Source organism: Neoarius graeffei, chromosome 13, assembly GCF_027579695.1.
Source record: "Neoarius graeffei isolate fNeoGra1 chromosome 13, fNeoGra1.pri, whole genome shotgun sequence".
NCBI classification, from domain to species: Eukaryota; Metazoa; Chordata; class Actinopteri; order Siluriformes; family Ariidae; genus Neoarius; species Neoarius graeffei.
Genome location: NC_083581.1, coordinates 46,558,778 through 46,630,866, shown reverse-complemented (window position 1 = coordinate 46,630,866; position 72,089 = coordinate 46,558,778). Strand labels below are relative to the sequence as shown.

The following is a 72,089-nucleotide window of genomic DNA, read 5'->3' as shown; positions in this document are numbered from 1 at the left end:
AAATATTATGTATAATTCACGAGGTGCTAAGTCCATTATTGTGAAAAGCCCAAGCCAGACTCCGCGACGTTAGTTAGTTAGCAACATGGCACGAGTCAAGCTGTATCACATCTGTGGTGGGAGAGTTGCTTTCCTGTTTCACAGTGTTGACCATTTATTTTGCTATGTTCAAGCTATTTATAACAATTTTGCTTATACATTGGGACCGTCATATCCACGGACTCATTCAGGCATACAGGCATTACCCCTCAAACTACACACCTAGAATGCAATGCACCATGATGTAGTGGCCTGTTCTCTGTAGACAGCATTAACCTGGCTTCTGTTAGTTTGTCTCATGTTTGTCTTTATTTTCTATGCTGATGCTAATTGTGTTCCTCACTTTTACTGTCCTATTTTCATACCTGTTGTTTTTATGTCACTTTGATGACCCTGGGTAAATACATTGTTTCCACGTTTGCATCTGTCTCCACAACTTATCCATGACAAATATATTAAGTTGAAATATCAGAATCCCGAGAGAGAGAGAGCACATTCACGTTACTTTTATTACAGTATATTGTTTTATTTTATTATTAGTTTATGTTGTTGTCATATTGTGTATAGTTTATAAATGAAACTCTATCATAGGTATGTATAGACACAAAAAAAACTAGCTTTATGTATAACAAACTCTGTTACTACTGGTTGCCTGGCCCCCCCTCCTCTCCTCTCCTGCCCAGCCCAATCAAGACTGCTGTCTGTCCTGACTCCCTGTTGGTGGAATGACCTTCCCATTGAGGTCAGAACTGCTGACCTCCTGACCACCTTCAAGTGCAGACTGAAGACTCACTTCCTCAGGCTGCACCTCTCCCCTGCTTCCCTGCCCACTGTGTAACTACGTATAAGTGGAAATTGCTTTCAGGGGGGAAAAAAACTGTCTCTGAATCTGGAGGTGCATGCTTTGGCAGACCCATAACACCTGCCAGAGGGTAACAGTTCAAAGAGGTGGTGGCTGGGGTGGGTGGAGTCCTTGATGATGTTGGTAGATCTGCTGAGGTAGCATGAGGTGGCAGTGTCCTCCACAGAGGGGAGTGGGCAGCCTATTATTTTCTCTGCTGACTTCACCACTCTCTGGAGCGCTTTCTTATCTGCAGCAGAGCAGCCTGCATACCACACCGTTATGCAGTAGGTTAGTAGGCTCTCTGGTCGCCCAGTATAAGGCAACCAGCAGCTTCCTTTCAGTGTTATGCCTCCTAAGCAGTCTCAGGAAGTGCAGTCTTTGCTGTGCTCTCTTGATGTTTGCCGTGGTGTTGGCTGACCAGGAGAAAGGTCCTCTGATATGAGGACTCCCAGGAACTTGAAAGTTTGCACCCTTTCCACACTTGCCCCACTGATGCAGAGAGGGCCCAGCTCTGAGTCTCGTTTCCTCCTGAAGTCCAGTATTAACTCCTTGGTCTTTGTAGTGTTCAGTATCAGGTTATTCACTGAACATCACTCTGACAGTTTCTGTATCTCATCTCTGTATGCTGACTCATCTTCCCCTGTGATGAGTCCGATAGCAATTGTGTCATCAGCAAATTTAATTATGGTGTTAGAGGAGTGTACTGGTGTGCAGTCATTGATGTAGCGGAAGTAAAGAACTGGACTCAGCACACAGCCTTGGGGTGTGCCAGTGCTTAATGTGATGGAGGAGGAGACTCTCTATTTTGACTCTCTGCAGGCAGTTTGTGAGGAAGTCTTTAATCCATGTGTAAGTGGGGATGGAGAGACCCAAGTCTTGTAGTTTGTTGATTAATATGTCTGGGATGATAGTATTGAATGCAGAACTATAGTCAAGGAAGAGCATCCTCACATAACTGTCTCAATGTTCCAGATGGTTGAGTGCTGTATGGGTTACGATGGTGATGACATCTTCTGTTGATCTGTTAGTCCTGTAAGCAAACTGACATGGGTCAAATGTGGGAGGGAGGCTAGTTTTGATGTGATGGAGGACTAGTTTCTTGAAGCATTTCATAACCACCTGAGTGAGTGTGATGGGTCTGTAATCATTCAAGTCCACAGTGACTGGCTTTTTGGGAACAGGAATTATGGTGGGTGACTTTAGGCAGGATGGTATGGTGGCTAGTGACAGGGAGGTATTAAAGATCTTTGTTCAGATCCCAGCGAGCTGGTCAGCACATGCCTGGAGTACTCTGCTTGGTACTTATCAGGTCCAGCTGCCTTTCTTGGATTTATTGACCTGAGCACACGCCTCACATCCTGTTCCTGCAGTGTGAACATGTGGGTGTTGGGGGCAGGTGGTGACAAAGAAGGCAGGGAATCTGTTACAAGCCTGCTGGCCTCAAACCGGGTGAAGAAATGGTTAACTCCTCAGTGTTGGCACTTACAGTGTTGTTGGTGCTGCCTCTATAGGTGGCTTTGTGCTGTAACCCTTGCCACACCCTCCATGAGTCATTGTGTGTCTGATGGTCCTCAATCCTCCTCTTGTAGGCCCTCTTAGCCTCCATTATGCCTCTCTTCAGGTTGGCTCTCGCAGTGCTGTACTGGGCTTTGTCGCCTGACCTGTAGGCAGTGTTGCAGTTTTTGAGGAGTATTTAGACCTCACTCGTCATCCATGGCATCAGAAGAACAACAAAGCCGATTATTAAAACCATCACAACTTGGCCTGAGACCCTTTCGCAGCTGCAGGACTGCTTTGATTGCACAGAATGGGATTTATTTATTTATTTATTTATTTATTTGATTTATTTATTCTCATCTTGAGGGCTCAAAAACATAACCATTTACTCTGGAATATCCTTGATAATCTTCTGCCCCTTCATCCGACATATAAGAATCCCAATCAATATCAGAATTTTCTCCAAAACGTGATTCCATATCGAGACTGGTCTAACCACTGCTGCATACGTGAACGAAATTGATACCTGGATCTTTGCTACACGTGTGATGTCATGCACCCTTTCCGGATCTTCCAGATCAGTCTCAGCAGATTCCGTGAAAATCGACTGATCTCATTGATGTTCCATCAATTTATGGCCTTTTGGATCAGCTATGGTTTGAAAACACATGATCAATCAACACAATGATTGTTGCTTTGTACAAGGAAAGAAGTATGGTTGGGGGACATTAAATTTGCTTTAATATCAGTATGGATAAGCTCCTCTCACAGTCCACTTAGATGACTGATAAGGTCAGGACAATGACATGGTATGCATCAGTCAAGGGATTATATTGTGACAGGATGAGATGCACACAAATGGCACAATTTTTGCATAAAGAACAATTGCTGTTCACCAGCTCCAGCTCTTCCTCTTCTTCTTCTTCTTGAGTCATCCAGTGCCATCAGGCAGTGGTGAAGCATTAACAAAATTTGTATTCCATATCCCTTGTTCTTTCATCGCAGCCAATAGATTTAATCTGTTAAGGCCAGTCTCCATTTTGATGAGAGACTTCAATGGTCTCCCTTTTCTATGTTTTGCCTCTAGAACAGTGTTTCTCAACCACTGGGCTGCGGCCCATTAGTGGGCCGTGAAGCACTATCTAGTGGGCCGCAAATTTTTTTTCAAGTTGAAGTTAATTTTTTATTCGGAGTAGGGTACAATTGCTGGGTTGCATCCGACGTCACATCCACCTCATTAAGCTCTATAACTCGCAATGCTTTGCAATGGGTTATCGATGAAAATGAGGCATTTTGGTGGCGATATACATCTCATCTCATTATCTCTAGCCGCTTTATCCTTCTACAGGGTCGCAGGCAAGCTGGAGCCTATCCCAGCTGACTACGGGCGAAAGGCGGGGTACACCCTGGACAAGTCGCCAGGTCATCACAGGGCTGACACATAGACACAGACAACCATTCACACTCACATTCACACCTACGGTCAATTTAGAGTCACCAGTTAACCTAACTTGCATGTCTTTGGACTGTGGGGGAAACCGGAGCACCCGGAGGAAACCCACGCGGACACGGGGAGAACATGCAAACTCCACACAGAAAGGCCCTCGCCGGCCACAGGGCTCGAACCCGGACCTTCTTGCTGTGAGGCGACAGCGCTAACCACTACACCACCGTGCCGCCGGCGATATACATGTGAGCTAAAAGTTGTGGTCATACGGTAGGTGAACACTTGACTGTCGTGCCTTTGCGTGCTTGAGCCTGGCACAGCTTGAGCGGCCACGCTCGCTCACGGAGTGCATTGTGCACGCACTTGGGACCTAGTCGTTATAGGAAACACCTGATACTGAGCGCAATCGGCATGTGCAAATATGGAAGCTGTTTTCACAGAGGCTTTGCGAAGTATTATCATTATCACTGTCACGTTTGTTTCTAGCCATGTTTATAACACTGTTTAAATATTCTGCTTTGTGTTTTGCTTTTATAAATATCACGCCTGTTAATAAACACTCTTCCTGCACTTAGAGCAATCTACCGCCATCTATCTTGTACTGTCCTGATCCCCAAATCTTTAACCTAGCCACATATAAAAAGTTGTGCGCCTCCATGCTCTTCCAGGTTTTCATCTGTTTGTCTGTGTAGAGTGATGTCTGCAGCACCAGGTAGTTTGAGATGTCAGGGAAATCAATGGATGGATAATTTTCCAATTTATAGGAAAAATCCTTCTTTGTTCGTGTGTAAGGATCTAGCTCACTGAATGGTTTCTATATCCACTTCTTTTGAGCATACTTCTTGGTTTTAATAACTGGCTTATTTTCTATACACAAACACGGCAATGAGTTCTTTTGTTAATCAACCAGACTCCACTTTTGGATCATTAATTCCTTTTGACTGAGAATGCCCTGCATGCATGGTTTGGCTTCTGGAACATCCATACAGTTTTAAATACAATACCTACAATTAAAAAAATTTTTTTTATTGCATTTATTTAATTCCTGGACTCCCATCTGTAACAGGGAGTGATGTTGCATCCCATTAATTCACTTTACAATAGATTATTAGATTCTCATAGAATGGATGAGCCAAAATAATTGGGGATCATTTTTAATGGGCCCTGACTCATTACAAGTATGAATAGGTGGGCCTCAAAGCAGAAAAGATTGAGAAGCACTGCTCTGGAGACCACAAGGGCAACACAATACAATAGCTGTTCCTCATTCACTCCATATTCAAGATCCTCTCTGTGTTCAGGTACATCATCAGATGTTCTTATCCTGTATTTTTGCAATGGGGACATCTTCAGTTTTTCCTTCTGTGTGGCAAGGCTCAACAGCTCAGCTTGCAAGGTACCAAGAGTAGTTCTGGCACCAAATTTCAGCAAACATTTGCTCAGCTTTTGCAGTGCTGATTCATGTAGACCCTTTTCCCTTACTCCAGTGAAGTTTCTTGGGTCAAGGCAGGCAAAATCATAGCAAAGTTTTCCACTGGAAGCAAACCGCTGGTGAATACTGTCTGTAACAGTGTCCATTGTGCATTGTGCACTTTAACCTCAGTCTTTCTCAGCTTCCTTCTTCTTGTATGTCAGCCATGGTTGACTGTTTACTACAGATTTGTTAGCTAGCTCAGGAAAGCTACCCAGGGTGGACATTGAGCAGTTCCCACCCAACCATTCACACTTATGGGCAATGTAGAGTAGCCAATTAATCTAACCTCATGTCTTTGGGCAGTGAGGGAAACCAGAGCACCCAGAGGAAACCCACACAGACACAGTGAGAACATGCAAACTCCACACAAAAAGGCCTCCATCAAGGTTCAAACCCAGAAGTGCTAACCACTCTGCATGAGCATAGCCTTTCTCAGTTGCTGCTAACAGTTCATCTTCTGCAAACTCACCTGGCATTATCTTCTTTTTTCTCGCTTATTTTTCAGGTAGAGCAACCTGCACCTCCATCTCACAGTCCTTCTGCAACTTCTCACTGACCCACTCCACAAATCGGTTTGCAAACTTTTTTTTTAAATCATTTACATTAGCTAGGTGTTAATAACACAAAGCGAAATAGCCAGCTAATACAAACATGGGGCTGCCCAAAAACTAGTAGCTAGTGCTAAACCAAATTAAATATCACCTCAGCTAGCACCTAGCTACAAGGCCCCTGCTTAGCATTTCACCTGTTGAGTTTTTACTGAGGGCGGCACGGTGGTGTAGTAGTTAGTGCTGTCACCTCACAGCAAGAAGGTCCGGGTTCGAGCCCCGTGGCCGGCGAGGGCTTTTCTGTGCGGAGTTTGCATGTTCTCCGCATGTCCACGTGGGTTTCCTCCGGGTGCTCCGGTTTCCCCCACAGTCCAAAGACATGCAGGTTAGGTTAACTGGTGATTCTAAATTGACCGTAGGTGTGAATGGTTGTCTGTGTCTATGTGTCAGCCCTGTGATGACCTGGCGACTTGTCCAGGGTGTACCCCGCCTTTCGCCCGTAGTCAGCTGGGATAGGCTCCAGCTTGCCTGCAATCCTGTAGAACAGGATAAAGTGGCTAGAGATAATGAGATGAGATGATGAGATGAGTCTTTACTGGATGTTCCTCGGAATATATCTGTTATTTTGGTACATTTCTCTGCATCCTCCTCCAGTGTTTCTTTTTTCTTTTTAATCCTTGCCTTCTCTTTACCACCCTTCTCCTTTCTCTTTTTGCTACTGCCCATACTTTTTTTTTTAACAAATCAATGTAAACACGCTCCTTGGATAGTACCAGCAGGTCCCTAATAACTTTCTATGAACCTGAAGGAGAGTTCACAGCTGTTATAGCTGACCAATTACAGTTCAAGGCTGAACAGGGTTGTGTTACTTCAGGAGGGGCCATTCATTTACTCCCCTAAACTACTGCAAATATAGACTTGGCTGTAACTCATGTGCTGCAAGAGACAAGGGGCTGCAAGGGCATAGCTTAGGGGTGGCTGGATGATGCAGAAAGGTTGACTACTTTTATATAACGCAATATTGTGAGCCTACACAATAATCAGACCAGCCCCGGCCCCAAGAAGCTAATGGCCCATTGGGAACTCTCCAGACCCTCCTGATAACCAATCTGCCACTGTGTCTCAGGCTACGTTTACATTAGACCGTATCTGTCTCGTTTTCTTCACGGATGCACTGTCCGTTTACTTTAAACCGCCTGGAAACGCCGGGAAACGGGAATCCGCCAGCGTCCACGTATTCAATCCAGATCGTGTCAGCTCCGGTGCTGTGTAAACATTCAGAATACGCGGATACGCTGTGCTGAGCTCTAGCTGGCGTCTCATTGGACAATGTCACTGTGACATCCACCTTCCTGATTCGCTGGCGTTGGTCATGTGACGCAACTGCTGAAAAACGGCGCGGACTTCCGCCTTGTATCACCTTTCATTAAAGAGTATAAAAGTATGAAAATACTGCAAATACTGATGCAAATACTGCCCATTGTGTAGTTATGATTGTCTTTAGGCTTGCCATCCTTCCACTTACAAGTGGTAAGTGATATGCGCTGGGATCACACACACAGCGGCTCAGTCCCGAATCACAGCTTGTTCACTTCACTTGCGTGCTCTGTGAGCTGCGCAAGGCCGGAATGCGCACCCTCCAGAGGGCACTTGCTGTTCAGGGCGGAGTGATTTGGAGCGCAGGTTGCCTGCGGAGCCGAGCGTATCCGTGTATTGGTATTGCTGTGTGCACGCAAATCGTGTATTGGTGTTGCTGTGTGCACACTAATCGTTTTAAAAACGTTAATCTGATGATCCGCTGATACGGTCTAATATAAACATGGGCTCAGTGTAGACACATTTCACTGTTTCCACATTTCAGTGTCTCTATGTTTCAGTGTCTCCATGTCTCAGGGTGTTTTCACACCTGGTCCCCTTTAAAGGAACCAGACTCGGTCCTCTTTAAGGGTGTTTTCACACTTGGGGTGTTTTCACACCTGGTCCCCTTTAAAGGAACCAGACTCAGTCCTCTTTAAGTGGACCAAAAAGTGGACCAACAGAAAAAGAACTCAGTTCTTTTTGTGTTCACACTGTGAATTTATTACAAAGAGGACTGGGTTCTCTTTCTGGTCCAGTTAAGCTTTGATGGGGCCTCAGTCCGCTTTCTGTTCACACCAGGTCCTCTAGAGCCCTCAGACCCCCAGTGGACGGAATTCTGGGTAATTTTCTCTTGAATCAAAATGTCTGCTGCCATGCTTGCCCTGCTGTATTCTTTGATCAAAATAGCGCGGATTAAGGAAAATAAATGTATTTATATATATATATATATATATATATATATATATATATATATATATATATATATATATATATATATATATATATATATATATATGAGTGATTCCACGCTTATGGGTACTGAAATGGGGACATGAACTTATTTTTAAAAATTCACCTAAAACCATTTCTTTTTTTTACTATCAGGTCACAAAACATGTAATCTTTAATGAATGATATGTTAAAAGATAACTTTAATTTTCTGAGATGTAATAAAAACATATTTATATGCCAAAGTCAGAACGTAACAGAAGTGTTGTGGACATATATATTCTCAATTTTAACAATGTAGAATTACTTTTTGAAACATAGAAAGGTGATGTTTTAGCAAATATAATTAATAAACATGTGTAGTAGAATAAACATACACATTCTTTCAATAAGATTAACATGGTATATAGCTAGATTGTAATTAATTTGTAACAGACGCGAGATGGACAATCGTAACAGAAGTAATGTAACAGACATCATTTTGGAACTCATAGGCTTGACTTTGGCATATAAATATGTTTTTATTACATCTCAGAAAATTAAAGTTATCTTTTAACATATCATTCATTAAAGATTACATGTTTTGTGACCTGATGGTAAAAAAAGAAATGGTTTTAGGTGAATAAGTTCATGTCCCCATTTCAGTACCCATAAGCGTGGAATCACTCATATATATATATATATATATATATATATATATATATATATATATAATATTATATATTTATAATATAGTTATATTATTGTGGCCGACACATCAGTCAGTAATTACGTTCAGAGAACTGTAAAGCGGCTGTGGTAAGTTCCAAAAGGAAGTTGAGTTTCCCTGCTACAGTCACGTGACCAACTACGGCAAACGAAGAAGGTTAAACTCCAGTGAAAAAGGCGAAGTGAACCTGGTGCGCTTTTTGTTCACAATGCGCAGATTAGGCGAACCGTACCGTTGATTTTTAGCGAACCGTACTGAGACCACCTCCTGAGGTGGTCTCAGTTCGGTTCACTTTAAAGGGGTCTGGGTACGGTTGGAGTGTTCACATATGCGCAAAAAATGCTGAGTCATCGATCTGAGTTCGGTTAGATGGCTGAAAGGGACCAAGTGTGAAAACACCCTTGGTCCCTTTCAGCCATCTAACCGAACTCAGATCGATGACTCAGCATTTTTTGCGCATATGTGAACACTCCAACCGTACCCAGACCCCTTTAAAGCGAACCGAACTGAGACCACCTCAGGAGGTGGTCTCAGTACGGTTCGCTAAAAATCAACGGTACGGTTCGCCTAATCTGCGCATTGTGAACAAAAAGCGCACCGGGTTCACTTCGCCTTTTTCACTGTAGTTTAACCTTCTTCGTTTGCCGTAGTTGGTCACGTGACTGTAGCAGGGAAACTCAACTTCCTTTTGGAACTTACCACAGCCACTGGAATAAATTTATTTTCCTTAATCCGCACTATTTTGATCAAAGAATACAGCAGGGCAAGCATGGCAGCAGACATTTTGATTCAAGAGAAAATTACCCAGAATTCTGTGCACTGGGGGTCTGAGGGCTCTAGAGGACCTGGTGTGAACAGAAAGAGGACTGAGGCCCCATCAAAGCTTAACTGGACTAGAAAGAGAACCCAGTCCTCTTTGTAATAAATTCACAGTGTGAACACGAAAAGAACTGAGTCCTTTTTCTGTTGGTCCACTTTTTGGTCCACTTAAAGAGGACTGAGTCTGGTTCCTTTAAAGGGGACCAGGTGTGAAAACACCCAGTGTCTCCACGTTTCAGTGACTATAACTCCATATCAGTGCAAAGTTCAAAACTCATGTACGCTTTCATCTTTACAGAAACAGGCAAAGGAATCTGGTATTTCCCTTCTGAAAACTGTGATGAACACAAAAATGCCACAAGACAAGACACGTCAAAACTGGAATATCTATGAGGAACAGATTTGTTCTCTGTAAATGTGGAACAGAGACAGAAGAGAGATGGGGACAGGCCAGATACATGAACAGAACAGGGACTAGGACAGGCAGAGGATAGAAGATGTCTTTATTTGTCAAATATACATTACAGTATTCATCCATTATCTATACTGCTTATTCGTCAGGGTGGCGGAGGAGTTGAAGCCAAATATCCCAGCTGACTTCAGGTGGGGTACAACATGAGCAGGTCACCAACAAAGATGGTGCTAACACAGAGATGAAGAACCATTCACACTCACACCTGGGGTAAACAGTTGACCTAACCTGCATGCCTTTAGACTGTGGGAGGAAACCCACACAGGCACAGGGAGAACATATAAACTCCACACAGAAAGGCTCCAGTTGGCTGGCAGTTTCAAACCTGGAACCTTCTTGGTGTGATGCAATGGCACTAACCACTGCACCATTGCACTGCCCACATTACAGGATATTCTTTTCTATATTTTTTGCATATAGTTAGGAAGCTGGCGGCACGGTGGTGTAGTGGTTAGTGCTGTCGCCTCACAGCAAGAAGGTCCTGGGTTCGAGCCCCGGGGCCGGCGAGGGCCTTTCTGTGTGGAGTTTGCATGTTCTCCCCGTGTCCGCGTGGGTTTCCTCCGGGTGCTCCGGTTTCCCCCACAGTCCAAAGACATGCAGGTTAGGTTAACTGGTGACTCTAAATTGACCGTAGGTGTGAATGGTTGTCTGTGTCTATGTGTCAGCCCTGTGATGACCTGGCGACTTGTCCAGGGTGTACCCCGCCTTTCGCCCGTAGTCAGCTGGGATAGGCTCCAGCTTGCCTGCGACCCTGTAGAAGGATAAAGCGGCTAGAGATAATGAGATGAGATGAGTTAGGAAGCTGGCGGCACGGTGGTGTAGTGGTTAGAGCTGTCGCCTTACAGCAAGAAGGTCCGGGTTCGAGCCCCGTGGCCAGCGAGGGCCTTTCTGTGCGGAGTTTGCATGTTCTCCCCGTGTCTGCGTGGGTTTCCTCCGGGTGCTCCGGTTTCCCCCACAGTCCAAAGACATGCAGGTTAGGTTAACTGGTGACTCTAAATTGACCGTAGGTGTGAATGTGAGTGTGAATGGTTGTCTGTGTCTATGTGTCAGCCCTGTGATGACCTGCAGGTCATGGCGACTTGTCCAGGGTGTACCCCGCCTTTCGCCCGTAGTCAGCTGGGATAGGATCCAGCTTGCCCGCGACCCTGTAGAACAGGATAAAGCAGCTAGAGATAATGAGATGAGATGAGTTAGGAAGCCTGGGTCAGAGTGCAGGATCAACCATGATACAGTGCCCCTGGAGCATAGAGAGTTAACTAACTGCCCAACAGTGGCAGCACTAGGAGTGCTGGGGCTTGAACCCCTGACCTTCTGATCAGTAAGGGCTGAAGGAAACTTCCACAGATGTAGCTTCACTCAACAGGGACACGGACATGCCCTTGGGTGTCTCCAAACTTCTGCTGTTGCAGATGCATCTCAGTGCACAAGCTGAACATATGCACAATACCACTATTGGATCAGCGTATTACCACATGCTTAGTTTCGCACATGTGCAGTCACTGCACACAAGTCTGTGCAGGCACTAAATTTGGGTGCTGCACAGACAGTCAATATAGACTGTGTGCTTGACAAAGTTTGCATAATGCACTACATGGAATATGGAACCGGTAGGGCCCGCCCAACTTACTTTTGAACATCAAATGTTTAAAAAAAATTTGAATCCATTAGTAGCCATGTATATTCCACTCCACGTATAGCCATTGTTTCCTTGTGTGGCCCTCAAACAGACAATCAGAAATCAATAAATTCTGTTACGTAAAAATGTGGCGGCACGGTGGTGTAGTGGTTAGCACTGTCGCCTCACAGCAAGAAGGTCCAGGTTCAAGCCCTGTGGCCGGCGAGGGCCTTTCTGTGTGGAGTTTGCATGTTCTCCCCGTGTCCGCGTGGGTTTCCTCCAGGTGCTCCGGTTTCCCCCACAGTCCAAAGACATGCAGGTTAGGTTAGCTGGTGACTCTAAATTGACCGTAGGTGTGAATGTGAGTGTGAATGGTTGTCTGTGTCTATGTGTCAGCCCTGTGATGACCTGGCGACTTGTCCAGGGTGTACCCCGCCTTTCGCCTGTAGTCAGCTGGGATAGGCTCCAGCTTGCCTGTGACCCTGTAGAACAGGATAAAGCGGCTAGAGATAATGAGATGAGACGTAAAAATGTATCAACTAATTTTTTTCACATGATGTGAATCTGGAGCATAGCCATGGTATAGACACTGGGGGAATTTTTTTAAGTGCATTTCCCACAACTCTGTGATATTTGTATATGAAAATTTGCACATTTCTCTCTCTCTCTCTCTCTCTCTCTCTCTCTCTCACACACACACACACACACACACACCATTTTATCTTTAACAAATGATAATAAGAGACAGATCTGTGGACAGGTTCATAAAATGAGGACATATTTAACATAATTTCTCCTGTATGTTGGTGGAGACCGAGTTTTTTCCCTTCAATAACAAGACACGGATGGTGTCCAGTCGTGTGTGTATGTACAGACATGAGTTCTCTCTTCATTACTCAGTATACTCAGTAGCAAGTGTTCACTTGTAATACTGGAATTTCAACTCTCTGACACACACATGCATGCAAACACTCATTTACTGTCTTTCTCTCAGTCGGCTTCTTTCTGTCTCTCTTTGTATCTCTTTTTCAGTGACCCTCACTGACAATGAATGACTATATAAATAAAATAAATTCTCTCTGTATATCTGTCTGTCTCTGATAGCTGAAATATTCGGATAGCTTGTTTGAACATGTTTACACTGACACAGAAGCTGAGTTAGAGAACACTGTGTGTGCGTCAGATGCCAGTACATTTTCTAGCACATTCTATTCCTGAAAGTGCTAAACTAGCTCAAACCCCCACACACTTCCTGTTCCTGTTCTCACATGGCAGCAGCTGATTGGGCCATTGCACAGCAAACTGTGATTGGTCAGATTAAACTGGCCTACTGTTCTCCACTTTCTGTCCAGCATCCAATCAGGTTCACCAGTCTGAACTAACAGTCACATCAAAGGGTCAGTGGGTGTGTCTCTGATTGCCAAAGTGTTTCACATCGTGTGTGTGAACACCCAAAATCAGCTTCATTTCCTGTCTGCTTCTACACCTTACACTGGCAAACAGGATGTTGTGGTTGAGACTTGGAGGATGCTTTCTCTATCTGTCTCTCTTTCCGTACAGTTCTTGTAAATGAAAAGTGCTATAATTCACATTATTGCACATTGTAAATAGTCTGGTTTTGTTCCTTGGTTTAAGTTATTTTTAAACAGTTATATCTCAGTGGGTTAAGTTATTTTTAAACAGTTATATCTCTGTGGGTTTGGGGAGATAGGGGTGTGGTCCAGCATGGGGTGGTATCTCATTTGACCCTCAGTGCATTGGTTGCTGGTGGGGTTTTTGTTGTTGTTGTTTGTTTGTGTGTTTTTTGGCTTTTCTGTCACAGCTCATCTACTACAACTTTATCAGAGCTTACTCTGAGAAAAATGCAGTGTGTGTTGAATCTATTTATCAATTAATTCATCCTCATTGTCACATCCTGTGTTTAGAGGAGAGTCCGCTCCATTTCACATGTACACTGTCAGTAATTTATTTATTTATTTATTTATTTACACATTTTGAAGTAGCCATCAAAAAGAACACAAAACATCTAAATCTACATTTATTTTCTGGTGTACTTTTTTGTCCTGATTTACTCAGAAGTAAAGAGTATATAGTATACTGTAGTGAAACCTATCCCTAAGCTTTAGTTCACTGAGATACAGTCCACTTTAAAATGATTGGAGTCTTTTCATAAGCTTTGGCTGTCACGTGAACACAGCAAAACAGAAGTCAGAAATTATTAACTAAGTTTGATATAAGATATATTTCATATGTTTCTTTCTGGGGCGGCACGGTGGTGTAGTGGTTAGCGCTGTCGCCTCACAGTAAGAAGGTCCGGGTTCGAGCCCCGTGGCCGGTGAGGGCCTTTCTGTGTGGAGTTTGCATGTTCTCCCCGTGTCCACGTGGGTTTCCTCCGGGTGCTCCGGTTTCCCCCACAGTCCAAAGACATGCAGGTTAGGTTAACTGGTGACTCTAAATTGAGTGTGAATGGTTGTCTGTGTCTATGTGTCAGCCCTGTGATGACCTGGCGACTTGTCCAGGGTGTACCCCGCCTTTCGCCCGTAGTCAGCTGGGATAGGCTCCAGCTTGCCTGCGACCCTGTAGAACAGGATAAAGCGGCTAGAGATAATGAGATGAGATGTTTCTTTCTTGTTTGTCTCTGTGTCAGCCCTGCGATAACCTGGTGATTTGTTCAGGGTGTACCCCGCTTCTCACCCATAGTCAGCTTGTAACCCTGTAGAACAGGATAAGCAGCTACAGATAATGGATGGATGTTTCTTTCTTCATTGCATTAAACGTTTATTTTTAATGACTCACTCTCTAATTAAAGATTCTCAGTGGAAAACCAACTTATTTACATAAACATTAGACAGGGACTTAAATTGCAGATCTATTTGTCTGTCTGTCTCTCTGTTTGTGTCCCACTATGAGCACTGTTACTTTACATCACTTACAGAAGTGTGGCTGTAATTCTGCTGTAATCCTTGAACATATAGCCTCATTGTATTGTAGATGTTAAGATAAGTTTAATAATGGAAATAACAGGAGACTAGTAGCCTAATTAAATAAAGCTGAGGTCATACCATATTGGAGTATAACTACACTCTCCATCCACTTTAATAGGAATTAATTAATTCATGAAGTCTCTCTCCCTCTCTCTCTGGCTCAGACACACACACACACACACACACACAATCTCTGAGTCAGTGTGTCATACAAAACAGAATCTGTTTTCATGTCAACGAGTATACACACCAGGGCTCGAAATTCATATATTTTTTCACCAGCCAGCCAGACTAGTTACTGTCCAAAGTAACTAGCCAAACAGAAAATAAACTCGCCAAAATTTGTTCATGTATGAATTTTACTTCTGTCAAAAATAACACAAAAGAGAGTAGTTACCATTGTTCATGACTAATGTGCATTTATTTCAAGACCCGAGTATTTTGATACTGGTTTTTTTTGCACACTTTACAAACTGGCATTTGCTGTTTCACGTGCTCCTCACGATATCCAAAAAAATGCCAGATGACTGACCCCTTACTAGTTCTCTTAGGAACCAATTCATCCGCTTCCATTTTTAATTTCTCATCTCATCTCGTTATCTCTAGCCGCTTTATCCTGTTCTACAGGGTCGCAGGCAAGCTGGAGCCTATCCCAGCTGACTACGGGCGAAAGGCGGGGTACACCCTGGACAAGTCGCCAGGTCATCACAGGGCTGACACATAAACACAAACAACCATTCACACCCACATTCACACCTACGGTCAATTTAGAGTCACCAGTTAACCTAACTTGCATGTCTCTGGACTGTGGGGGAAAACGGAGCACCTGGAGGAAACCCACGCGGACACAGGGGGAACATGCAAACTCCGCACAGAAAAGCCCTCACCGGCCACGGGGCTCGAACCCGGACCTTCTTGCTGTGAGGCAACAGCACTAACCACTACACCACCATGCCGCCCCATAGTGCAGTTGAAGTATCGAATCTCACTGGTCAGACAGTGTGTATTATTTGTACATAACAATGTAGCTCAGACAGTACTTCCAGCTGTAACAGAAACAACAGGTTTATATACATTTATACTTGTATAACAGCTCATATACAGGAATTTGTATGGCAAAAGTCCTTCCCGTGCCACATCAGGCAGCACCGATCTCCATTTCAGTTGCCCTCTGCCTCTCGCCTATTACATAGCTAGGGTTACGGGGAGGGTCAGTCCTCTGGTAACCACAAGAGTTTGACTCCCTACTCACATCTGTATTGCAGTGTGCCTCACCAGATGGCATTTTTTATGATGGCCTTTGGTATGAACCAACCGCAAGTAGAACTCACGATTTCCCAGTCAAGAGGTGGACACACTAACCACTAGGCCAACTCATGGTATTTGTATGGTAAACACTCCACATAATCTAAGATTATAAGATTAATAATACACAGATTGTAAAAATAGGGTGGCACGGTGGCGTAGTGGTTAGCGCTGTCGCCTCACAGCAAGAAGGTCCAGGTTCGAGCCCCGTGGCCAACGAGGGCCTTTCTGTGCGGAGTTTGCATGTTCTCCCCGTGTCCGCATGGGTTTCCTCCGGGTGCTCCGGTTTCCCCCACAGTCCAAAGACATGCAGGTTAGGTTAACTGGTGATTCTAAATTGGCCGTAGGTGTGAGTGTGAATGGTTGTCTGTGTCTATGTGTCAGCCCTGTGATGACCTGGCGACTTGTCCAGGGTGTACCCTGCCTTTCGCCCGTAGTCAGCTGGGATAGGCTCCAGCTTGCCTGCGACCCTGTAGAAGGATAAAGCGGCTAGAGATGAGATTGTAAAAATGTCTTGTTTAACAAAGTAAAATGCATAATCGTTCATGTGGGGACATTTTTTTAGGGTACTTTTATTGTAGGAGTCTTCAGTGTCAGTAACAATCACATTTTGTAACAGCTTGGTAAAGTTTCCCAGCTCAGGAAAGTTGTCAGGCTACAATGGCAGTGGAGAGGAGGTAGAGTTGTGGTGTAAATGGAATAACACACTTCAGACCATGCTGTTATATGAAAATAATACTTCATCACCCAATCCTGGCATAGATTATTTTCATATAACAACACAGTCTGGACTGTGTTATTCCTTATAATGTCATAATCCCAGGATATGTTTGGTTTGAAACAAGAGAGGTGGTTACAGTGGAGGCAGATAGGACATGCAGTTTAAGTGGAGGGAGGTAGAATGGAGGTGGAAAGATGGTTACGGTGGAGATGGAGAGGAGGTACAGTGGAGGTGGAGAGAAGGTTGCAGTGGTGATGGAGAGGAGGTACGGTGAAGGTTTTGAGGAGGTTGCAGTGGAGATGGAGAGGAGGTACAGTGAAGGTTTTAAGGAGGTTACAGTGGTGGGGAAGAGGTACAATGGAGGTGGAGAGAAGTTTACAGTGGATATGGAGAGGTGGCATAGTTTAGTTGTTAATGGTCTCATCTCCTGATCAGAAAGTCTCATCTCATCTCATCTCATTTCATTATCTGTAGCCGCTTATCCTGTTCTACAGGGTCGCAGGCAAGCTGGAGCCTATCCCAGCTGATTACGGGCGAAAGGCGGGGTACACCCTGGACAAGTCGCCAGGTCATCACAGGGCTGACACATAGACACAGACAACCATTCACACTCACATTCACACCTACGGTCAATTTAGAGTCACCAGTTAACCTAACCTGCATGTCTTTGGACTGTGGGGGAAACCGGAGCACCCGGAGAAAACCCACGTGGACACGGGGAGAACATGCAAACTCCACACAGAAAGGCCCTCGCCGGCCACGGGGCTCGAACCCAGACCTTCTTGCTGTGAGGCGACAGCGCTAACCACTACACCACCGTGCCGCTCTGATCAGAAAGTTAAAAAATAAAATCAGTTTGTTTCTCATGAACCTAGTACATGAACCTCAGGAACCTAGTCTGACTAGTGAGCACTTGTTTCCTTCCATTAGCAAATTTGTAGAAGAAACAGACACAGAACTGTCACTCTCACTGTCAGTTTCTTTTTAGATCTGTTACCCATAGTCTTTATTTTCGATGTGTGAAGTGACAGTTTCAATACATATTTAAGTCTCTCAACCAATCAGACTGTCTCACTGAAGAGCTCCACTACTGCAGCCATATGGAGCGCTGGTCACGGAAGCACAGTGTTTTATTTAATTTTAAACATCGTCACAAAGAAACCAATTTGTGTGTGTGTGTGTGTGTGTGTGTGTGCGTGTGCGCGCGCGCGCATTCAAATGCATCTTGTGAACATGTGCTTTCCACACAGGAAGTCAAATACACAATACACTCCATTCAGGTAGTTCATGTCATTAATGACTGTCTATGAGCTTTTTCATAAAAATTCATAAATAAGTCATTAATAACTCAAAACAAAAACAGAAAACTTCAGTTTAACTCAAAAATGGTCAGTGTTTGGTCTGATCTGGTCTCATGTCCAAGAACATGACTCTGAGCCACAGTGCAGAATTAGGGTTAAAGTTTAGTTCAGTTCCTGCAGTTTAAGAAGCAGAATTGGAAGTAGATGGAGAACTCCTCTCTCTCTCTCTCTCTCTGAAAGAGAGAGATTGTCTTTTCACATACAAAATACAAATAAAATAGGGATAGTGTGTAGGGGAAAGTATACAGGGTATGTAAGGGTCATACAGTTTGAGATCAAACCTGAGCACTCACACGCCAAACACATTGTGTGTAATCTCCACATTACACATCTCATCTCATCTCATTATCTCTAGCCGCTTTATCCTTCTACAGGGTCGCAGGCAAGCTGGAGCCTATCCCAGCTGACTACGGGCGAAAGGCGGGGTACACCGTGGACAAGTCGCCAGGTCATCACAGGGCTGACACATAGACACAGACAACCATTCACACTCACATTCACACCTACGGTCAATTTAGAGTCACCAGTTAACCTAACCTGCATGTCTTTGGACTGTGGGGGAAACCGGAGCACCCGGAGGAAACCCACGCGGACACGGGGAGAACATGCAAACTCCGCACAGAAAGGCCCTCGCCGGCCATGGGGCTTGAACCCAGGACCTTCTTGCTATGAGGCGACAGCGCTAACCACTACACCACCGTGCCGCCCCACATTACACATCCATTATTAAAACTCAAAATTCATTTTGATATATACATTCACTGTCCACTTTAATAGGAACATCTGTACGCCTGCTCAGTTATGCAGTTATCTAATCAGCCAATCATGTGGCAACAACACAATGCATAAAATCATGCAGATACAGGTCAAGAGCATCAGTTAATATTCACATCAAACATTAGGATTAAGAAAAAGTGTGAGCTTTGTGACTTTGGTCATGGTATGGTTGTTGGTGACAGATGGGCTGGTTTGAGTATTTCAGAAACTACTGATCTCCTGCCATTTTCACACACAACAGTCTCTAGAGTTCACACAGAATGGTGGTAAAAAAAAATAAAAAAAAAACACCAAGTGAGTGACTTCTGTAGGTGGACATGCCTTGTTGATTGGAGAGGTGAGAGGAAAATGGCCAGACTGGTTTGAGTTGCCAGGAAGAATATAGTAAGTCAGCTAATAACTCTTTACCACTGTGGTGCATACTGTAAAAGCATCTCAACGTACACAAATCAAACCTTGAGGTGGATGGGCTACAACAGCACAAGACTACATCATGTTCAACACCAGGAATATCATGGTTGAAGAGTGGATTTTTTTTTTTGTTCTAATCCCCCCTGCCTTCAGCTGTCTACTGTGCGGCGTATACAGCAGGGTGCATCAGTTGCCCTCACTTTCATAAAATCTGATGCATTTTTGTTTGGGTGTTCCTTTTCACCAATAAAGACATCCTGTACATTTTTTTGACCATATTCAAAAGTCTAATGGTGGCACCATGAGGTTCATTTTTTGCCAAAAAACGCTTATTTTATGTTTTCGCGTAAGGTTTGAATCACAATGTTGGACTCCATTTATTGATTTCTTGTGACCCAGAGATCATGTTAAGAACCTTTGCAAGGGATTGAGAAGCATTAATGTGATTCATAATACATTTGTATTGTTTAAAAGTAGTTGAACAATGATTCAATGAACAGCTAAAACTCAAACTGTGCTTGATAATATATTTAGAATATGTACTAAAAATGTGTATCTAAGATATTTGGTATACTCTATAAGGTGCAATAATGTTTCTTGAAAAGTGATCAAAATTTTGTCATAAAATAGCAGCTTTTTCCATAACTTTGAGCTCCTGGTGCCACCATTAAACTTTTGAATTTTGTCAAAATATTTCACCCAGTGTGTTTTCTTACCAAAAGGAACATAAAAACAAAATTGCATCATGATCGGAGGAACTTTTCATTTTTAGGGGGCAACTGATGCACCCTAGTATACAGTAACAGTGAAAAGTCTTCTTCTTCTTCTTGTATGTCAGCTGTAGTTGACTGCTTACTGCAGGTTTGGTAGCTAGCTCAGGAGAGCTACCCAGGGTGGATATTGAGGACATGGAGCAGTTCCTACCCAGCCATTCACACACAGGCAATTAATGGGGCTTTTCCACTACCAACGTGGCTGAGTTGGGCTGAGCCGTGCGGTGCTGAGTTGGGCTGAGTGGAGCTGTTGGGGTTGCATTTCGACTACAACCGCGCTGAACCGTGCTGGCTGAAAGTGGGTGGACACATTGGGTGGAGAAAGCGAAAGTGGGTGGACGTCACGTGATGTCGTTAGGCGGCGCAAACAGTGACATCAGTGACCTTTTAAGTGGTAGTCTCACGACCCGGATAGTAAACAATAAACATGGAGGACATGGAGTCGTTAGTGTTGCTGGTCTTGGTTGATCTAGTTTTCTTGCTGATCTTCTTCTTCGTTGTCTTCTAATTCTTCTTCTTCCTGGTTTACGGTGTTTACAGATGGTGGTTATTTAAAGATCCCAGCGTGCTTGCGGGGTGTGTGTGGGCATGTGAGGACACTCCTCCTCACCAATCAGTGCACAGGGGATTGTCTCCTCACGCCCCTAGCCCCACTGGGCTTGGTTGGGCTCACTTCGGCCCCACTCCAAAACCGTGTGAGTTTTGGGTGCTGAGTAAGGCTGAAGTGAGCTCAGTCATGCTGCTCTAAGGTAGTCGAAATGCGAGCCGTGTTGGGCTGAAGTGAGCTGAAAAAGGGTAGTGGAAAAGGCCCATTAGAGTAGCCAGGTAATCTAACCTCATGTTTTTGGACAGTGGGGGAAAACAGAGCACCCAGAATAAGCCCACGCAGACACAGAGATAACATGCAAACTCCACACAGAAGGCCCCCATCAGCCATGAGGTTCAAACCTGGAACCGTCTTGCTGTCTGTATCACCATGCTGCCCCAGTGAAATGTTTAGACACACCTTCTACATCAGTGGTTGTTCTTTATTTCTCATCTCATTATCTCTAGCCGCTTTATCCTGTTCTACAGGGTCGCAGGCAAGCTGGAGCCTATCCCAGCTGACTACGGGCGAAAGGCGGGGTACACCCTGGACAAGTCGCCAGGTCATCACAGGGCTGACACATAGACACAGACAACCATTCACACTCACATTCACACCTACGGTCAATTTAGAGTCACCAGTTATTAACCTAACCTGCATGTCTTTGAACTGTGGGGGAAAACGGAGCACCCGGAGGAAACCTATGCGGACACGGGGGGAACATGCAAACTCCACACAGAAAGGCCCTCGCCGGCCACGGGGCTCGAACCCGGACCTTCTTGCTGTGAGGTGACAGTGCTAACCACTACACCACCGTGCCACCCTCTATATGTAAATACTTCTCATCTCATCTCATCATCTCTAGCCACTTTATCCTGTTCTACAGGGTCGCAGACAAGCTGGAGCCTATCCCAGCTGACTACGGGCGAAAGGCGGGGTACACCCTGGACAAGTCGCCAGGTCATCACAGGGCTGACACATAGACACAGACAACCATTCACACTCACATTCACACCTACGGTCAATTTAGAGTCACCAGTTATTAACCTAACCTGCATGTCTTTGGACTGTGGGGGAAAACGGAGCACCCGGAGGAAACCCACGCAGACACGGGGAGAACATGCAAACTCCATACAGAAAGGCCCTCGTCGGCCACGGGGCTCGAACCTGGACCTTCTTGCTGTGAGGCAACAGCGCTAACCACTACACCACCGTGCCGCCCTGTTCTTTATTTCTGTTAATTAAAAACAATCCATGTCTTAAAGTAATAATGGACTGTTGCTTCTCTTTACTTAGTTGAGCGGTTCTTGACACAATATGGATTAGTACAGTTGCTGAATACTTGTTGAATGTCCAAGCTTTTGACTGGTACTGTGTATACATATACAGTGTTTAGATTCTGATCATCACTCTCATGCACGTTTTACTTAGAAAGAGACTCTGTGTGCACGCCTGCTTTTCCCTGCGGAATTTATCTCATCTCATCATCTCTAGCCGCTTTATCCTTCTACAGGGTCGCAGGCAAGCTGGAGCCTATCCCAGCTGACTACGGGCGAAAGGCGGGGTACACCCTGGACAAGTCGCCAGGTCATCATAGGGCTGACACATAGACACAGACAACCATTCACACTCACATTCACACCTACGGTCAATTTAGAGTCACCAGTTATTAACCTAACCTGCATGTCTTTGGACTGTGGGGGAAACCGGAGCACCCGGAGGAAACCCACGCGGACACGGGGAGAACATGCAAACTCCACACAGAAAGGCCCTCGTCGGCCACGGGGCTCGAACCTGGACCTTCTTGCTGTGAGGCGACAGCGCTAACCACTACACCACCGTGCCGCCGTCTTCTTTATTTCTGTTAATTAAAAACAATCCATGTCTTAAAGTAATAATGGACTGTTGCTTCTCTTTACTTAGTTGAGCGGTTCTTGACACAATATGGATTAGTACAGTTGCTGAATACTTGTTGAATGTCCAAGCTTTTGACTGGTACTGTGTATACATATACAGTGTTTAGATTCTGATCATCACTCTCATGCACGTTTTACTTAGAAAGAGACTCTGTGTGCGCGCCTGCTTTTCCCTGCGGAATTTATCTCATCTCATCTCATTATCTCTAGCCGCTTTATCCTTCTACAGGGTCGCAGGCAAGCTGGAGCCTATCCCAGCTGACTACGGGCGAAAGGCGGGGTACACCCTGGACAAGTCGCCAGGTCATCACAGGGCTGACACATAGACACAGACAACCATTCACACTCACATTCACACCTACGGTCAATTTAGAGTCACCAGTTATTAACCTAACCTGCATGTCTTTGGACTGTGGGGGAAACCGGAGCACCCGGAGGAAACCCACGCGGACACGGGGAGAACATGCAAACTCCACACAGAAAGGCCCTCGTTGGCCACGGGGCTCGAACCTGGACTTTCTTGCTGTGAGGCGACAGCGCTAACCACTACACCACCGTGCCGCCCTGTTCTTTATTTCTCATCTCATCTCATCATCTGTAGCCGCTTTATCCTGTTCTACAGGGTCGCAGGCGAGCTGGAGCCTATCCCAGCTGACTATGGGCGAAAGGCGGGGTACACCCTGGACAAGTCGCCAGGTCATCACAGGGCTGACACATAGACACAGACAACCATTCACACTCACACCTACGGTCAATTTAGAGTCACCAGTTATTAACCTAACCTGCATGTCTTTGGACTGTGGGGGAAACCGGAGCACCCGGAGGAAACCCACGCGGACACGGGGAGAACATGCAAACTCCACACAGAAAGGCCCTCGTCGGCCATGGGGCTCGAACCTGGACCTTCTTGCTGTGAGGCGACAGCGCTAACCACTACACCACCGTGCCGCCCTCTTCTTTATTTCTGTTAATTAAAAACAATCCATGTCTTAAAGTAATAATGGACTGTTGCTTCTCTTTACTTAGTTGAGCGGTTCTTGACATAATATGGATTAGTACAGTTGCTGAATACTTGTTGAATGTCCAAGCTTTTGACTGGTACTGTGTATACATATACAGTGTTTAGATTCTGATCATCACTCTCATGCACGTTTTACTTAGAAAGAGACTCTGTGTGCGCGCCTGCTTTTCCCTGCGGAATTTATGCTCGGGTTATTTGACGCTACAGAGACAGACAGCTTTCATCTTTACAAACTCTGTGTGTGTGTGTCTGTCTGTCTGTGCGCAGGCGCACGCGGAAGTGACCCCCCCGAAGTAGGGTAGGGTAGGGCGTGCGCGCGGAACTGCGCGTGCAGTATAAAACTCAGGAACTTCCTAGTACTTTACTTTTGCATCGCGGCGGCTTTGCTGAAAGTCAGGAGGAGGATTCGAGCGCGCGCTCAATTCATCATTTTCACTTCCGCGTTCACGGTTCTTTATCTGTTAAAGTTCCGAAAACACAACCAGACTGAAAGATGAGTTGGCAAGACTACATCACTAATCTGCTCAGTAACGATGGGGTGGAGGACGCCTCCATCATCGGGCTCGATGGGAGTGTGTGGGCATCGTGTGAGACCGGCTGGCTGAGGAATCTCTCGGTACGTACGTGCGCACACACCGCAAGTAACTAACATGCGCGTGAAGCTGAATGCTAACAATTTATCCAGTTGCAGTATAAGCGCGGCGTGTTAAGGAGCGCACCTGCTCGGTTTAACTTTTAACTGTTCCTGCTGTATAGCGCGTGATGGAGAGGCGCGGGGGGGCTGAGCTGAGCTGCTTCCGCTCTGCGCGTGATGAGCTGAGTGAGCACAGAGACGTTACGTGTGCGCGCGCGCTTCGCTGTAATCGTGTGTAACTATTTTCTATCGACCCGACTCTAAGTTCCACACTGTGCGCGCGCCAGTGCCACTGGTTCGAGTGTCCAGGATAATGGGACTGGTTTGTTTGTTTGTTTGTTTGTTCCCCCCCCATTAAATTGAGTGGTTCTGTGTGCGCGCTGTGAGTTCTGTAGCCAGAAAGCTTCCTTTTTTGGTCACGGACGAATTAAAAAGCAGGAAGTAGTGTAAGCGGGGTTGAAGAGGGTGTGACTCACTTCCGGTTGAGCATGCACAAAACTCCAATCAGTAGCGCGTGTGTTTACTGACCTGAATTGTTTATGTAGTTTGACTGTAGTGTGTGTGAGAGAGAACTTGTACTGCCATGATGACCACACTGTAGTTTATTGACTGAGTGCAGGAGTGAGGGTTTTTTTTTTTTAACGCACTGCATTCTCATGCTTGTGCATCAGGTAAGTCATAATTTCTTGTGTGTTGCCTTAAGCAGTGTTTTCTCCCTTATTCTCTTGTGGACGCTGTGGGTGTGTACTTGTTGGGTTTTAAATGACGCAGTGCTCCCTGAACATGATGAGACTTGAAACTACATTCGGAATGCCTGTTCTGAGCTTGGCAGGGATTCTGCAAAAATTCCATCTACATGTTGCAACGTGTACTGTAACAAATTCAAATTCTCATAATAAAACTTTATTTTTTCTCTCTCTCTAGTTATCTGAGGTGAAGGCACTCTGTGGTTCCCATGGTGACATGTTTTGTAATGGCGCGACCTTAGCGGGCAAAAAGTGCGCAATTGTGAGGGATGACCCCGATGCCCACACCCTCGACCTGAAAATGAAGGTCACAGACAAAGACCCTGATCCCTTATTCATCACTGTTGGCCAATCACATAAGGGTAACACAACACAGATCCACACTTTATTACTGTAGGGTGCAGAAACCCTTCACTGCAAAGTGCAAAAAAAAAAAGAACTGCTACCTTTCTTAACCACCCTTTCCTAACTGTTTTTTGAATAGTGGGGACTTTACTAATGTACCAATTTTAACATGGACTAAGAGTAGATTAATGGGGAACTAGGTAAAAGATGGGTAAAATCAGTATTTGCAAGTCTTATTACTGGACAAAATATAATGAAATTAAAATAGAATCTAAGATATAGCTCCAAGTGTGCATGTTAAATGTAGAATGTATTATTGTGCATTGCCACTCAGAGGATAAACCTCATGTAGGTGGTCCTTGTTCTAGCAGAGTTGAAGGAGCCTCCAACTGAAGACACGCTGCTCTCTGGCCAGTAGGGTCTGCAGTGGATGTGACGTGTTGTCTGTTCTTGAGCAATTTGTGCAACATCCTTTCTCAGCAACCAACTCGGGGGCTCCAGAGCAGTCCCCAGCACAGATGAACGGGGACTAGAGTAGTCTAAGGGGGACTCTGCTAATTTACTCTTGTAGACTAATCAGTTAGATTTTATTTCTACAGCCCTTTCATTAGTAGATACTGACACAGAGCGGCTTTACAGAAACATGAAGAAATCTTGGGAGGAACAAGAATTTTAAAAGGGAACCCATTCTCCTCTGGGTGATGCTTAGTGTGGTTATTACTCTTCCACAACTAAAGTATTGCTTCCACAATATACTAAAGGTCATATGGGACTAAAGTAGATTAATGGAGGTTTTGCTGTTATGGACCTTTGAGAAGATGGAATGAGTTAAAATAAGAAACCTTGATCTTGAAGGAAATTCTTGCCAGTTGCTCAAGGCAATCCAAAAGATGGAGGATGAAGCCTTTATTTGTCTCACATTACAGCACAGTTAAATACCCCAACTTGCTAGGAAGTTGGGGTCGGAGCACAGGGTCAGCCATAATACAGCCATGGAGCTTGACCAAAAACCCAGAGCCTTAATCACTGAGCAATCACTCCCTAAATTTGGCTTAAAAATGTAGATGGACATACCTGTAATAAAAGCAATAATCCTTTAAAGCAGTACAAACTGCAATATTATCAACATGCATGTATTAAGTTAAACTAAAACTTGTAACTAGAATTATGTAAACTTGACCATTGTTCACTATGATACTGGAGTTGATTTTGCTGCTACCATGGTAATTGCTGTAGTTTTCTTGAGTTGATAAATGAACTTTGACCCTCAGTTCTCTTTGAAGTGTTCAGAGGTTAATAATCTCTTTCTCTCTCACAGCTCTAGTTATAGCTCGAGGAAAGAAAGGTGGTACTGGAGGACACGTCAATCCTCATGTCTTCAAGATTGTTGAGCACCTCCGGCAGTTGGGTTTCTGAACCCCCTCTTTCTCCTGCGCGCGCACACACACACACACATACATACACACACCACACACATACATACATACACACTCACACTCTTAGATTGAGCAACAAGTGAAGATGAGTCTGCATGCGGGCAGTTGTGTTGCTTGGTTGATCAGATAGACTGCATACACACATCGAAGCAATTCCAGCATATTCACTTCACTCAATCGGGAGAGCATGCTGCAGTGATTAATTGATTCAGCCCCTGTCAGTTTGATTGGATGGTACTCCTTATGGAATGGGTGGAGCATCTCAGGCATTTGTTTTAGTTTTTTTTTTTTGGATTATTTTGATGCTGAAATGAACAAATGTTACTGTTAGAGAACATAATAAAATGTATTGTGAAATGACTGAGTGTGTGAGTTTATGGTGTGCGGTTGTCCTTAATATCTTACCATGGTTGAGGTGTGATGACTGATGCAAGTGTCCACCTTTTATCTACCCAGGATAGTTGAAGCAAAAAAGCATGAAAACTCCTCAGAAGTGAGGGACACAACTAGCATGGAAAATATAATAAGCCAGGGTTTAAATAAGGTAAATGTCCAAAGTGAAAACGGGTGTGTGGTTAATGCTATCAGCAGAGTATGTGGGAATTGTAGTTTGAGGAGTGGTGTTTGTAGGCTGCAAGGTGTACACTTTGAAGTGTAACCCAGAAGTCTCACCAGGTGCTGCTTCTCAGCACTAGCATAATTTTTGGCCTAGAATAAATAATAGATAAACCACTGTTACTGAGGCTACAGCCACACAACGGCACCGAGAGATTATTTTTTTTTTAAGCAGGTGAAAAAAAAAAATTCACGTGCACATGGGTAACGGATCAGTAAAATATCAGGTACATATCGCAACGCTTGCTGAAAACGATGCAATATACATGCCACACCTCTACGTGCACTGTAAGATGGTCCCATCGGAGACACCAGAACAATAGAAGTAGGACGCATGCACATAAACCCCTTCTACCTGGCGTGCTGCTTGTTCTAGTCATGTGGTTGTGATGTCATCGTAAACAAATCCGTTCTACTCATCCAGACGACTTCGCAATGGCACCGTTGCCAGATTTTTCCACTCTGTAAACCAGTCTCAAAAAATATCGTTTTGGGGCACCCAAAACGCCAGCGCCGTGTGGACGCCAGGCCGAAACAATAAATTTTATCAGATTCACCTGAATCCGTTGCTGTGTGGACAGGGCCTGAGTCAGTGGATACAGCAGTCCCTATACATAAGCAAAAATCTTCAGAAACAGGGCAAGAACAGACATGATGTACATTGACTTGTGCCATGTTGCTAACTACCTAATCAGTGCATTTGACTTTGATTCAACTGACTCAATGATCAGTTGAAAAGGAGCTGTAAAATGCAGCAGTGAAACCAGTTTCTCCTTCCTATTGTAGTATGTGACTAATGGGAGATCTCATGGAATTGTTCCTTAATGTATACAGTTGAAATTCCCCTTTTCATTAACTTGAACATGATAACTGACAAATTCTAGTGTTCTTTTACTAAATAATTGGGCTACAGTCGCATAAATTCAATGTGGTGGTTTCTGCACATGTTTATCAGCCTACACTATAGCAGAAAATAATGACGTAATAAAAGGTTTTAGTGCCACTGTTGGAAAGATCACATAATCCAGGTATTAAAGGTCATAGGCAAGGGTTGGAGGTGGAATGTAGAATATCAACTTTATTTTCTAGAACAGCCACCCAAAAAGCAAATTCAATCTTCCTGGTGTCTCATTTGCACCCTAAAATTGAATAAAACTCTTAAAATATACTGGTTTGCACAAGTTCTGAAGGTTTGTTTGCATCTCACTTACGCGCACTTACTGCCAGGGGACCATCATCATGATGTCATTCAAGGTAAACAGACTGGGAGCAGTTCTGTGTTTACTTGCAAACCGAGCACGTGTACAGCAGGGCTTTACATTAGCACCCGCCAAATGTGGGTAAAATTCGGCTTTGGTGGGTAATAACTTTAGTCCCACTAGCCAGTTTGTCGGGTGGTTTATTCTGTGGTATGACATATTTTAATTGTAGTTTTCTCTGAAGGCATCTGATATAATAAACTTATTGCAATGTAATATTACAGTACATGCCTAAAACTCCCATGAGCACCTGCATAAACATTGACGTTAGAATTGTTGAGAACGTACTTTAACGTCTCATATAAAATCAATGATACAGTAACCTGCGGTTAATGAATGAAGCAACAAAATTGCTGACGACTGACAAGCGCACTATGTGGCGGCACACAGCTGGAGTTTCAAACCCTGCTGCTCAGGGAAAAAGGGGCAGAGATGATCAGGGCCGGAGCAGCATTTTAAAATCACCAAGGTCCGTGATGCACAAAGCGCGCAGAAAAATGTTCGACATATTTAAATGAGAGGGGTGAATTACACATCACGCAAGAGATCAATTCCTGAAATTACTTTTAATGGTGTTTGAACTGAATATCATCAGTTTTGAAAAAAAAAATCACGTGGCAAGAGTAAGAATAATTTAAGCTTGTTTAATGGTTTGATCTGGCCCAAGCAATGAGGACAAAAGATACCCTAACCATGCAGCCTATGTAACTACAGTGGTGTGTGAAAGTTTGTGAACCCTTTCGAATTTTCTATATTTCTGCATAAATATAATCTAAAACATCATCAGATTTTCACACAAGTCCTAAAAGTAGATAAAGAGAACCCAGTTAAACAAATGAGGCAAAAATATTATACTTGGTCATTTATTTATTGAGGAAAATGATCGAATATTACATACCTCTGAGTGGCAAAAGTATGTGAACCTCTAGGATTAGCAGTTAATTTGAAGGTGAAATTAGAATCAGGTGTTTTCAATCAATGGGATGACAATCAGGTGTGAGTGGGCACCCTGTTTTATTTAAAGAACAAGGATCTATCAAAATCTGATCTTCACAATACGTTTGTGGAAGTGCATCATGGCACGAACAAAGGAGATTTCTGAGGACCTTAGAAAAAGCATTGTTGATGCTCATCAGGCTGGAAAAGGTTAAAAAACCATCTCTAAAGAGTTTGGACTCCACCAATCCACAGTCAGACAGATTGTGTACAAATGGAGGAAATTCAAGACCATTGTTACCCTCCCCAGGAGTGCTTGACCAAAAAAGATCACTCCAAGAGCAAGGCGTGTAATAGTCGGCGAGGTCACAAAGGACCCCAGGGTAACTTCTAAGCAACTGAAGGCCTCTCTCACATTGGCTGATGTTAAAGTTCATGAGTCCACCATCAGGAGAACACTGAACAACAATGATGTGCATGGCAGGGTTGCAAGGAGAAAGCCACTGCTCTCCAAAAAGAACATTGCTGCTCATCTGCAGTTTGCTAAAGATCACATGGACAAGCCAGAAGGCTACTGGAAAAATGTTTTGTGGACAGATGAGGCCAAAATAGAACTTTTTGGTTTAAATGAGAAGCGTTATGTTTGGAGAAAGGAGAACCCTGCATTCCAACATAAGAACCTTATCCCATCTGTGAAACATGGTGGTGGTAGTATCATGGTTTGGGCCTGTTTTGCTGCATCTGGGCCAGGACAGCTTGTCATCATTGATGGAACAATGAATTCTGAATTATACCAGTGAATTCTAAAGGAAAATGTCAGGACATCTGTCCATGAACTAAATCTCAAGAGAAGGCAGGTCATGCAGCAAGACAACGACCCTAAGCACACAAGTCATTCTACCAAAGAATGGTTAAGGAAGAATAAAGTTAATGTTTTGGAATGGCCAAGTCAAAGTCCTCACGTTAATTCAATCGAAATGTTGTGGAAGGACCTGAAGCAAGGAGTTCATGTGAGGAAACCCACCAACATCCCACAGTTGAAGCTGTTCTGTACGGAAGAATGGGCTAAAATTCCTCCAAGCCAGTGTGCAGGACTGATCAACAGTTACCGGAAACATTTAGTTGCAGTTATTGCTGCACAAGGGGGTCACACCAGATACTGAAAGCAAAGGTTCACATACTTTTGCCACTCAGAGATATGCAATATTGGATCATTTTCCTCAATAAATAAATGACCAAGTATAATATTTTTGTCTCATTTGTTTAACTGGGTTCTCTTTATCTACTTTTAGGATTTGTGTGAAAATCTGATGATGTTTTACGTCATTTTTATGCAGAAATATAGAAAACTCTAAAGGGTTCACAAACTTTCAAGCACCACTGTAAGATACATTAACAATCTGGCATCCGTTACGCCTACACAAAAAAAAAATTCTGGGAAAAAAATCCGTATACACCATGTTTTGGGCAAAGTTATCCAAGGCAAACATAAGTTGAAACTTTCCACTCTATGGCACGGTAGTGTAGTGGTTAGCACTGTCGCCTCACAGCAAGAAGGTCCAGGTTCGAGCCCCATGGCTGGTGAGGGCCATGGGAGTTTTGCGGAGTTTGCACGTTCTCCCCGTGTCCGCGTGGGTTTCCTCCGGTTTCCCCCACAGTCCAAAGACATGCAGGTTAGGTTAACTGGTGACTCTAAATTGACCGTAGGTGTGAATGTGAGTGTGAATGGTTGTCCATGTCTGTGTCAGCCCTGTGATGACCTGGCGACTTGTCCAGGGTGTACCCCGCCTTTCACCTATAGTCAGCTGGGATAGGCTCCAGCTTGCCTGCAACCCTGTACAACAGGATAAAGTGGCTAGAGATAATGAGATGAGACAAACAAGGCAGGCTACAACTGTGCTGCTTTGAAAATGTCAATTTAACAGCTTGATGAAAGTGCGCTGATGGTTACCATGGAAACCACGTGTCTCCTGCACTGCATTCCTCTACCGAGTCACGTGCTCATTCACTTTTGTGTTCTTGGTCTAAGAGCCACGCACACGAAACAGACACAGAAGACAGAATCAGCGTTTAACATAATGCACTTTTTATGGAGACGTTTTAATGTTATTCTTTATTTTTTTTAATCCAGTTGAATATTTAGTGTACAAATGTATTTTCAGCTCTTAAAAATGACTGAGGTCCGGATCGTGGGGGCCTCAGAGCTGGGTACAGCCATGGAGATGAACAAGACGCTAATAGGAAGATAAGACAGTTCAATGACAAATGGAAGTTCGGGCGAGATTGGCTAGTTCATAGCAAAACCGAAAATACCCTGTACTGCGAAGACTGTAGAAAGTATGGCAAAGACAGGCACCAGTAATTTTAAACTCGAAACTATAAAGGACTATGAAAAGTCAAATGCACACATCGGTACTATAACATCAAAACAGGCGATGACGGCTGGTTCACTACAGGACAGCATTGCTTTCAGTCCCTGGCTGTCATGAAGTGGCTGAGCTGGAGAGGATGGAGCTGCTGTTTAGAAACATTCACGTGATTGGAAAGAAGTTGATCCCGCCCCAGCTATCAACTTATGGCCTGCTGGAAGCCTCAGGTCACGAAGACCATTTTTCATGGACCATTCAGACTCATCTGATGATGAATGTAATGAGGACATTTAATGTCTCTCTCTACACATGTTCACATACACACACACACACTATTAATAGATAATACATAATATACATAATAATACTTGATAATACACATAATACTTGCATATCAAAACATCAAATGTTTTTCAATGATAAATGTTTTGAATTGGATTTTTAATATTAGAATCAATTCAGTTGTACTGAATGTTATTTTTCATATTATATGATATTTCATATTGTAAGGGGCTTGAATTTGAGTTCAATAAACAGAATACTCTGTTTATATTTTTGTCTGAATTGGTTGCATGTTTTCATATAGGGAGCTACCTTAACAGCACTGAATACTTGAGTGCTACTGTAGAAATACATTATAAGCTGCCATTCATAATTAAATCTAGATCTTCTGAACTTTAATGTATCATGGTGAAGAAAAAAACTGTGATTTCCTGGCAACAAAATTGTGGCTAGTGAAAAGGCTAACTGGCTAGTGACTTGGGAAAACCACTAGCCACAGTGGCCGGTAAGCAAAAAAGTTAATGTAAAGCCCTGGTGTACAGACTTTGGTCATGAGAGGTTGTGTAAAATATCTGAAAGCGACAGCGATTTTGAAGTAGGAACTCTTCAAATTGAATATCGAGAGGTGAAATCATATATGTATGAACCTATGGCCGTTGCAAAGCAATTGGTGGATGTGGCTCACTGGTTTGACCGTGCAGCCTTGGAATCGGACAGCGACTCGGCCGACTCTGATCACGGTGACCCTGGACCTCAACAAGACTCACGGCCAAACGATTTATCCTGGTAGTTATGATAAATTCTTACTTTTGTTGTAATACTAAGAGCCCTTTTGAAGAATAATTAAACCGCCCTCACTAGTGGATATAGGGAACGATTACTTGACAGTGCGCCGGTAAGCCACATTAGCCTGCCATCCACGGCATTATACTATTTATAAAGGTATAGGTATATAGGTAAAAATGTTTACCTCCAATCTTCTCCTTTTTGCTTGAGCATTGCTGGTCCGTTTCTTCTTTGACTGCTTTATTTTGTGTTCGAATTTTGTCGGAACAGCGTCAGGTTTGAGCCTTCTCTGTCCGACACTGACACCTAAACTCTCCAACAGATGGGGATTCTTCAAAAAGTGATCAGAGCACAAAGTGGCGTATTTACCCAGCTGTCAACCCTCTCACTTCACGCGCACAATCCACTCTCCGCCTCTTCTCCTTTCTCAGAAAAAGGTAAAAACTTCGTCCTGAACCAGTCCTGTTACAGTTCACTGCACAACAATAAGGCATGTTTTTTCTTTGGAAATTCCCGAATGCACGTCTGCACTCAAGTTGAATGGCAATGCAAATAAACGGAATTGGACTCAAATCAAGTGACTTGTTTGTCTTGAATGACGTCATGTGCCGAGTGGTCACGAAAATTGCCAGGCAGAAATTTGCCACGATCCGCGGTAACTTATTCTAACTTATTTTATTACTTATTAACAATACTTCTTGGGACCAGAAGAAAATTACAGAGGGTTTTTTAACATATAAAGTTTCAAATGTGCATAAATTTAAAACCTTTGCCTATGACCTTTAAAACGTAAAACTTTTCATGCGTCTTAGCATCAGGAAACATGTTTGTCATCGGAGAGTCCAGCCAATGTGGGTGATGTTCCAATGTCCCGAAGGCATGTTCTAGCTTGTGCAGCGGATGGAGAGCAAGCGCAGCGCCTACTTTATTAAACTGCAGACACCTTGATCCTGCAAGCTTTTAATGTCTTGTAACATGGTGAAGGTCCGCAGCGCTAGTGGAACTTGGACAAAAATTCTAATCAGCATGCGTTGTTTTAAGTCAACGCCGTGCAGTGCCAAATTAAATCAAACACACCTAATGTCTCAGCTTGGGCTTTTCACAAAAATAGATTTGCTGCCTCATGAATTATGTCATGTCCGGTCTTGCCTCACACATCATGCAGAAGTTTGCACTTCATAGCATTCCATTAAATACAGTCAGGTGGGAATACACAATATCCATTACTTTTCCATTATGGAAGACTGAGTGGGAATGGAACTTATCTATTCTATGTTGTTTTTACTCATGCAGTAATGGATTTTGTATGTGAAAGGGGCTACACACACACACAGAAGAATGGCTAGAACTTGTCAAGTGTGTGAAGTCCTCCCATCACAACTACACAGCTATCCCCATGAATAATCATGTGTGGCTCTAGGACATGCAAAATTTCTAATGTTTCAGAATGTCCACCCATAACAGTGAATTTAAACTTAATGTGTGTGTGTTTGACCACCCTTTGAATTCAAACTTAATCCCACTGTTCCATTTCTTTCTTTAAGTGAACTTTGATCTTTCAAGCGTTAAAGGGAGCATCTGAGTTTTACACGACCTCAGTAATAGTGAAAAAAATTCCAGAGAGAAAAATTCAAGACAAAAAAAGAAACTGACATCTTTACATGTTTCCATCAAAATGTGTAAAAATATTTCACATTTCAAGGTTAACATCAAAGCAGCTCGTGTTGCCTTCAAAATGGCTGCCACTACTGTGTAAATTTTATTTTTATATCTAAGGCTACATCCACACGACAACGGCAATGAGATTTTTTTTTTAAATATCGCGTCCACATGGGCAACGGATCAGTAAAATATCAGGTACATATGGCAACGCAACGCTTGCTGAAAACGATGCAATACACATGCCACACCTCTACGTGCACTGTAAGACGGTCCCATCGGAGACACCAGAACAATAGAAGAAGTATGACGCATGTGCATAAACCCCTTCTTCTGTAGCATCAGCCACATAAAGTTTTGATTATTAATCAGTAGCGTAAAATAGTATCTATTGTCTAAGACACTTATTTATATTTCATATTAAAACGTCTATGTAAATTAATACATAGAAAGCCTGGCCAGGCGCTGAACGTTCTTCTGCCTTCACTTTAAGAGAAATTCAGGGCGAGCATGAGCCTAGGTTCTTCCCTGTCACTCACCCTGTCACTGTCACATGCACACACCTTCTCACTCTCTATCCTATGGATATAGTCCCTTTAAATCACGTGCTCGTTTTTTGAATGGAGACGCGGAAAGAGGAATGAATGGGGGTAGATGGAAGCCGGTACGCCAACATTCTGAGATCCTCCAGAATTCCTTAATGGTCCGGAATAAATTGAATGCTACATGTTGATGGATTACTTTGTTCTTCTACGCCCTTTTTGAGGAATGTATTGTCGGACTTAAACCAACATCTGAAGAGGTGAGATCGATCCTTTTTTTTCCTTTTTTTCCTTTTTATTTGTTGACAACTCGCATCGAGTTCGTTACACTTCTACCCGGCGTGAAGCACTCACAGTCATGTGGTTGTGACGTCATCTTAAACAAATCCGTTCTACTCATCCAGACGACTTCGCAACGGTGCCATTGCCAGATTTTTCCACTCTGGAACCCGTTCTCAAAAGATTTCGTTTTGGGGCACCCAAAACGCCGGTGCCGTGTGGACGCCAGGCCGAAACGATAAACAATTTTATCAGATTCACCTGAATCCATTGCCGTGTGGACAGGGCCTAAGAGTTTGGTAACCTGGATGTTTAAACTCTGAGCAACTCACTAGTTTGCCAAAAGCATGTGATAATTTTACCCTATAGTTTGCATAATGCAGAATAGTGATCATATTACTTGTTGTCCTCCACTTGTAAGTGGAGAAAACAATGAATGTGAAATTCTGACACATTTTAGATACATTATTCCGTGAATAGGTTTAGCCTACAGATATGTTATGGTTATGTGAGCTACTAATGATCAAATCCAACTCACATGACCATACTCTCTACAACTGCTTCTAATGAATGTCAAAACAATCAGTGTATATTAAAATGAGGTGTGTGTGTATTACACGTGTTTTGTGTGAAGTGTGTGTACGCTGTGAAGACTCCCATTTCTGTGATTTATACACACATCACTTATGCTGTGTCTGGGTTTTTTTTTTCACCTTTACCCCAATAAGATAATTATCATTGTACCTCTGAATTGTTTATTGTCTGCTGCATTTCTTTGATGTCTGACTTTGTGTCGCGTCATATATGAGACACCATTGTGTAATGTCGGTGTTCAACATGGCTGAGGTGTGAAAAGAGGTCGATGAGCAGGAGTATGGGAAAGTCAGAAATGCTGAAAAGAGAATAAAAGCATATGTGCACATGACAATTCAAAAGCAGTGAAAACACTTCCTGTCAGTTGCTCACTTCCTGTTAGCAACCTAAACCATCTAGGTCATATAAAGCACACAGCACATATTCTCTGACATTCATATTAGTAAATATGTCGACTGATCATGAAGTTTATGAAGGAGGTCCTCTTTTGCACCATCATTAGCTGGATAAAATGTAATACCTAATTTGGAAATTTATACATATTTGAAACATTGCATCCATGTGACCATGTTCTAATTACAATATTATATTATTGACTCTGGACATATTTATATTTACACATCAGCACACCATTTCAACTGTTAATCCTAAGTTAAATTAAAAGCAGTTTGTGTGTGCGCGTATGTGTGTAGTTTTGAGACACTCCCCATCCTGTAGACCATATAGGGATGTGGAATGGTGGACTATAAATGGTGCTGCTGTTTTCTAAGCCAACACACACAGATACACACACACACTGCTGAACACACCACCGAACACACTCAGGTAACACAACTCACTTTACTGCATCATCTCTCTCTCTCTCTCTCTCTCTCTGTGTGTGTGTGTGTGTGTGTGTGTAATTCTGGTGTGTGTGTAATTCTGGTGAGGATCAAATGACCCACCAGACAAAACTAACAAAAAGTGCAGCTTTTGTTTATAAACCTAAAAGAGCTGAAAGATCCTCATAAGAATAGTAAAACAGGTGTGTGTGTGTGTGAGAGAGAGAGAGAGAGAGAGAAATCTCAAGGGCCAGACAGAGTGATCTGAAGGTAGAACTGTGATGTTGGACATGAAAAACCTTTGCCCTCTAAGTCCATATTTTTCATATGTATTTGTTTAATCTGTTATCTGATAAAAATAATTACACACAGAAACCTTGCACACTGAGTCTGACATATTTTATCATTCTATTCATTGTGAAAATTCGCAAGATATGCCAAAATGGAGTGAGGATGATTTTGTGGTCCTCTCACTTCTTGAAAGTAGAAAAAGGAAATATTGGGTTCATCCAAACCTGAGAAGGCACCAAGAGCAACGGAAGTCTCACTAGCTGATGAAGGAGCTGTGGAATTATCCTGATCATTTCAAGGTCTGTTTCTAGATATCCGTGGTCCAGTTTGATAAACTGCTATCAATACTGGAACCACACATTTAAAAGACCACCAGTGCATATTCTTTACACTGTTTGTCTTAAAGTGCTCTGTTCTGGGAGATGAAGTGAATTAGTGAATCAGATGCCATTTTGAATGATGACCTTTGCATGTACAGTGTCTCAAAAAAGTGGTCAAACAATTCTCTAAAGGCTTTTGACAGATGCAAAAAATTGAAAACTTTAATGATGGAAGAAAGTTTCAGAGTCTGTGTGGAAACGTGATTGATACATGATTTATTTTTTAAACTTGCAAGAATTTCAGACCAAAAAATATGGACTTGTTGTGCAAGGCCTTAACAGTGCGACTCTGCGCTGTATGCTGTGTAATTTGTGATTATTAATGGGAAGTAATCAAGTTGTTTAATATGCAAATGACCCCCTGACCAATCAGTGTGAGCTGTAATCCTGAACAATATGCAAATATGTGTGATTTATATAATGCCTCTAACCAATGAATTTATTGCTGTATTATAGAATGATGTCCTCTGAGTCAGGCTGTAGAAACAATCATGGACTGTGTTGTGTTATGGTGTTAAGCCCCGATATTTACACTACGTTCTAGAACCCTATTCTAGAACCCTAACTGTCAGTCACAAACTGTTGCAGAACACTCTAGAATTCGACGAATGTCTCAGGAAATTTCCAGAACCTGGACTTCCCCAGAATACAGGACTTTAGTGGGTTCTTTAAACTCAAACAGTGCATGTCTGTGTGCGTGTGCAAAGTCCAGTTTGGCAAACACACACTCACTCTGCATCATATACCCTTGCTGCGCAACATGTACACTGATATGAACTGGGCCCAAACATACACACACACACACACACACACAGAAGGCACTTGTGCTCATGATAAGGTGTTAAGTCCTGATTGCTCAGCTGATTTGGAGGAGGAGTGGCAGGTGAGCTAAAGGACACACTTGAGTGGAGAGCAGTTACTGTGTGTGTGTGTGTGTGTGTGTGTGTGAGAGAGAGAGAGAGACCATATTTAATTCAGTTGCTTTTATACAAGTTAAAGGAACAGTCCACCGTATTTCCATAATGAAATATGCTCTTATCTGAATTGAGACGAGCTGCTCCGTACCTATCCGAGCTTTGCGCGACCTCCCAGTCAGTCAGACGCAGTCAGACGCGCTGTCACTCCTGTTAGCAATGTAGCTAGGCTCAGTATGGCCAACGGTATTTTTTGGGGCTGTAGTTAGATGCGACCAAACTCTTCTGCGTTTTTCCTGTTTACATAGGTTTATATGACCAGTGATATGAAACAAGTTCAGTTACACAAATTGAAACGTAGCGATTTTCTATGCTATGGAAAGTCCGCACTATAATGACAGGCGTACTAACACCTTCTGCGCGCTTCGGCAGCGCATTGATATCTGAGCTTCGTATCAATGCGCTGCCGAAGCGCGCAGAAGGTGTTAGTACGCCTGTCATTATAGTGCGGACTTTCCATAGCATAGAAAATCGCTACGTTTCAATTTGTGTAACTGAACTTGTTTCATATCACTGGTCATATAAACCTATGTAAACAGGAAAAACGCAGAAGAGTTTGGTCGCATCTAACTACAGCCCCAAAAAATACCGTTGGCCATACTGAGCCTAGCTACATTGCTAACAGGAGTGACAGCGCGTCTGACTGCGTCTGACTGACTGGGAGGTCGCGCAAAGCTCGGATAGGTACGGAGCAGCTCGTCTCAATTCAGATAAGAGCATAATTCATTATGGAAATACGGTGGACTGTTCCTTTAAATTTATCATATTTTTCTGTTTGACTGCATTCATCTGAAATGGAACATGTTCACAAAGTTTAGGATTAAGTAGGACACACACACACACACACACACATGCAATATAAAGGGCAGAGATAATGAAGTACTCTACAATGACAGTATCTGACCATGCGCACGCACACATACACTATAAATAGGATTCTTTAGATAGTAGTATCAACAGGGACAGGTGTGTGTGTGTGTGTGTGTGTGTGTGTGTGTGTGTGTGTGCGCGCGCGTGTGTGTGTGACAAACAAAGGGAGTGAACAAAAGTTTTTTGTTTCCGAATATGTAATTCTCTCTCTCTCTCTCTCTCTCTCTCTCTCTCTTAGAATGTCCATCACTAAGATTCAGGCACGTGAGATCCTCGACTCTAGGGGAAATCCCACTGTGGAGGTCGATCTTTTCACAGCCAAAGGTCTCTCTCTCTCTCTCTCTCTCTCTCTGAGTGTGTTCTTCAGTATTCTGACACACAGCTGACGAGGAGGAACAGGTGCCGAGTGATAATCTTGGAATAATACAGGGGACAGTGCACCAGAATGTGTGTGTGTGTGTGTGTGTGTGTGTGTGTGTGTGTGTGTGTGTGTGAGATCATACAGAAGTTATTGCCACATCAAGAAGTAGCAGTTCAGGAGAAATAGGTCTGTTTCTGTCACTCTGTCTATTAGAAGCAGCAGTTCTTCAGCAGGGTGACATGGTAGTCCAATGTGTCATGTTGCATCCTCACAGCTCCAGAAATCCTGCTTCCATCCTGAGCTCGGGATTCTGTCTGTGTGGAGTTTCACATGCTCTTTTTGTGTCCATGTTCCTTCAGGTTTTCTGAGTCAGTACACTAGCCCATTAGCTTGGTACCTCATTCCAGATCCATCTGTATTGTCTGAGGTCTGTGTGGCTGAGAGTTCTGATACCTCGCCTCTCCTTTCATCACTGATCTCACTGGTGTTTGTTCAAAACAACTCACTTCACTTACTCCTGGAGAACCTCTCAAGATGTGTGAGCAGTGTGTGGAATGGGAGAGCAATTTCATGGATTTTGTCTGTTATTTTCTACCTTTTTTTGTACAGTGGTGCTTGAAAATTTGTGAACCCTTTAGAATTTTCTATATTTCTGCATAAATATGACCTAAAACATCATCAGATTTTCACACAAGTCCCAAAAGTAGATTAATGCCGCTTTTCCACTACCAACGCGGCTGAGTTGGGCTGAGCCGTGCCGTGCTGAGTTGGGCTGAGTCGAGCCGAGTGTGGCTGTTGGAGTTGCATTTCGACTACAACCGCGCTGAACCATGCTGGCTGGAAGTGGGTGGACACACTGGGTGGAGTTAGCGAAAGTGGGTGGACGTCACGTGATGTCGTTAGGCAGCGCAAACAGTGACATCAGTGACCTTTTAAGCGGTAGCCTCACGACCCGGATAGTAAACAATAAACATGGAGGACATGGAGTCGTTAGTGTTGCTGGTCTTGGTGCCGTGGCTTGTTGTCACCGACAATGCCAACAGATACTGGCAAGAGCGTGTAGATGAGGCGAGGCGCATAAGGCTTCAGAAATTCTCGTAATTCGTAATTCTTCTTCTTCCGGGTTTACGGTGTTTACAGATCCCAGCGTGCTCGCAGGGCATGTGTGGGCGTGTGAGGACACTCCTCCTCACCAATCAGTGCACAGGGGAGTGTCTGCTCACGCCCCCAGCCTCACTCGGCTCGGTCTGGCTCGCTTCAGCCCCACTCCAAAACCGTGCGAGTTTTGGGGGCTGAGCAGGGCTGAAGCGAGCTGAGTCGTGCTGCTCTAAGGTAGTCGAAACGCGAGCCGTGTCAGGCTGAAGTGAGCCGAAAAAGGGTAGTGGAAAAGGGCCAAAAGAAAACCCAGTTAAACAAATGAGACAAAAATATTATACTTGGTCATTTATTTATTGAGGAAAATGATCAAATATTACAGATCTGTGAGTGGCAAAAGTATGTGAACCTCTAGGATTAGCAGTTAATTTGAAGGTGAAATTAGAGTCAGGTGTTTTCAATCAATGGGATGACAATCAGGTGTAAGTGGGCACCCTGTTTTATTTAAAGAACAGGGATCTATCACAGTCTGATCTTCACAACATATGTTTGTGGAAGTGTATCATAGCACGAACAAAGGAGATTTCTGAGGACCTCAGAAAAAGTGTTGTTGATGCTCATCAGGCTGGAAAAGGTTACAAAACCATCTCTAAAGAGTTTGGACTCCACCAATCCACAGTCAGACAGATTGTGTACAAATGGAGGAAATTCAAGACCATTGTTATCATCCCCAGGAATGGTTGACCAACAAAGATCACTCCAAGAGCAAGGCATGTAATAGTCGGCGAGGTCACAAAGGAACCCAGGGTAACTTCTAAGCAACTGAAGGCCTATCTCACATTGGCTAATGTTAATGTTCATGAGTCCACCATCAGGAGAACACTGAACAACAATGATGTGCATGGCAGGGTTGCAAGGAGAAAGCCACTGCTCTCCAAAAAGAACATTGCTGCTTGTCTGCAGTTTGCTAAAGATCACATGGACAAGCCAGAAGGCTATTGGAAAAATGTTTTGTGGACAGATGAGACCAAAATAGAACATTATGGCTTAAATGAGAAGCATTATGTTTGGAGAAAGGAAAACACTGCATTCCAGGATAAGAACCTTATCCCATCTGTGATCATGGTTTGGGCCTGTTTTGCTGCATCTGGGCCAGGATGGTTTGCCATCATTGTTGGAACAAGGAATTCTGAATTATACCAGCAAATTCTAAAGGAAAATGTCAGGACATCTGTCCATGAACTGAATCTCAAGAGAAGATGGGTCATGCAGCAAGACAACGACCCTAAGCACACAAGTCGTTCTACCAAAGAATGGTTAAAGAAGAATAAAGTTAATGTTCTGGAATGGCCAAGTCAAAGTCCTGACCTTAATCCAATCGAAATGTTGTGGAAGGACCTGAAGCGAGCAGTTCATGTGAGGAAACCCACCAACATCCCAGAGTTGAAGCTGTTCTGTACAGAGGAATGGGCTAAAATTCCTCCAAGCCGGTGTGCAGGACTGATCAACAGTTACCGGAAACGTTTAGTTGCAGTTATTGCTGCACAATGGGGTCACACCAGATACTGAAAGCAAAGGTTCACATACTTTTGCCACTCACAGATATGTAATATTGGATCATTTTCCTCAATAAATAAATAACCAAATATCATAGTTCTGTGTCATTTGTTTAACTGGGTTCTCTTTATCTACTTTGAGGACATGTGTGAAAATCTGATGATGTTTTAGGTCATATTTATTCAGAAATATAGAAAATTCTAAAGGGTTCACAAACTTTCAAGCACCACTGTAGATGTTTTTAAGCATCTTTTTTAGTATTTTTTTCTCTTGATATTTGTATTGTGGGTGTTTTTTTGTTTGTTTCTTTGTTTTATTTAAATTGAGTTAGTTGAAATGGGATGGTGTCTAATCCTGGAAGTGGTGCACCATTCCTCTCGCTTCATTGCGGGTTTAGATGTGTACTTGTTCCTGGTGTGACAGCAGAGGAAGTGTTAGATGGAATTGAGGAGCAGATGTGCTATGAAAACATCGTCTCAGCATCCTGAATGAATAAGGCAGGAGTAGTATTTGTGACTGAAGAAAACCTGGTGATGTGGTTGACTGAAAATGGGATTTGGGTGACTGGAAGTTCTCTTAATCTCACCATTAGTTTTTCCAGTGATGAAAAATCTCATCTCATTATCTCTAGCCGCTTTATCCTGTTCTACAGGGTCGCAGGCAAGCTGGAGCCTATCCCAGCTGATTACAGGCGAAAGGCGGGGTACACCCTGGACAAGTCACCAGGTCATCACAGGGCTGACACATAGACACAGACAACCATTCACACTCACATTCACACCTACGCTCAATTTAGAGTCACCAGTTAACCTAACCTGCATGTCTTTGGACTGTGGGGGAAACCGGAGCACCCGGAGGAAACCCACGCGGACACGGGGAGAACATGCAAAATCCGCACAGAAAGGCCCTCGCCGGCCACGGGGCTCGAACCCGGACCTTCTTGCTGTGAGGCAACAGCGCTAACCACTACACCACCGTGCCGCCTGTGATGAAAAATACAGTTTGAAATGTTCCACCATTTATTTCAAACACAAAGATTGACCACGAGCTCTCCAGATCCAGAAGGTTCGCAAACTCGATTAAATCCGTGGTGCTGAATGGTAATAATCCTGCACTGAAGCATGTAGTGTCCTTCAGGAGACAGGCCTACATGTTTCTGAACAAACCGAATCTGGATGTGTCTTTTAGAGTAGGACATGAAGGGAAGTCCGACATGCTCTATGCAAACACAGGGAATATGAAATGTTTTGAACGTGGAGACATAAGACACAAAATACTTGCATGTCCACATAAAGACAAAAAAAGGGGGTGGGGGGAAGAAGCAGGGCCTAGTAAAGAAAACCGTGATGAGGAAAAATGTGACTGAGGAAAATATGGGAGAAACAATTGCACGAAGTTGGTATCTAGTCACAGTAAAGTGAATGAGTTGGATAAACACACAAAGGGAAAAGTGGGTGAAAGTGAACTTCAGAAAGGAAGCATATTAATGGCAGAAGAAAATGAAAAAGAAGATACTACCAGTGCAATTGTGAGTGCTGGAGCGATTATGGAACCGGTTTCTCTTGAAAACACTGAACATGGGGATCAAGATATGGCAAGTGATGATGATCTGTCAGACATCTCAGATGTTACATTTCTAGGAGGAGATGAAAATAATTTCTACTTGTTACAAGAAATTTTTCTAGATGAAACTTTTGGAAAAACTGTTGAAGTGTCTGATTTATTTTATGATATAAATATATTCAAAGCCACTGTATCAAAACTAGGAAAAACTGCAATGTGCACTCACCAGCCACTTTGTTAGGAACACGCATCCACCTGCAGTTTTATGCAGTTATCTAATCAGCCAATCCCTTGACAGCAGCACAATGCATCAACTCATGCAGATACAAATCAACAGTATCAATGTTCACTTCAAACATCAGAATGAGAAAAACAAATTGTGATCTCTGTGACTTTCACTGTGGCATTGGTGTTGGTGCCAGATAGCCTGATTTGAGGATTTCAGACACTGCTGATCTCCTGTGGTTTTCACACACAACAGTCTACACAGAATGGTGTGAAAAACAAAAAAACATTGAGTGTGCAACAGTTCTATGGGTGGAAACATCTTGTTGATAAGAGAGGTCAGAGGAAAATGGCCAGATTGGTTTGCACTTGTCGTCATTGTTGTCAGGTTCCATCCTCGGCTCAAGGGTTGGATGCAGTAGTTTTCCAGCTGCTTCTGTCGTCCTGAGCCATTCACACTGCTTTGGTGTAACTGAGGCCAGTTCACCAATAGATGTTGGATGTCCATAAAATTCTTGGCCTTCCTCTTCCTCTTTTTCCATTAATTTTTCCCTCTAAAAGCGTGCAATGAAAAGTATTGTGGTGGATAATATGCCCAAAATACTTGCGTTGGTATAGTGGTTAGCACTGTCGCCTCACAGCAAGAAGGTCCGGGTTTGGGCCCAGTGGTCGACAGGGGCCTTTCTGTGTGGAGTTTGCATGTTCTCCCCGTGTCCGCGTGGGTTTCCTCCGGGTGCTCCGGTTTCCCCCACAGTCCAAAGACATGCAGGTTAGGTTAACTGGTGATTCTAAATTGACCGTAGGTGTGAATGTGAGTGTGAATGGTTGTCTGTGTCTATGTGTCAGCCCTGTGATGACCTGGCAACTTGTGCAGGGTGTACCCCGCCTCTCGCCCGTAGTCAGCTGGGATAGGCTCCAGCTTGCCCGCGACCCTGCACAGTTATGGATGGGTTTTCTGATCATCATCTTGTTTTTATGGATTATGTTTTGCCATCAACTTTTAAACCTTTGTTTTAGTGGTGTCTTAACAACAACAACAACCTATTACAAGACCCTTTTGTACTCTGTGAGAAATTTGGAAATGAAAAACGACTGATAATCCTGTGCAATGGTGGGAACTGGGCGAAACACAAAAGGGGTTTTGTTTTGTTCTATTTTTTGTCAGCATTTAACTGACATTGTACAAAGTACAATATGAAGAGTTGAAAATGAAGTCAAGTATACTAAACATGAAGTGATTAATAAAGGAGATTTAAAAGGAAGTAGAGAGGAAGAGGAAGATATTGAAAGGTGCTCTTCTAAGGGCAAGACATCATAATGAAGGATCTAGATGCCCCAAGTTCTTTTTTCTTCAACTTGGATAGGAAAGCAAAGACACAAACATAGATGTTATACCTCCAGGATGTTAAAGGGAACAAAACAACAGCCCTCAAGGAGATGATGAAGATGGCCATAGACTTCTAAAGAGAGCTTTACAAAGCAATGGAATGTGAATCATCATGTGATTAAAAAAAAATGCTGAAAAACTTACCAACACTGAAAACAGCCCTTTTTAATCAGTCTCTTGTAGACTTTTTATTTTCTTGCTAAGTCTATATCTTTTGTTTTTATGATGTTAACATTAATTTCTTTTCATTTTTTTGAGAGTAAAATAAAGTTAATGTTAAAATCACCTTTCTCTCTCTCTCTCTCTCTCTCAGGTCTCTTTAGAGCTGCTGTTCCCAGTGGAGCCTCTACTGGTGTTCATGAGGCTTTGGAGCTCCGAGATGGAGACAAGACCCGCTACCTGGGCAAAGGTACACACACACACACGCGCCAAGTCCATCTCAAAGTCCAAACTCTCTCAGTGATCTTTCCAATGTAATGTGTGTGTGTGTGTGTGTGTGTGAGACAGGTACTCAGAAGGCTGTAGATAATGTCAATAAGGACATTGGTCCCAAACTGATTGAGAAGGTAAACATGCACTACACTCATGCAGCTTTGTGCGTGTTGCGGGCTATTATGACCGTTTGTGTATGTGTTGGCAGAAATTCAGTGTAGTCGAGCAGGAGAAGATTGATAAATTCATGCTGGAACTTGATGGAACTGAGAACAAATGTAAGTAACACTCTCTCTCTCTCACACACACACACACACACTTATGGTACATTTAACAAGAGGAAAAATTATCTACACAAACTCAGTGGATCTTGTTTTATGGCTTTGTCTCATTTTACTTCTGTCTCTCTCGCTTGTGTGTGTGTGTGTGTGTGTGTAGCTAAGTTTGGTGCGAATGCGATTCTTGGTGTGTCTCTGGCAGTGTGTAAGGCAGGAGCAGCAGAGAAAGGAGTTCCACTTTTCAGACACATCGCTGACCTCGCAGGAAACAAGAATGTTATCCTGCCTGTACCTGTACGTACTCACATACTCGCACACATGCACGTACACACACACACACACACACACACCACTACCACCATCATCTGGCCACTGCTAGCATAGCTCACAGTTTTCCTGTGATTATGGATGACCATTAGCCTGGCAAGCCAGACTAAATGTGAATATTTAGTCTGGCCTCAATCCGTAGACATTTCTGAAGGGTGTAGGAGGAACAAACCGCTGTCTTTCAAACTGTCTCTGTGTGTATAGGCCAACGCTCTGACCAATCAGCGCAACAGTGACTGTGACGTAGTCAGAGCGACAGAAAGCAGTGGGGGAGGCCTTGAAATAAATAATTTTTCAAAATGCGTATTAATTAATAAACAGGTTCTAGATATTAAGAAGTTTGGAGATAATGACCACAAGTTTGGAGTCTGTACCACATACTTAACATACACTCTTTTTTTCAAGGGTTTGCTTAAACTGTTTTTGAGAGTTTTTATTTAGTGGTGTTTGGTGAAATAATTTCCCTTAAATTTAAAATAACGGTGTAGCGGGTTTAACGTGTGGGTGGAGCACAGAAGACGGCAGGACAGAGATCAGGATAAATATTGTCTTTTATTGCCGCACTTTTCAGTCGGGCACTCAACAAGCAACACTCGGAGATTCTCACACACACACACACTCCGTAATCTCCTCTCAGCGAGCTCCCCTCCGCTCTCACTCTCCCTCCTTAAATAGGGCGCGGTTTACTGAGGAGAACACACAAAACACAGGTTAATTACACTCAGGTGTAGCGATTCTGCCACTTACCTTCCCCAACTCCGCCCTCCTGTCACAGACCGGCGCTTGACCACGCCCCCGCTGCCACAAACGGGAAAATAAGAAACAATCAAAAAGTAATGTTTCAAAGCTGTTTATTAAGTCTTCGTACTGCACAAACTAGCCCCATCCTTTTGGCTACGAGCGGAGCCAGCTGGTAGATCAGACTTTTGCCATAGCCGGTCGACAAAACAGCGAAAACGTCCTTCTTGAAAAGGAATGAGCGGAGAGCCTCTTCCTGCTCATGTTTCAACGAAAACTTCAAGTCTAATTCTTCTAAAACTGATTCCAAAGCGGAGTCAAACGCGCGCTGTTCACTAGCCGTAGCCATTTTTCCTGTTGTGCTTTCTCCAGCGTCGCGCAGCTTTGTCGTCACTCCTGCAAAAGCCCGCCCAAAGAATCCAAACAAAAACCTTGCGTTGTGATTGGCGGGTACGATTTGATGCCCGGGGTGTTTTTGTTTATATGGTGCGAGGCTAGACCCACTCGCGAGGCAAAAAATATTTTTGGCCGCTAGGCGGGTGGGTCTAGTTTACTAGGCTAGATGACCATGACTTCATGCTTACCTTTACCAGGATCACCTCATGATCCTGTCATTATCAGCAGAATTTCATGATCTTACTGTGTGTGTGTGTGTGTGTGTGTGTGTGTGTGGGTGGGTACAGGCATTTAATGTGATTAACGGAGGTTCTCATGCTGGGAACAAGCTGGCCATGCAGGAGTTCATGATCCTGCCAGTGGGAGCGAACAGTTTCAGCGAGGCGATGCGAATTGGTGCTGAAGTTTATCACAACCTGAAAAACGTCATTAAAGCCAAATACGGAAAGGACGCTACCAATGTGGGGGATGAGGGAGGGTTTGCCCCCGACATCCTGGAGAATAATGAGGGTACGAGCAGTTTTATCTAATCACACTTATCATTTTATATCAAATCACATTGATTACTCACTATGATTAGAGATCAGTGTAACTGAAGCAACACATGTAAGAGTTTTGTGGCGTTTTAACACAGCCAGCTGTTATTCCTTATAGAACAATCACTCAGTATGTTTATCACACAATCAAATGCAATACACATGAAATTTCACATGATTTCACACTTTAAATATTAGAAGTACAACTTGGAGTTACATGCTGAAAATGTGTGTGTGTGTGTGTGTAGCATTGGAGCTGTTAAAGTCTGCTATACAGAAGGCAGGTTATCCAGATAAGATCATCATCGGGATGGATGTTGCAGCGTCAGAATTCCACAAAGCCGGAAAATACGATCTGGACTTTAAATCTCCAGATGACCCAAAACGCTATATCACGGGGACAGAACTGGGAGATCTGTACAAGAGCTTCATTAAGAATTACCCAGGTACACACACACACCCCTCCACAGGAGCAGATGTGATCTGGACGGTGGTTTATTCATCATACTACTAACATGTTATGCTAATCTCACTAGCCAGACCTGTATCTTCACTAGAACCACGGTTTTTAAAGTGGGGGAGTCTAGGGGCATGTGAAGTATAGAACAAGATCCTCTTTAAAAAAAAAAAAAGAGCTCATCGACCTGACCAATCAGAGACCTTGTCCCACAGGCCATCACCAACTCACGAGATTATCTCATTTATTCACCATGGCTGTGCACACTGCTGCATCGCTCTGACTGACTCTTGATAAAATAATCCTCAAAGTCATTTTAAAATTAATACCTTGTACACTTACTGAGCGGACCGACTAGTGGCCTAGTGGTAGCGTGTCCGCCTCTTGATCGTGAGTTCTATTCACGGTCGGGTCATACCAAAGACCATCATAAAAATGGTACCTACCGCCATCTGGCAAGGCACGCTGCAATACAGATGTGCATGGGGAGTTAAACTCTCGTGGTTACCAGAGGACTAGCCCCCCACTGTAACCCTAGCTATGTAATAGGCGAGAGGCTGAGGGCTATGGAAACGGAGATCGGCGCTGCCCGATGCGCCACATACAGGTTGGGCCTGGTTAGTACTTGAGTGGGAGACTGCCTAGGAATACCAGGTACTGTAAGGCGTGGGAAGGACTTTGACTTTTTTTTTGACACTTACTGAGCATGTTTTCATTATTCTTAACTTATCATTCTCTGTTGTGACTAAAAGAAAATCTTCCTGGAAAATCAAATAAGTATTTCACTGACCTGCTGCGTAAAGGACCCCAGAAGCGCTCGGAGTGTGTGTAGTGTTATAGAAGATTCTGACAGTGTATCCAGAGAACTTTTCTGGAATGTAACAAACCCAAAGTAAAAATCTGATAAAATATTATTACAAGGCAATTATTGTTTACTGTAAATAACATTTCTCTGATTTGGGAAAGACAGCTTACTCAGTCACATTAGACAGAATATAATAAGTTTCCAGAAATTTCCAGAGGGCATCTGGTTTAGAAGTTGAATAAAGTTATATATTTTTAAAAAATGATGAAATAGATTAAATAAATAAATAAATAAATAAGGGTGCCATGGTGGTGCAGTGGTTAGCACAGTTACCTCACATCAGGAAGGTTCTGGGTTTGAACGTTGTGGCCGACCGGGCTCTTTCTGTGTGGAGTTTGCATGTTCTCCCTGTGCATGTGTGGATTTCCTCTGGGTGCTCCAGATTACTCCAACAGTCCAAAGACATGTGAATTAGGTAAACTAGCTACTCTGAATTGCCCATAGGTGTGAATGTGAGTGTGAATGGTTGTTTGTCTCTGCGTTAGACCTGTAAAACAGATCGGTGATCTCCACAGGGTGTACCCCGCCTCTTGCCTCAAGTCATCTGGGATTGGCTCCAGCTTCCCCATAACCCTCACAGATAAACGGTATAAATGATTAATGGAAAAATAAATAAATATACAGTGGTGCTTGAAAGTTTGTGAACCCTTTAGAATTTTCTATAATTCTGCATAAATATGAGCTAAAACATCATCAGATTTTCACACGTCCTCAAAGTAGATAAAGAGAACCCAGTTAAACAAATGACACAAAACTATGATATTTGGTTATTTATTTATTGAGGAAAATGATCCAATATTACATATCTGTGAGTGGCAAAAGTATGTGAACCTTTGCTTTCAGTATCTGGTGTGACCCCCTTGTGCAGCAATAACTGCAGCTAAACGTTTCCGGTAACTGTTGATCAGTCCTGCACACCGGCTTGGAGGAATTTTAGCCCATTCCTTCGTACAGAACAGCTTCAACTCTGGGATGTCGGTAGGTTTCCTCACATGAACTGCTCGCTTCAGGTCCTTCCACAACATTTCGATTGGATTAAGGTCAGGACTTTGACTTGGCCATTCCAGAACATTAACTTTATTCTTCTTTAACCATTCTTTGGTAGAACGACTTGTGTGCTTAGGGTCGTTGTCTTGCTGCATGAACCACCTTCTCTTGAGATTCAGTTCATGGACAGATGTCCTGAAATTTTCCTTTAGAATTCGCTGGTATAATTCAGAATTCATTATTCCATCAATGATGACCAGCCGTCCTGGCCCAGATGCAGCAAAACAGGCCCAAACCATGATCACAGATGGGGTAAGGTTCTTATGCTGGAATGCAGGGTTTTCCTTTCTCCAAACATAATGCTTCTCATTTAAACCAAAAAGTTATATTTTGGTCTCATATGTCCACAAAACATTTTTCCAATAGCCTTCTGGCTTGTCCACGTGATCTTTAGCAAACTGCAGATGAGCAGCAATGTTCTTTTTGGAGAGCAGTGGCTTTCTCCTTGCAACCCTGCCATGCACATCATTGTTGTTCAGTGTTTTCCTGATGGTGGACTCATGAACATTAACATTAGCCAATGTGAGAGAGGCCTTCAGTTGCTTAGAAGTTACCCTGGGTTCCTTTGTGACCTCGCCGACTATTACACGCCTTGCTCTTGGAGTGATCTTCGTTGGTCGACCATTCCTGGGGAGGGTAACAATGGTCTTGACTTTCCTACATTTGTACACAATCTGTCTGACTGTGGATTGGTGGAGTCCAAACTCTTTAGAGATGGTTTTGTAACCTTTTCCAGCCTGATGAGCATCAACAACGCTTTTTCTGAGGTCCTCAGAAATCTCCTTTGTTCGTGCCATGATACACTTCCACAAACATGTGTTGTGAAGATCAGACTTTGATAGATCCCTGTTCTTTAAATAAAACAGGGTGCCCACTCACACCTGATTGTCATTCCATTGATTGAAAACACCTGATTCTAATTTCACCTTCAAATTAACTGCTAATCCTAGAGGTTCACATACTTTTGCCACTCACAGATATGTAATATTGGATCATTTTCCTCAATAAATAAATTACCCAGTATAATATTTTTGTCTCATTTGTTTAACTGGGTTCTCTTTATCTACTTTTAGGACTTGTGTGAAAATCTGATGATGTTTTAGGTCATATTTATGCAGAAATATAGAAAATTCTAAAGGGTTCACAAACTTTCACGCACCACTGTAGTTGCTATAATTTGTTTTTAAAAAATGCTTTTCCCCCCAGAAGCCCTGTTTTCAGTGTTTTCTGGTGTTTCCAGGACATAGTGACAGGGCTCGCATATAAAAAAAGGGGGGGGGGGGGGAGGGGGACCTACCTGAACCTTTAAAAAAATCAAGTACCTACCTGAACTATACATTCCCAATATCTAGTTAATGCTAGTTTTTTAATTTGCTAATAACAAAAATAAACCTGATGCTACCAAAAGTTTTGCTGTGTCATTGCTTTATAGCTTGTTACTATTTTGTGAAACAAAAACAAACCTGACATAACATGAAAATTAAGACATGTTGGTATCAACCTGATATTACAAACCTGACAAACTAGCTAATGCCACACTCACAACCTGCCGTAAGTGTTTTGGGCATGCACAGGTTTCAGGGTTTGGTAGCTTGTAGCCAATGCCTCAAGGGTCGCGGTGAACCCGGGGGAAAGTTTGGGGGAGGAATATGGGCAAAGTACTTGTCAAGTACAGGTTGCATTCGGCAGAGGATAAGAGAGAGGAAGTGATTGGGAAAAGATGGGACAGAGGCCACCGCCTCTGCCGCCTCGCGTTCTGACATCGGTGTTCCTGTATTAGCAAAGCCAATATCGCTTCGTGCTGCTCCTCAGCTTCTATCATCTGCCTATAAGGGTCCAACTCCTTCAGTCATTGCCGCGGTATGGCGACAGCCATCTTCTTCCCTTCTACAGTGCTACACGCTATGTGAGCGGTTCCTTTGTTCCTCCCCCTATATATATATATATATATATATATATATATATATATATATATATATATATATATATATACCCAGAGTCTTGCCCCTCGTGTCACATGCGGGTCGCGTGCGCTGCCTGAACGCTACACATAGGGGTAGAAAGTGAGATGTACTTCTGTCTTGGGGCTGCACAAATAGCAAGTGTGGAGTAGTTGTGTAGTACTTCTGAGGCACGTCACTCATACAATGACCGTGCATCACTCGTGCATCTTACTGTCATTGCAAAAAGCCCGTACTAGCTGTGCTGCTGACTTGGTTCAGGCGTACAATAGGAGTACGGGTCCCATACGTAGTGTATGCGTTCTTGATTTTTCGCAAGACCCGTAGAATTTGCATGTGCAGAACCAAAAGTCTCCACGGGCAGTCTGCGACCTTCTACAGCGCTGAACACACGCAAGTGTCACGTAAGTCTCAAGCATGGTTTTGCCAAATTTTTTACCGTAGACCGCCCGTAGTAGCACGTATGGTGGGTTGTGAGTGTGGTTTAACCAAACTTAGATACTTTTCCAGTTGTTGTTTTGTTCTGAAGCTCGCTGCTGTTTTGTGATGATTGTTGATATTAGTAGATATTAGGGCATATATTGTATAATTTTAACAGGGAGAAACTGATGAAAATGATGCAATTGGAAAACGAAGACTCATTCCTGATTCATATGTAACCTGTGAACCATACGAAGCCAACTGGCAGAAAAGCGACATGATCAACAGAATCAACAAGCAACAGAAATGTTGTACATGTGTTACACAAAAAGGGACTCTGTGTGTGTGTGTGTGTGTGTGTGTGTATATTTAGTGATGTCCATCGAGGACCCGTTCGATCAGGACGACTGGCAGAACTGGACGGAGTTCACTGCTTCAGTGGACATCCAGGTTGTAGGAGACGACCTGACGGTGACGAACCCCAAACGCATCCAACAGGCCGTGGAGAAAAAAGCCTGCAACTGTCTGCTGCTCAAAGTGAATCAGATCGGCTCGGTGACCGAGTCTATACAGGCGTCAGTACACACACACACACAGAGCAGGGACCACACCTAAAGCATCTTCACATAGTATACGGTACATTATAAGATACAATGAAATGCGAAAAGAAGATAGGAAAACTGTAAATGTTGAGAAGCTGTGTGTGTGTGTGTAGTTGTAAGCTTGCACAGTCTAATGGGTGGGGTGTGATGGTGAGTCATCGCTCTGGTGAGACTGAGGACACATTCATCGCTGACCTCGTTGTTGGGTTATGCACAGGACAGGTAATACACATACACACGAACAAAATAAAACATCTGCCAATCTGCTGTGTGTGTGTAATTGCTAATGCTGAGTGTCTGTGGTTGAACAGATTAAGACTGGTGCCCCTTGCAGGTCAGAACGCTTGGCCAAGTACAACCAGCTTCTGAGGTCAGTGATGCATCCATTAATAATCTCACACTGATGAGTTCATACAAATTATATTACAATAATGAGGTTTATTATAATGCACAAAACAAATATTCATTTGCTTCTCTCTGTAGAATCGAGGAGGAGCTCGGAGACCATGCCAAGTATGCTGGTCGAGACTTCCGTCATCCCAAAGTGAATTAAACTGGGGTCCTACAATATGCTCACGACATCTCTCTCTTTCTCTCACTCTCTCACACACACACACTGACAGAGACTGTACTGGTTCCTGATAAGACGGCATCATCTCATCTCATTATCTGTAGCCGCTTTATCCTGTCCGACAGGGTCGCAGGCAAGCTGGAGCCTATCCCAGCTGACTACGGGCGAAAGGCGGGGTACACCCTGGACAAGTCGCCAGGTCATCACAGGGCTGACACATAGACACAGACAACCATTCACACTCACATTCACACCTACGGTCAATTTAGAGTCACCAGTTAACCTAATCTGCATGTCTTTGGACTGTGGGGGAAACCGGAGCACCCGGAGGAAACCCCCACGGACAACATGCAAACTCCGCACAGATAGGCCCTCACCGGCCACAGGGCTCGAACCCGGACCTTCTTGCTGTGAGGCAAGAGCACTAACCACTACACCACCATGCCGCCCCTAAGACAGCATCACTGTTATCAAAATTAGTTTCACATTTTGAAATAAAAATTGAGCAATGACTATGTGTGTGTGTGTGCACGCCCTCTCAAATAAAGTGTGTGTACAGTGTAGCAGGAATGATGTACAGAAGTTTGGCACCCCCTAGTGACAGGCACGTGTCAGTGTGTGTAATATAGCTCAGCGGCATCTTGAAACACCACTGAAACTGCAGAAAGCACACAGATGTTCACACAGTCTGGTAGGGTTTCAGCAAAAACATTTTGGATAGGACTAGTGGCATAAGAGTGAGGCTCACAGATAACTCAACTTACAGAGTGTGATACGTATTCTAGAACCAACAAGGGGAAAATTGCCTGACCTGAGGAATCTCTGACCTTAAGAAAGTGTTATCTGAGGAACCTGTGACCTAAGGAACCTGTGATCTGAGGCCTTTTTTTTACACAAACTATTAAATTTTGACTCAAGACTTAAACATACATTAGGAATGATGTTATGTTTGGAGTGTGACCATTTGTGTGTATTCCCTTGTTTAATGTCGTGCAGTGGTCAGTTACATGTTTGACAGAGACAACTGATGCCTCAAACTGAATAAACACTGACAAGACTTTATCTGTTAAATATAAAATAAACATAAACTCACTTAGCAATTTATAAGAAACACTGATACACCTACACTATCTAATCAGCCAGTCATGTGGCAGCAGTGCAGTGCATAAAATCATGCAGACATGTGCCAGCAGCTTCAGTTAATGTTCACATCAACCATCGGAATGGGGAAAAATGTGATCTCTGTGATTTTGACTGTGGCATAATTTTTGGTGCCAGATGGTCTGGTTTGAGTATTAATATAATTGCTGATCTCCTGGGATTTTCACACACAACAGTCTCTGGAGTTTACTCAGAATGGTGCAATAAAGAAAAGACATCCAGTGAGCGACAGTTCCTTGTTGATGAGAGAGGTCAATGGAGAATGTCCAGACTGGTTCAAGCTGACAGAAAAGTTACAGTAACTCTGACAACCACTCTGTACAAATGCAGTGAGCAGCAAAGCATCTCACAATGCACAACACATCAAAGATTGAGGCAGATGGACTACAACAGTGGAAGACCACGTCAGGTTCCACTTCTGTCAGCCAAGAACAGACAGCTGAGGCTGCAATGGTCACAGACTCACCAAAATTGGACAGCTGAAAACTGGAAAAATGTAGCCTTGTCTGATCAATCTCGATTTCTGCTGAGGCATGCAAATCTGGTGCCAACAGTATGAATCCATGGATTCAACCTGCCTTGTGTCAACAGTCCAGGCTGGTGAAGGTGGTGTAATGGTGTGGGGAATGTTTTCTTGGTACACTTTGGGCCTGTTCATCATCATCATCATCATCATCATCATCATTGTGTGGCCTTGGCCTAGAGACTACACACAACCTCCCACCAGCAGTTGGGGTCTCTCATAGCAGTATCCAGTTCATTGAGATTGATCTCAGTGTCCCTCGCAATGACCTGGAGATAGGTAAAGCATCCCCTACTGGCTAAATTTCAGCAGAGGGGCTTGGAAATGAGCTCCTTCTTGGTACGGAAGCAGTGGCCTGCAAACTGTGCGCATCGCTGACTCAGGTGGGGCTTAGCTTTGGCAGGGTACCATAGATTTGGTCCAAGGTAGGGTGGGACCTCCTGGACAAACCCTGAATCCTGTAGAGCAAGTTGGTGCAGCAACCATCAAGGCATTTATGGAGGCATGCACTAAGGGTCCAGGTCTCTGAGCCATACATTAACCCTTTCATGCATGAATTATTCAATCACAAAGTAGCATTTTTAAAAAAAAATGTTTGTTTTTACTTTTAAACAAGTGAAAAATCATGCCAATAATTTTTTTCCCAATATATCTTATTTTGAAGGAGTTACGTATCTGTCCACTGCAGTGGACACCATGCATCAACGGTATAAAAAGTGATTTAATGGGACTCAATATAGGTCCGAAAAAAAAAGTTTTTAAAACATTTACTGAGAGCAAATGGTATGAATACACATAAGAACATTAAATAACAACAACAATAGAGAGGACATTTGGAAAACATATCATTCAATGTCTCAAAACTCATTTTATTCATTTAAAAATGGCATGGCCACAAAAGTGGACAACTGTTTTTTAAAAAAAAATTAAAACAACAATCATACTTAGTATCATTTGATTCACCTTCTTCCACCAATAAAACTATTAATAAAATATGTTTTATTCATTTAACTATAACCATTTAACTTATTGTATTTCATCAATTTTCAAAAGCTGTTAATGATTTTCTTTGATTATTGTTTAATGAGAATGAAACAGGGCGGCACGGTGGTGTAGTGGTTAGCGCTGTCGCCTCACAGCAAGAAGGTCCTGGGTTCGAGCCCCATGGCCGGCGAGGGCCTTTCTGTGTGGAGTTTGCATGTTCTCCCCGTGTCCGCGTGGGTTTCCTCCGGGTGCTCCGGTTTCCCCCACAGTCCAAAGACATGCAGGTTAGGTTAATTACTGACTCTAAATTGACCGTAGGTGTGAATGTGAGTGTGAATGGTTGTCTGTGTCTATGTGTCAGCCCTGTGATGACCTGGCGACTTGTCCAGGGTGTACCCCGCCTTTCGCCCGTAGTCAGCTGGGATAGGCTCCAGCTTGCCTGCGACCCTGTAGAAGGATAAAGCGGCTAGAGATAATGAGAGATGAGAGAGAGAGAGAATGAAACATTTCAAAGCACCCAGGACACAATGCTATTTGACATGTTTGGCAAATGTACTTTGTTTTCTTCTTGCATGCCTCGTCACGACATCTGTTTGCATTTCGCACATCTGTCAGCTTTGGCCAGTGATTTCCAACACCAAACCAGACCTCTGTGGGTGTCTTCATCAGTGCCCTTTTCTTCTGAGCAGGAGGTGATGTGTGGCTTGGCCTTCTGCGGTAGCGCTTAAGGGATCCGACATTGATAAGTGCCCTGGCAATAGATGCTTTGAAATCAAGCAGATCCCTGTCTTTGCTATTCTTTGCTCTATAGAGATGCCATGCATTTACACAGGTAACATAAAGAAAATGGAAGAAGATGCGCATGTACCATCTGTTATTCTTGCGTCGGTGTGCATACACTGCTACACTCTGATCCATCAAGTCAACTCTGCCCATGTTGGTGTTGTACAACTTGATGGAATACGGACGCAGGATCTGGATCATCTTGCGCTCTTTCTTTCTCCATCTTCTCGGTACAACTTGTGGCTGCTTTCCAGCACAGGTAGATGCCACATGTATTAATGCCCGGTCCAGCCACCTGGTTATGCTGATGTTCTCATCTGTTGTCACCACGGATGTAGCCCCTCTCCCCTCCTCATTGAGGATTTTTTGACTTTTTAATTTTGCCTCTGCTCCCATGAGGCAGTTTTTTCTGCAAGTGCCTGTTGCTTCAATTCCCTGGCGTTTGAGCTTCTCAAGCAGAGGGATGGTGCAGAAAAAGTTGTCAAAAAAGACTTTGTGATTTTTGTGTTGTATGTCATCACACAGACGGAGAACCACCTCAGCTGCCATTCCAAGTTGACCCACTTCACCCCTGCCTCCACTTGCTCCCTGGTACATCTCAAATCTGTACATATAGCCTGATGCACCAGCTCTTACCCACACTTTGAAACCCCAAGGCTTGGGTTTTTTGGGAATGTACTGTTTTGAAGAGTGCCTGACCTGAAGGGAATGATCTGCTCATCCACAGACTGGAACTCCTCTGGCTCCAGGGCTGCTGAGAAATTTGCCTGTAGCTCAACTAGTAATGGGCAAATTTTGAAGAATTTGTCATCATGGCCATCCAATGCGTTGTCAACAAAGTGGAGGTACCTCATGATGTCCTCGAATCTGTTGACAGACATTGCATCTGCTATTGCGTTTTGACGAAGCCCTGGATTGGATGACCAGTACATGCGGTTTCTTGGGTATTTTATGAATGACATAATTTGGTTGATTCCTAGAAAGACTTTCAACTCTGATGTTGTAAGGCCAAGATTGTCTTTTCCATTCTGAAATGCATACAGGTTTGTTTGGAAGACAATTTCATTTATAAGTTTATCAGGAAAGAGATTTGAGAAGATCTCAATAGACTCTTCACCCTGCACATGAAGCTCATACCTTCCCTGAAATGTGGGTGGGACCCCCTCAAACTCATTGTCCTTACACTTCCAGGTTCTCCTTTTCTGTTTGTTTTCCTGAACATCTGTCTCACTGTCTGTCTCTGTTTCTGAGTTGTCACTGGACTCTCCTCTGCCCTGTGTCTCTGGGTGATAGTCCTTATCACTGACACTATCACTGTTACTACCACTCCCTTCTGGAATTTCCTCAATCACCCTGTAGCTCTTTCTGACTGGCCTAAAGTCTCCCTGAGAGAAAACATGATATTTTAGGGCTATGAGTTATTGCAGTGAGTGTAAGTACACCATAATGTAATGTAATGACGGCACTGTAAAGTTAAGTGTAACAAACAAAAGCTAAGAATGTGTGTGTGTGTGTGTGTGTGGGGGGGGGTTGTAGAACACCGGCGCTAATTTCAAATGATTCAGTCTCTCTGTCAGGGGAAATAACTCTTGACTTGTGTTGGTATAGAGAACCTTGATGGCCTGAACAATCTCATCTGGAATATCATAAAGCAGATGAATCTCAAACATGATTTCCCAGTTGACAGAATCAGAGACTTTTTGAAGTCGATGAACAATAGTGTAAGATCTTTCTATGTGTTCCTCATTTCCTCAACTATCCTCCACAGTGATAGAATATGAGAAAGAGTAGAATGCCCTATCTGAAAGCCATTTTGATTTATGCGAAGCAACGGGTCTACTTCAGGAACAAGTCTGCTTAGGAGCATCTTGTTGTACAGCTTTGTGGTTATGGCAATCAGAGAGATCTCATGATAATTTTCATGGAGAATTCCTTTCTTCAATATGGGTAGAGTGTTCAAGGATAATCAAAATGAAAGTCCCTCATGGGAGGTGTACACATGATTGCAAATCTTGAAAAGAAGTGGGTGGAAGCTCTTATCTTTCCAGATCAATGAAGGAATGTTGTCAGGACTGGCTGACTTTATGCTGGCAAGTTCGGAGGTAGCTGCTTCAAGTTCCTTGATTGTGAAGGGAGAAGTGTTGATATTAAGATCTTTCACAATTTGAATTATTGGGAGGTTTTGTGAGACAGGTGAAGAGTCTTCAAGAAGCTTCTTGAAGTGGTTCAGCCAGCCTTCTTTGCAATTTTTGGGTGATCTTCCCTTGAGCATGACAGATGGTCTTTCCTTCCTGCTGGTGATGCCATTGATTATTTTCCAAGCTATACAATGCTGCTGGGAGTGGTGAAGATGCTTTATGCTGTCAATCTTGTCTTGGACATAATCGGCAGTCTCATGATCATAGGCATCTTGCAGGTAGTTCCAGGCTTGTGTCCCCTACTGTTCGAGGGTGAAGGAGATTGGTCATGTTCTGATTAGCAGAGATTAAATTAGCATGAGATGCCATAACAGACTCATGACTACTGATAAATTTCAGGCTGCTTTCTGTCTTCATAGAAGACTATTCCAAAGATACTTTATCCACACAAGATAAGACAATTTTGTATTTGTCATTGTGCAAGACTTCCTCAGGACAGAACGCTTGGAAACAATTGAAGACTTTGACGGTCTGCGAGCTCTTTATTTCCACTGGTGAGTGCCCAGTCGATTTGCTTCATTGGATTTGAAGTGCCCTTCATGGAGCAGCAGAGACTGAGGCATATCTTGGCAGAGACCATTCTGTGATCAGATTGGAATATGCAAAATGAGGAGTATGCACGACAGTTTCTGAAGCTATTAATCAATTTCTTTCTAATCAGGATGTAGTCCAATTGTGCTTGATGCCCAGAAGGGTATTGAAAGGTCCACTGTTTGTTTGTGGGATTCATGTAGTGTGTGTTCATTATGACAAGACTGAATTAATTTGCAAAGTCTAGCAACTTTTCATTAGTGTGATTTGTATTGGTGTGTGGCAGCGGGGGCGTGGTCAAGCGCCGGTCTGTGACAGGAGGGCGGAGTCAGGGAAGGTAAGTGGCAGAATCACTTCACCTGAGAGCAATTAACCTGTGTTTGTGTGTCTTCCCAGTGACCGCGCCCTATATGAGGAGGGAGAGCGAGAGCGGAGGGAGCTCTCCCCGGAACCGACACTCGTTGTGTGTGTATGTGTGTGTCTGAGTAAAGTTTATACTGCAAAGTGTGAAAATAAATACTCAATTGGAACCTGATCTCTGTCCTGCCGTCCTCTGTGCTCCACCCACCTGCTCTGAACTGCCACATGGTGATGTAGGAAAACAGTGCTTCAGTGGTGCCAGTTTTTGCATGAAAGTTGCCACAGAGAAGGAACATATTTATGTGCAGGAATATTGTCCATGAGTGAGTGAATGTCTTGGTAGAATTCAACAACTTCATGTTCTGGTCTAGAGTTGTGTGGAGTGTAGCAGCATACAACAGAGGTCACAGGAGCTTACATGGGCCTGTTAATACCAATCAATTATTCCTTGAATGCCACAGACTATTTGAATATTGTAGCTGACCATGTGCATCCCTTCATGACCACAATTTGCCATCTTATCTTATCTTATAATGGCTAAATCCAGCATGATAATGCACTATGTCACAAAGCAAAAGCCGTCTCAAACTGGTTTCTTGGACATGAGGTCAATGTTCCTCAGTGGCCCTCTCAGTCACTGGATCTGAAGCCAGTAGAACACCACTGGGATGTGGTAATACAGGAGGTTCACAGCATGAAAATGCAGCTAAAAATCAGCAGGAATGGCGTGATGCAATCATGTCAACATGGACCAGAATCTCCAAGGAATATTTCCAACATCTTGTAGAATCCATGCCATGAAGAATTGAGGCTGTTTAGAGAGCAACACAAGGCTCAACCCTGTATTAGTGTAGTGTTCCTAATAAACTGTTTGGTGAACCATAGCCTAATGGTTAGAGAAGCAGCTTTGGGACTAAAAGGGTCACTGGTTCAATTCCCTGGATCAGCAGGAATGGCTGAAGTGCCTTGAGCAAGGCACCTAACCCCAACTGCTCCCCAGGCTGCTCTGGGTCTGTTGTACAGTATGTTGCTCTGGATAAGAGCATCTACTAAATGTGTATGGGCATGTTTTTATATCTTGATGGACACCAAATGAAATGAATGATAGAGAGGTCAGAGAGCGGCAGGCAGACAGGGCAAAGACAGAAATATCTGAGAAGATGATGGAAGGACACCTCCTCCACACCCCGCACACTCCAACACACACACACTTACTTTTGCATTTCCGGGTTGTTAAATTTGTGCTGAAGTTTCTGCCTTTTGCTCATTCCTAAGCAACCACAGCTACTAAATGCAAAACCTTCTTCACCTTCACACACTGGTATCGGCCCTGACGTCAGACACACAAGCAAGCTGTGTGTGTGTGTGTGTGTGTGAGAGAGAGAGAGAGAGAGAGAAAGAGCAATTTAATGATGACTTGATGTGGGGTCAGCGTATGTGCGTCACATTGGAGGGGGGCAGACACACATTCTTCTGTCATGCTCTGCCTGTCTCTCTGTCTCTGGGGAAACCTTCTCAGTGTGTTGAACTATGGTATATAGGAAATAGTTCCTGAGTGTTCCTCGTTTCCAGGGGAAGGTTTAAGGGAGGTGGAACCTGCAGGAGTCAAAGGTCACAGGACTGCATTATTGTTCCTTACCATCACAAAGGAGGAAGAGGTCGTAAACACCAATTAAGTCATTAAATTACTTTGACATAGAACGTCATCAGTGTGGGTGACTGAAAGAGAATACAAAGGGCCCCTACACACACACTTTGGTGATGTCTGTGGAGATGCATGAAGATTTTGTGGGAAACGAAGAAGAACAAATAAAAGAGTAAAACAATTAATTAGACAGTGAGCAAGTGAAATCAGAACCAAGTCAGAAGGAAAGATATGGAGTGAGGGATGGGATAATCAGCAATCTGAAAGATAGATGAATGAAAATTGTTGCAATGTTCGTCCGCTATCTCGATGGTAACAGGAGGGTTTGTGTGACGTCACAGTGCTGGGGTTTAAAATGGCCGCTGCAGTGTTGACTCTGAAAACAGACGAGTCCTGCACAGGACAGAACACACCACCACAAGACAACAAATAAACAAACAAACAAAATCATAAAGATACGGTACAACGAAGATACAACACTAAAACTCTGGATACAGAACGACCAAGTGGTTTTCCATTTAAGAACTTTTTTGACATTTATTTTTGAACTATTTATTTTGAACTTTTATTTTTGCCTAACTTCAATAGCCAAGATGGTCTCTTCATCTCACTTTTTTGCTGTCTTCCTCTTAATTGCCATGATGACAGAAGTAATGAGCCAACCATCGGCAAGGAGACCAGATTCTCAGGTGAGTGTTCAACACACACACACACACACACACACACACACACACACACACACACACACACACACACTAAGAAAAGTGTGTATTCTGTAATGTTGCTGAATCAATAGGATAGATATACAGTAGTTTAAATCAATAAGTGAACATTTTTAATAAATAATGAATAAACATTCATTTATACAACCCCAAATCAGAAAAAAATGGGATGGTATGTTGAAATTGAAATTAAAAATGAAAATAATTATTTGAAAATAATATTTCACTGAAAACAATACAGCAGCATATTATTTGATGTTTTACTGTATCTCATGGATTTTTTCCTTCAAAATAATGACTTATTTCAATTTTGATTTGCCACACATACTATTAGATAACCCGAGCATAAATTCCACAAGGAAAAGCATGCACACACACACACAGACACAGTGTGTCTCTCCAAATAAAATGTGCATGAGACTGATGATCAGAATCTAGACCCTATATATGAAGAGTTTGGTTCCAAAATGCAATAAATCCACTGTGACAAACTTGAGAAAAAAAATTATTTTCTTTGCCAAAAAATTGGTTGCATGAAAACCACTATTTTTTATTTGAGACTTTAACACTACATTATGAAGTCGTAATAACATTAAAAATGCAAATCTAGATTTTGATTTAAAAAAAATTATTTTAAAAAAGATTGTTTCCAAAATGCTATGAATCCATTACATCAATAAAAATGATTTTTGTGTGTGAAATATATGGACTTGCAACACCAAACACTTATACAGGAAGGGACAGAGCAGGCTGTACTTCCTTAGGAGGCTGCGGTCCTTTAGCATCTGCAGGAAACTCCTGTGGATGTCCTATCAGTCTGTGGTTGCCAGTGTCCTGTTTTACACCGTGGTGTGCTGGGGGTGGCAGCACATCCAAAGAGGACACATCCAGGCTGGACAAACTGATCAGGCGGGCCGGCTCTGTGGTCGGAATGAAGCTGGACTCTTTGGTGACGGTGGCAGAGAAGAGGTCTATGGACAAACTATTGAACATCATGGACGATGCCAGTCACCCTCTGCACACCGTCATCAGCAACCAGAGGAGCCTGTTCAGTGACAGAATGCTCCTTCCCAAGTGCAGGACGAACAGACTCAAAAACTCCTTTGTCCCTCACACCATCAGACTGTACAACTCCTCTCTGGGGGGGAGGAGGGGGAACAGGAGGACGGGAAGGAGCAGTAGCCTAGCCTGACAATAAGCAATACCGGACAATGTGCAATATCTCTCCTGCTGCCGCCGCCCCCTTCCTCTCTTCCCCATATCTTATTCTTTTTATATTTGTATATGTAAATACTTAATTTATTTTAATTTATCTAGAAGTTCTCTATTTCTTTTCTCTGTTTATCTGTAATGATGCTGCTGGAATCTTAATTTCCCTGAGGGAACCCGCCCAAAGGGATCATCTCATCTCATTTCATTATCTCTAGCCGCTTTATCCTGTTCTACAGGGTCGCAGGCAAGCTGGAGCCTATCCCAGCTGACTATGGGCGAAAGGCGGGGTACACCCTGGACAAGTCGCCAGGTCATCACAGGGCTGACACATATACACAGATAACCATTCACACTCACATTCACACCTACGGTCAATTTAGAGTCGCCAGTTAACCTAACCTGCATGTCTTTGGACTGTGGGGGAAACCGGAGCACCCGGAGGAAACCCATGCAGACACGGGGAGAACACGCAAACTCCACACAGAAACGCCCTCGCCGGCCACAGGGCTCAAGCTCGGACCTTCTTGCTGTGAGGCCACAGCACTAACCACTACACCACCGTGCCGCCCCCAAAGGGATCAATAAAGTTTTATCTAATCTATCTAATCTAATCTAACTAGAAACAAGAAGTAAAGTTGATCTACACATATGACAGCCTCTGAACTTGGACCATCTCTTATATTGGACCACAGATTTTCCCAAATTATATTCATCTTGTCATCTACAAGCAACAGTCTATTTTACACACGAAGCTCTGAGGAATGTTAATAGACCCAGTCAAATATTTACATGGAAACTTTTTTTTAGGAAAAAAGGACAAACATTTTATTCTGAACAATGAATTTAAAAGTTTGAACACCTTGTACAGCATGTACAGTTAAATTCATAGCAGAGCAGAGTGGCGCTCCATACTGAAGAGAAAATGATAATACATCAACTTGATTTTTTATGGCTTTTGTGACTACAGGGAACCCGATCATGGGTGCAAGGCAACATATCTCAAACACTTGACCACCGGATAGTGAAATTTGTATCTTTATTTGCACAAGATAGATAGGTTTTTGTCCAGCGCTTCTTTTTAATTTGCTTTTTAAAGAGGAATATTGGATTATTTACGAACACATTTTACACTCATCGGGAGCTCTGCTTTTAGGCAGTGCCTATATACACCCACACACACACTATATATATATATATATAGTGTGTGTGGGTGTATATAGGCACTGCCTAAAAGCAGAGCTCCCGATGAGTGTAAAATGTGTTCGTAAATAATCCAATATTACTCTTTAAAAAGCAAATTAAAAAGAAGCGCTGGACAAAAACCTATCTATCTTGTGCAAATAAAGATACAAATTTCACTATCCGGTGGTCAAGTGTTTGAGATATGTTGCCTTGCACCCATGATCGGGTTCCCTGTAGTCACAAAAGCCATATAAAAAATGTGTGTGTGTGTGTGTGTGTGTGTGTGTGTGTAGCGCCCTCTAGACGTCAGGTCTATTTTACTGAGGTGCGCTCCCCAAGTTCATTAAGTGCAAGAAATCTCTTTCTTTATGGGTAATTAATGCTGGTGGGTAAGTATACTGTAATACACTATTTCTGACCTGTTATGTATGAACTCTATTATTAACGCTACTTTTTAATTAACCAACTGTGTTTTAATACTGTTTTAAGGTTGTTTAATCACTGCTGTACATAAATTAAATACTATATTCATAAGATGCCATGGGAAAAAATGAATAGATACAGGTAAGTTTTAATGATTTACTTTTATAACTATTCTCACACACACACACAATCACATATTTCAATAATGGAAAATAAAAAGAAACAATGTTCCAATGCAAATCTCAAAATTATTTGTCCCTTAAATCACTAAACAATTCAATAAACTTAAAGAACCAGTTTCCCTGTCAATTCAATGTTTTTGTTTCAATATGCACCCAAGTTTCAAAAACAACAAATAAAATATTTCACCTATAGCCGGCACTTTAAGTCACTAAAGGAAAATAAAATGGGTACCCAATGTGTCAGGGGAGTGATGCAGGCCTGGGTCGATGCTTGCGTTCGTGGGAGCCAGGAAACTAAAACGGCTGCTTCGCGCCACCACGCAAAAGAAACAATAACGAACTCACGGCAGTAATGGCGTCCTCGTCCTTGTCGCGGTACAGCGTGTTGCTGCCGCTTGGGCCGTAGACGATTCCTCCCGTCCACTCTCCCGGTAGCGTCCGTGGTAGACACTCACCGCAGGCTAACAGGCTTCACCTTCGCGAGTGACTGAATAAGCTGCTCGCCCGTGAAGGCCGTCAGGTAAGCTAATGTGAGCTACATTAGCTTTTAGCTGCACTTTTCGTCAAACACTCTTTTCCAGAATGCTCCACCTGTATACTCAAACACAACGCTGCGTTGACTGAACAGTCCCTCTGAGACTCACTGTCCATTTGTCTCGACCTACGTTCCTCAACCAGCGTATTTTTTCAAAGTCTTTTGCTCTGCCGTAATGATTCCGCCGCCATGCAGTTCCTCACTCTCGTTCGTTCTTCTTCTCCCTCTCTCCCTTCCGGTTCCGGCCACACCATCACCCTGATTGATTGGACCTCGTAAAGGTATGTAAAACGTAAACTAATGTACATTTTTACATTTAAATAACACTTTTACCATAAAACTTTGTATTTATTACAGGAAATAAAAAATAAAACATATAAAAATAATAAATAAGTGCTTTTCTTTACCCATTATTTATTTCTTTAACTGGGTTATATATATATATATATATATATATATATATATATATATATATATATATATATATATATATATATATATATACACACACGAGGAGAAATCAGGTGTGCTCAAAGTGGAAAATAACATTGGACCACATTTTCTACTGGAATAATAAAACATTCAGATAAGAAATGTTTGTTTCCATCAAATTAATTCATTCATTTCATTCAAAATCTCACTAAAAGATGGGGATTCTCCACAATGTTAACAGTCAATGGGAGCTGTTATTACTGTTTCTGTATTTGAATGGTGCGCTGTGATTGGTTGAGTGGAGATATCGTGTTTTGCTGAAAATCAGTAGTGTTGTTTGCTACAGTCTGGAAAGAAAAAGGATGCAGAGAAACATGGCGGATATCGCGTTTTGCATAAAATTGATTATGGAACTTTGAATAGCGATCAAATGTCAAACTTCTTTTGATGGAAACTTGATTTTTAAAAAAAAGCAGGTGCTTATCAAGTTTTGGAACCAAACTCTTCATATCTATATACAGTACCAGTCAAAAGTTTGGACATAGCCCTACTCCACAACTGTAGTAATTAACATTATGCCAAGAACCACTCAACTAAGTAAAGAGAAATGACAGTCCATCATTACCTTAAGACATGAAGTCAAAAAGTGTCTTTTAATTAATAAAAATAAAGAAAAAACACTGAATTAGAAGTTATGTCCAAAATTTTGACTGGTATTGTATATTGGTTGAGTTTTTCTTACTATTTGGCCCTAATCAACTCAGCTTTAATAGCCGCCATGAAAAGAGTGCATATCTTTGGTAGTTTTGATAAAACCTTTTTTTCTCTCGCTTCCTCCTTTTCTCAGGACCATTGGAGTAGCTTCACTTCATTTTTAAACAAACAGTCTGTACACCATGCCGAGCTGTTTACATGTTCTCTACTTTCTGAAACATTTCTGCAAATGCACAGTAAGGCCATGGAATAGTACAATGTAGTGGAGACTGAAAGTAATGGGGGACTGAGATGGTCTTAAATTAAGTATTCTGATGCCATTTTCACATATGAATTTTTACAAACACATCAGTTTGCAAAAAGAAAAAAACCTAACTATAAATTCTTAATAGGGCTGTCAAACGATTAACATTTTTAATCGCGATTAATCTCATAAAATTATGTAGTTAATCGCGATTAATCGCAAAAAAAACTTTAAACATCTGTTTAAATTGTCCTCAAATACATTTCTACATCAGAGCAAACATTTGAATATATGCTCTGATGCTCCATGTCAATTATAAGGCTCATCTTCTCTATGATAGACAATATATAGGCCTAATGCACAAATATTTGGCATTCGGGTTTTGATATTAGATCTAGGCATGCAGCATATTCTTTCCAATGTAGCCTATCAAACATCTGTTGGGCATAGGCTATGTGCAAAATACGATTTGGAGAAATAACAGACTATATTTTTTTACTCAACGGTAATGGCTGCAAGCTACACTTCGAAGAGCAAAGAGGAAGTAGCTTGACTCCTGCAAGTTCATTCAAGTGAAGCAGTAGGCTATTTGGAAATCGCTAGGCTACCTACAATCTACAGGTGGAGAAAAGGGAATGTGCGCATTCCCGATCATAGCCCATCAGATATCAACACATTTCACCCAGTAAAGTGAAAGTAAACGGAACTCGCACCCCATCGCATATGCAGACTACAATTTAACTGACCATGTTGCGGGTTTATTTGACAAGTTGTAGAGCTACGTTTTACCACAAAGTTAATGTTATAACTAGCTTTATTTTGCATGCTAGTCACCCGCGAAAATCTGCATTGTTCCTTACCAAGATGAGCCCAGTTCACTGTTGTTTAAATACCCTGCGATAATGTCGTCATTTTTTTTAATCGCGATCAAATTAAATTGCTTTAACGCACTAATAACACGTTAACTTCGACAGCCCTAATTCTTAACTATAAGTCTATGACAGCTTTTATGGGGCCTTTAATAGCTTGGAGGTCTAGGCAATTGCCTACCTTTGACTAATGGCAAGTTCCCCTTTGCCTTCCACAGCCATGCCTTTGTACTGTCTGCAGAATGTGGTTCTGCATTGTCTTGTTGAAATATCCCTGGAAAAGATATTGTCTTGAAGGCAGCATATGTTGCTCCAAAATCTCGGTGTACTTTTCTGCATTAATGCTGCTATCACAGAGGTGCAAGTTACCTTTGTCAAGGACACTGACACAATCCCAATACCCTGACAGACACAATATCCTGACAGACCCTGGCTTTTGGACTTGTTGCTGGTAACAGTCTGGATGGCCCTTTTCATCTTTGGTCCAGAGCACACCGTGTCCACTTCTTCCAAAAAAGATCTGGGATACTGATTCATCTGGCCACAGTACACGTTTCCACTGCATGATGGTTCATCCTGGATGCCTCTGAGCTCAGAGAAGTCAACAGCACTTTTGGACACAGTTTACATAAGGCTTCCTTTTTGCACAGTAAAGTTTTAACTGGCATTTGTGGATGTAACCCTGGATTGTAGTGCTTGACGAACATTTGCCAAAGTAATCCCGAGCCCATGTGATTATATCAGCTATAGATGACTGATGGTTCTTGATGCAGTGCCCTCTGAGGGATCGGAGATCATGGGTGTTCAGCTTAGGCTTGTGTCCTTGCCCTTAACTTAACTAAATTTAGAAATCACTGCTTTCTTTTTTATTTGAATTTTCCATACCATCCCAACTCTTTCTGATTTGGGGGATGTAAATATTTTAAACATTCATAAATAAAAGCATCTGAGATTAACCTTACACTAACTTTTATTTTGTAATGAAAGCAAATAAAATCTTTATATTATCAATTGAAAGTGTGTGTGTGTGTGTGTGTGTGTGTGTGTGTGGTGTCAGATTCTACAGGATCTGTTTGGATCAGAGATCACTTCCCTCTTATTGTCCCAGCCTGAGGTTACAGAAGGCTCAGCTCAAAACCCCACCCCCTCTGAGAGTGATGGGCGTGGTCTGCCAGGACTCTTTGTGATGGAAGAACCTCTCCACCTTGTGCCTCACCCATTCCTGGATTTCCTGATGGGGCAGACGAAGTTGCGTGTACGGAACAGAAAGGGCTCTGCACGTGGCTGTTTTGGGATTAAAGTGGACCGTATCGGAGCGCTCAGTGGACTGGGCTGCTGACGCTGGGGTTAAAATGATTAACCGCACTCCACCACCTTCCATACAGGCCAATGAGCTGTCAGATAAGGATGGTTTAATTGGGATACTATGGACTAGCTGATGAGGCAGGAGTAATTAGTGAGAGTGAATTAGAGCTGTGATTGAGGACGAGGCCAAATGCTGATTCTGGACCAGACATTTAGTGAGAAAAAAATTGTAGCTGAACCGAGACACTGACCTGAGATCAGTGAACCTGACCTGCCCTGACCTCTTTTCCAGGGCTTATTGTGTGTGTGTGTGTGTGTGTGTGTGTGTGTGTGTGTGTGTGTGTGTGTGTGTGTGTGTGTGTGTGTGTGTGTGTGTGAGAGAAAGAGAGAGAGAGAATAAAATGTGTGTAATTACAGTATGGCAAGAATGATGTACAGAACTCCATGTTAGGATTCAATTACAAGCTTTAAATTGTGGAGAAATTCAGGTCTCCACAAAAAAGTGCTTTAAAAAAATGACAAGCCTTTTGGGTACTGAGGTTAGGATATGCAATAAATAAACCAATGGAAAGTCCTCACAAAGTCCTCACAAAGATAATGTGTGTGTGTGTGTGTGTGTGTGTGTGTGTGTGTGTGTGTGTGTGTGTGTGTGTGTGTGTTAAATTGGAAATGATGTTCATCTGTAATGGTGATGATGATAATGACGATGATGATGATGATACCACACTTTACTGTGAAATTGAAGATGAGTTCAAACTGCTTTATGTCTCCATTGTGGGTGTCATTATCTATTATCTATTCTGACTTATTTTACACAGGGCATAATGTGGAATATTTATTTGCACTTCTGATATTCCACAATGCACTGCAACAGGCACTGTGGTTCAGTGTGAATTAAGACACACCCCGGGGAGCCATGTGTAACATCATAACAAACTGAAGTGATGAAATGTGTCAGTAATATAAATGATAAACATATCTGGAGCCAATCCCAGCTGACTTCGGGTGAGAGACAGGGAACACCCTGGGCAGATCACCAATCTGCTGCAGGACTAACACAGACAACCAACCATTCACAATCACATTCACACCTGTGGGCAATTTAGAGTAGCCAGTTGACCCTAACTGCATGTCTTTGGATTGTGGGAGGAAACCCACACAGACACGGGGATAACATGCAAACTCCACACAGAAAGGCCCCAGTCGGCCGCGAGGTTCAAACTCAAAACCTTCTTGCTGTGAGGTGACAGTGCTAACAACTGCACCACCCAAATATAGTTCAAGTCAAAGTAAGAAACATTATATTTAATAATATTAAACTGTAACTGCATGAATAAAACTGTTGAAGATAGCTCTGTAGCTCTTTGATGTAGATTTCATGATTTTATCACTATCTCAGTTTAGTGGTTGTCTATTTGTGTTTAACTGTACATTTACACAATCTGAGTCAGGCCCCGTCCACACATAGTTCTTCTGTTTTTCCTCTTAGTCCACATGAAAATGCTATTTTGGGTCATTGAAAATGAAGCTTTTTGAAAACAGCCTCCAACATGTACAAATTTTACAATTCACATTCATAACACATGCTTGTGCGGATGGTTAAAACGTATGTTTTTGAAAAAAAAAAAAGTCACAGCATGAACCTGCATGTGTTTGTTGCATGTGTGTAGCATGTACTACTGATGTGCTAGGACTTTATCATGGCTATGGATCAGGTTGGTACTTTGTGCTCTGTAATTTCTTACTTGCTGTTTACTGTATTGTTGTACTGCTGTTGCTGAATCCATTGCTACAAACTGCACTGCTTTCTGCACCCACAAAG

General features: G+C 42.9%; 3 protein-coding genes across 5 annotated transcripts; all 3 read left to right on the top strand.

Annotated features, from left to right (window-relative positions):
* The first annotated feature begins 23,971 nt into the window (after positions 1-23,971).
* On the top strand, positions 23,972-27,147 carry pfn1 (profilin 1). Its single transcript, XM_060937878.1, has 3 exons — positions 23,972-24,242; positions 25,185-25,368; positions 26,670-27,147. Exons 1-3 carry the CDS (start codon positions 24,120-24,122, stop codon positions 26,765-26,767), a joined length of 405 nt encoding a protein of 134 aa, XP_060793861.1. The 5' UTR covers positions 23,972-24,119; the 3' UTR covers positions 26,768-27,147.
* Positions 27,148-36,846: 9,699 nt separating this feature from the next.
* Positions 36,847-54,774, top strand: eno3 (enolase 3, (beta, muscle)). 3 transcript variants are annotated; one of them, XM_060937875.1, is made up of 13 exons: positions 36,894-36,933; positions 37,362-37,519; positions 39,683-39,768; positions 45,946-46,041; positions 46,140-46,198; positions 46,273-46,342; positions 46,503-46,636; positions 48,091-48,313; positions 48,588-48,785; positions 53,463-53,664; positions 53,805-53,913; positions 54,003-54,061; positions 54,175-54,774. In XM_060937875.1, exons 3-13 carry the CDS (start codon positions 39,684-39,686, stop codon positions 54,242-54,244), a joined length of 1,305 nt encoding a protein of 434 aa, XP_060793858.1. In that variant the 5' UTR covers positions 36,894-36,933; positions 37,362-37,519; position 39,683; the 3' UTR covers positions 54,245-54,774. The 3 variants fall into 3 exon arrangements, with proteins under 3 accessions (XP_060793859.1, XP_060793858.1, XP_060793860.1); XM_060937877.1 differs by having other exon boundaries at positions 36,895-36,933; positions 37,417-37,519; XM_060937876.1 differs by lacking the exon at positions 37,362-37,519 and having other exon boundaries at positions 36,847-36,933.
* An 8,266-nt stretch (positions 54,775-63,040) lies between these two features.
* On the top strand, positions 63,041-70,301 carry nppcl2 (natriuretic peptide C-like 2). Its single transcript, XM_060936665.1, has 2 exons — positions 63,041-63,136; positions 70,020-70,301. The coding sequence occupies exons 1-2, from the start codon at positions 63,041-63,043 to the stop codon at positions 70,299-70,301; spliced, it is 378 nt and encodes a 125-aa protein (XP_060792648.1).
* Positions 70,302-72,089: the final 1,788 nt, after the last annotated feature.

Excerpts from the sequence above, each read along its gene's own strand:
- nppcl2 (XM_060936665.1), top strand. The coding sequence starts at position 63,041 with ATGGTCTCTTCATCTCACTTTTTTGCTGTCTTCCTCTTAATTGCCATG. Across the intron at positions 63,137-70,019 it reads CAAGGAGACCAGATTCTCAG|ATTCTACAGGATCTGTTTGG; the intron begins GTGAGTGTTCAA and ends GTGTGGTGTCAG.
- pfn1 (XM_060937878.1), top strand. The coding sequence starts at position 24,120 with ATGAGTTGGCAAGACTACATCACTAATCTGCTCAGTAACGATGGGGTG. Across the intron at positions 24,243-25,184 it reads GCTGGCTGAGGAATCTCTCG|TTATCTGAGGTGAAGGCACT; the intron begins GTACGTACGTGC and ends CTCTCTCTCTAG. Across the intron at positions 25,369-26,669 it reads TGTTGGCCAATCACATAAGG|CTCTAGTTATAGCTCGAGGA; the intron begins GTAACACAACAC and ends TCTCTCTCACAG.
- eno3 (XM_060937876.1), top strand. The coding sequence starts at position 39,684 with ATGTCCATCACTAAGATTCAGGCACGTGAGATCCTCGACTCTAGGGGA. Across the intron at positions 46,199-46,272 it reads GTCCCAAACTGATTGAGAAG|AAATTCAGTGTAGTCGAGCA; the intron begins GTAAACATGCAC and ends ATGTGTTGGCAG. Across the intron at positions 48,314-48,587 it reads CATCCTGGAGAATAATGAGG|CATTGGAGCTGTTAAAGTCT; the intron begins GTACGAGCAGTT and ends GTGTGTGTGTAG.